General features: G+C 39.8%; 5 protein-coding genes across 8 annotated transcripts; 1 reads left to right on the top strand and 4 right to left on the bottom strand.

The window, feature by feature from the left end:
- Positions 1-7,830: 7,830 nt before the first annotated feature.
- On the bottom strand, positions 7,831-27,783 carry clic4 (chloride intracellular channel 4). The gene is made up of 6 exons (XM_059353660.1): positions 27,407-27,783; positions 15,908-16,017; positions 12,467-12,592; positions 11,635-11,741; positions 10,430-10,611; positions 7,831-9,627 (listed from the first exon to the last, which is right to left on the bottom strand). The coding sequence occupies exons 1-6, from the start codon at positions 27,473-27,475 to the stop codon at positions 9,463-9,465; spliced, it is 759 nt and encodes a 252-aa protein (XP_059209643.1). The 5' UTR covers positions 27,476-27,783; the 3' UTR covers positions 7,831-9,462.
- A 3,037-nt stretch (positions 27,784-30,820) lies between these two features.
- srrm1 (serine/arginine repetitive matrix 1) lies at positions 30,821-40,811 on the bottom strand. 3 transcript variants are annotated; one of them, XM_059353098.1, is made up of 17 exons: positions 40,667-40,811; positions 39,652-39,741; positions 39,311-39,433; positions 36,917-37,087; positions 36,505-36,599; positions 36,173-36,397; positions 35,670-35,861; positions 35,440-35,559; positions 35,057-35,265; positions 34,703-34,783; positions 33,785-33,871; positions 33,436-33,571; positions 33,225-33,308; positions 32,663-33,142; positions 32,380-32,566; positions 31,807-31,980; positions 30,821-31,650 (listed from the first exon to the last, which is right to left on the bottom strand). In XM_059353098.1, the coding sequence occupies exons 1-17, from the start codon at positions 40,685-40,687 to the stop codon at positions 31,540-31,542; spliced, it is 2,586 nt and encodes an 861-aa protein (XP_059209081.1). In that variant the 5' UTR covers positions 40,688-40,811; the 3' UTR covers positions 30,821-31,539. The 3 variants fall into 3 exon arrangements, with proteins under 3 accessions (XP_059209081.1, XP_059209082.1, XP_059209083.1); XM_059353099.1 differs by having other exon boundaries at positions 30,821-31,643; XM_059353100.1 differs by lacking the exons at positions 39,311-39,433; positions 39,652-39,741; positions 40,667-40,811 and adding an exon at positions 38,944-39,261.
- Positions 40,812-42,564: 1,753 nt separating this feature from the next.
- On the bottom strand, positions 42,565-47,400 carry tdh2 (L-threonine dehydrogenase 2). The gene is made up of 9 exons (XM_059353600.1): positions 47,390-47,400; positions 47,052-47,246; positions 46,398-46,440; positions 45,909-45,979; positions 45,615-45,764; positions 45,351-45,523; positions 45,178-45,268; positions 44,814-45,083; positions 42,565-43,369 (listed from the first exon to the last, which is right to left on the bottom strand). The coding sequence occupies exons 2-9, from the start codon at positions 47,230-47,232 to the stop codon at positions 43,224-43,226; spliced, it is 1,125 nt and encodes a 374-aa protein (XP_059209583.1). The 5' UTR covers positions 47,233-47,246; positions 47,390-47,400; the 3' UTR covers positions 42,565-43,223.
- Positions 47,401-47,896: 496 nt separating this feature from the next.
- On the bottom strand, positions 47,897-58,079 carry zgc:154055 (uncharacterized protein LOC556036 homolog). Of its 2 annotated transcripts, none has more exons than XM_059353655.1 (10): positions 57,584-58,079; positions 55,420-55,528; positions 55,145-55,270; positions 53,237-53,410; positions 52,945-53,162; positions 52,689-52,850; positions 50,867-51,008; positions 49,192-49,412; positions 48,938-49,089; positions 47,897-48,188 (listed from the first exon to the last, which is right to left on the bottom strand). In XM_059353655.1, the coding sequence occupies exons 1-10, from the start codon at positions 57,766-57,768 to the stop codon at positions 48,088-48,090; spliced, it is 1,590 nt and encodes a 529-aa protein (XP_059209638.1). In that variant the 5' UTR covers positions 57,769-58,079; the 3' UTR covers positions 47,897-48,087. The 2 variants fall into 2 exon arrangements, with proteins under 2 accessions (XP_059209638.1, XP_059209639.1); XM_059353656.1 differs by lacking the exon at positions 57,584-58,079 and adding an exon at positions 55,917-56,338.
- A 2,061-nt stretch (positions 58,080-60,140) lies between these two features.
- On the top strand, positions 60,141-62,521 carry fam167b (family with sequence similarity 167 member B). The gene is made up of 2 exons (XM_059353467.1): positions 60,141-60,504; positions 60,952-62,521. Exons 1-2 carry the CDS (start codon positions 60,202-60,204, stop codon positions 61,213-61,215), a joined length of 567 nt encoding a protein of 188 aa, XP_059209450.1. The 5' UTR covers positions 60,141-60,201; the 3' UTR covers positions 61,216-62,521.
- The last annotated feature ends 426 nt before the right edge of the window (positions 62,522-62,947 follow it).

Raw genomic sequence — 62,947 nt, 5'->3', positions numbered from 1 at the left:
TAAGACTTTCTTCCCCACTGCTGTTCAGTTTTGTGGATTACCCAGAATAACAAGGGATGCCATTCAAGGAAGATATATTGAAGTTTTACCTGTGCTTTCCACAGTTGTCGTTTTTTCTTCTTCTGAATGCTGAAAAATTACCATTAAAGCTTGAAGCACCATCTCTGAAATTATCACAACTTGTAGTCAATGCATCTGCCGAGTGAAAAAAAAATGGTGTCACAACAACATCACTTATCACTAGCAGAGACTTTTTACACTGCAGTGATTTTGAGTCGTCATAGTAGGAAGAAGACAGGTGAAACTAAAAAAACAATGGCTCAGTTCCATGAAGTATTCCAGTAAGCCATGTCAGTGAGTAAGCATATACAACATCAACAACCTGGAAATAGTTAACGGAATTTGACCATTTTTAAATGTCAACCAAACACCTGTGCTTTTACTATTATTACAAGCCAAAAATACACCGCTAATAATTCTATGGTACGGTGTTGCCCTCAGGCAACATACCCATTTTTGGCCTGTCAAATTTCTACAATGCATGTTTTTCAGTGATGCGATACTAAAAAAAAAGGGAACAGTATAGGGAACCAATAGCAATGCTTTAATTTTTCACATGACCATATTGAAACCCTATTTTGCAGACTTTTCCAAAGGAAACAGCTTTGCTATTTTGCGCCACAAAAAAATCACTCAAAACGTCATTTCCTGGCCCATTTCCATCTGGAAAAAGATATATTCCTCCTGATAGATGAGTAAACCTTCATTGTTGATAGTTTCATACACTTAGACTGTTCAAGACATTAATTTCAATGGGTCGTTGGTTCAATGTTACAATGTTGCCTACAGGCAACATTCAGACAAGAAACCGGTTAAAAAAGTTCCTTTTACAATGTTTTTAAATTTAAAATGTTTATGTATTGTACCCTGTTGAAGCTACTGAATCTTTTACAAATGTTTATTAAATTAATTATGTTAAAATTAATTTTAAAAAACTCTCTATTTCACTTGTGCACCGTTATGGTACAATGTTGCCTACGAACAACAAACCCCAAAAACTTCCCAAAAAATAATGATGAAATTCTTCAGATTTTGTTTATTTAGTCTATTTTAAGACAAAAAAACACTCCAAACTTTTTTTTTCCTAACTGGCATCACAATGCTTACCATAGAGGGTTAACCATTTATTCCAGTCTTGACACAAACTACTGACACTCATTGCTTTTGAACACACCAAATATTTAAAGAATATTCTCGAGTTTCACGTTTCCCTCCGGTGTGCCACTCTGTATCACTCTTAGCATATTGATGGCAGCTATCACAGTATATATGCCTATTTATAAGTAACTACATGCCCACAAAAAGGGCAAAAAAAAGCCCCGTTTTGCTGCCAAAATAGACTTACAAAATGATGGGTCAATGACAGCTTGTGCGGCTTGAAGCTTGGCAAGAAAAACACACCTTTTTTCGCCGGGTCGTACAGGCCTCGGCTACCTCGCTAACTGGTTGCAGACGACGAGTGTTTTGAAGATGTAAGTAGCAGATAAAGGGCATGGAGACATTATGGGGGCGGTGGTGAGGGATACAGTGCTGAAGTAGTCTGATAGAAATGCCTGAAGTTCACAGCTAGCCAACAACAACACACCATGTGGTCTGTCTGTCTGTCTGTTTGTCTGTCTTTCTGTTTGACAGTCTGAACCGGCTGCCAGCTGCAGGGTTTTCGCTCGTGCTGCTCGGCTCTGATTGGTTCATTAGCTGCGGTAACATACAGTGATTCACACCTGTTGACACATAACAACTCATTCTGAATATTAACGAGCTTCTGTGGTGAGCAGCCATGTTGGCAATTATACATAATTAATAATTATATATCTTACAAACACATGACACATTTCAATAAAAAAAAAAGTAATTAATGTGTCATTTGTCCATAAAGTTACTATTAAATCAAAAGTGAATTCAATATTATGAGGGATTGAATGCCCAGGGACAAAGGAAATATAGCAAAAACTAGTCATACAAAACCATATTTTATGTTCAACACAAATGTGTTTTTGTTTTTCCTATTTCTGCCTGGGACACACAATGTTAGATAGTTGGAGAATCACCCATATCAAATTCTGCCTCTTTTTTTTTTAGAGATTATTTTGTTTATGCTTCATATCCTTTTAGTTGTATGATTTCATGTTTTTTATTATTTGTTTTCTGTCCAGTAAATGGTTTAAATATGGGAGCAATTTGTTTGATTGTAACCCAAACCTATCAGCAGTGCTGGAAGAAGTATCCAAGTATCCAAACTAGAATATTGGGAATCTCTCAATTTGAAAATGATAATTTATGTTTTAGCTTTTTTTTTATTGGGCCATGATATCCATCATGTCACAGGGGTTTTCAAACAGGCATGCAAATACATACATCTTACCTTTTTATAAAGAAAGAACTAACCTTAATTAGTGGTTTCCAGCCCCTTATAACAAATATTTTTTGGATTATGACCAGTGGTGGAAAAAATATTCAGATCCCTTGCTTAAGTAATACCGCACTATTCTATTAAAATACTCCACTACAAGTTTCAAAACCTTACTTCAAAAGTTAAAGTACTCATTATGCATATTGTTATATATATTTCAAATATATGATAATGAGGGTGCATTTATGTAAGGAGCATTTTACTGTTGTCAGTGTAGGGCTAATTTTATTATACTGTTATGTGCTTTGATTTATAAAAATCATTTTAAATTGATCATGTTTATTATGTTAAATCTTGACCTAAAAAGTAATTAAAGCTGTAGAAGTAAAAAGTACAACATTTGACTAAAAAATAAAGTGGAGTAGAAGAATAAAGTTACAATAAAATGGGAAAAACTCAAGTAAAGATCAAGTACCTAAAAAAATTGAGCTCAAGTACAGTACTTCAGTAAATGTACTTAGTTACATTCCACCTTTGTTAATCAGTAAATGTTCATGAATTCTTGGGCTGGAGGAGTCAATAGCATATCCTTTCAGTGTTATTTTCCCCTTCCATCCATGTCTTGTAAACAAGCTTAGTGTTTGATCTCAATTGTTCATATGTATTGTCATTATTATCAACCCAAGATCTTTCTCACTGTCAGTGTTTCAGTTAATTTTGTAAAAAAAAAAATTAAAAACACCAGAGTAGGCTTTACATTTCATACTACCTTGTCATTTGCAAGTGCATTATGTTATTATAGACATTTCTCACTAGCTTACATTAGGAGTGCTCAGTACGTGCAGGGAAAGCACAGGAGGAACTAATAACATTAATTATGGTTTGGTTCCATGTAAGAGTGCCAGTATCCTGCCAATGAGCCAGCATGCACAATACCCAAACTCATACACTGGCACACCTGAGTGGAATACATCCATCATAATGTTATTAGTTCACGTACAGGTCACACAGGTGTGCTGTTTTACACTGTGTTTAGACAGCTACAAACTTTTTTATTTTGTTTTAATGTGTGCCACGAAGCACAAGCTTTGCCTCTGGCTGCTTGACATCACGTTTTCTAATTTTATTCTTAATAAGCTGAATGCTGTGACTGAAAAATAGGAAATGCTTTCATTCCCACATAACATGGCAGTAGCCACATTGTATCAGTATCAGTATATGACTTCCTAACCTCAGGGTCAGGACCTCACAAGTTGTTATAAATCTGAGAAGCACAGAAAAATGTATGCTACACAAACATTTTTTTTAGATGTTTCTTCAATCTTTGTGTTTTTTAAAGAATTATTAATGAGTTATTTTGTAAGGTATACAATATTTGAACTGGTCATACCTAGTGGTGGAATGTAACTATGTACATTTATTTTACTTGAGTATTTCCAATTAATGTAACTTCATTCTCCACTACATTTTCGAGCCAAATATTGTACTTCTTACTCCACTACATTTAGCTGCCAGCTTTAGTTACTTTTCAGGTTAAGATTTAACATAAAAACCTGATCAATTTAAAGGAATAAGACTTTCTTTTTTCTTTTTTGTTTATTAAACCTCACAACAGTATATTAAGTAGTTAAAATGAGCCCATTCTTTACAAAGTTAAATTTCTGCTTACATAAATCCAATGCAAATAATCTTATAATAGTCTATATTTAGAATATATAAAAAACAGTCTGAGTGGGGACATTTTACATAACAAGAAACATTTGATACTTTGAGTACATTTTGATGCTGATACTTTTGTTCTTTTTAAATATAGTACTTTAACTTGTAGTGTAGTATTACTAGTTTAACTTCAGCAAGTGATCTGAATAATTTTTCCACCATTGGTCATAATCCATATAAGACTCTGTCTTATTACAAGAGGCCACAAAAATGTTGTAAACCACTAACGTAGGCTAGTTATTCCTAGAAAATGTTTGATGTATATATTTGCATGTCTGTTTAAAAACATTGTTTGGCCTATTGTCTAGCGCCCATAATTTATCCTCATCTTATTTTAGCTGTGATGATAAATGTGATGTATGAATGGATATCACGGCCAAATAAAAGATTTTTAAAAAGATAAAAACATAAATGATTATTTTCAAATTGAGAGATTCCCAATATTCTTGCAGTCATGAATTTTCAAAATATGGGCCTTTGTGCTGTCAATCAATAGTGTAAAGCAAACATGAAGAAACCTATGCAACCACATCAAATGTCAGGTGTGCAGAGTCAATATGCAAAGAAGGGTTTTCACACATTGTAGGTCCAAAACCCAGTTGGGATATCACTGTGTACCCTTGAGTGAGCTACTTTACCAGTGTAAATATTTAGCCAGCTGTATAAATGGGTGTTGTGTAAAACCTGCAAACTGAACTGGCACTGCAGAGAAAAAGAGTCGATGCCAAACAGAAAAGACTCCTCTGAGCATATTGAGTGGTGAAAAATACACAGCTGACTGACTGTTAAAGGGAAAATATGACAGCAGAAATGTATATCAAAGGTGAAGAAATTGCACACAGGCCACTCATATTTTTCTCATCCTAACAAAGAGAACTCGAAGGAAACGACTGTGTGTGTTTACAGCATAGCTGACCTGTTGGCTCCCTCTCATGGTGTGTTTTATAGCTCCGCTCTTTCCACACACACACACACACACACACACACACACACACACACACACACACACACACACACACACGTCAACATGTTTGGGAAACAATACTCAGCCGCCCCTGCCTCACCTTCATTACCCAATTACACTAATACACTCACCCTGCTTGTAATGAGTGTGTGGTCTGAATGATAGCCAGCCTTGTGTCTTCACTTACCACACACACACACACACACACAAACATCACACACACACAAACACACACACACACACACACACACACACACACACACACACACGTCTATCTGTTTGCTTATGGGTGGATTTTCCTCCCTGTGAATTACAAGCAGAGTCCGTGTCTCAGTGTTCACCAGTAAAGGAGCAGAGAATGTCTGGGGCTGAAACATGACACTTTAATGATCTGGAGAGCATCCAAAAACTCTACGCCCCCACACCTTTTTTTTTGTTCAATCTCTTGCGAAACTTTGGCTGCAATCAGGCCTGCAGAATAGACTTGTTTGTGCTTCAGAACAGTAGGGAATTGGCTGAAAAACACTATCAAGCTGACAGCCAGAGGGTGTCTGCAGGGGGAGGTGGAGCCCACAGTGGGTGGACACCCACATGAGACATTCTTTGGAAATGGAGAGAGCTGTAAACAAACATGCTCTGGCTCAGGGATTCCCAAACTTTTCTGTATTTCTGTTTACGTGATCGGAGAGATTAGCAACAGAGAGAGTAGGTGATATTCTTGTACCTGATCTCTGATAAAAATGTTTGAATAGCTACAGAAGTCAGGTAACTTTTATGCCACTCTATGGTATGCACTATGCAAAATTTAACAGAAATGCCTGAGCAGTAGGCCTTTCTTTTACTGAAGACATTTTGAAGGGAAAACTCTCAAAAATCAGTTTCAACGTCCAAAGATGTATGAAGTGAAATCTAACTAAGGAATTTGGACAAATACTTCTCAACTCAGTGTGATAGTTTGTCATTCGACAAGCTACAGAGGATGGATTAAAACTGTTTACAAGTTCAAGAAAGAACGGTGAAACCCATGTGTGTTTATTTCTTTGGTGGTTTGGTTGAAAAGTGATTTATTTTACTTCATACACTACAATATCTAGTCATTGGTCACGTGAGACTACTGTTTTTGCAATATATGTCAATATATTTTAAGAAAAAACAATAGTTCATGTATCCAAATACTAAGCATGATAGGAAAATGGCTAAATATCAGAAACTGAAAAGTTGAATATCAAAAGGTATGCACATATTTCTAAATATGTATATATATATAGAATCTTGCGTTTTTTCCTCGTTTTAAAAAACCCTGACTTTGACTTTTTTATGAAAAAAAAAAATAGTAGTCAAAGTACTTGACTACTTAAAGACTTACCCAAAATACATCCATGTGAAATTTGCAGCATTTGTGGCATTTTTCCTTATCATACGAAATGTGTGTTTGGGCACAAATGGGTTAAAGACTATAGATGGAATGCTGGTAATGAGCCATTGGGGCAATGACGACAACATACATGATTGATCAAACTGGCCTCTTTTTCATGAACATACATATTAACATCTTGGATGTTTGGTCTTTCACTCTTCTTTTTAAATTATAGGAGGAACCTACTCCCATTGTCAAAGGATATTGTGGACCATAAAAATGAATCTATAAAAATGGAAGTAGTGAATAGATTTCAAAAGATCTAATGTTTTAGGACCAAAGAGGGCTAAATAATTTGAATAAATATTACAACTTGATGATTTTGAATGAAATATTGATAGGTTTCATGATATGCGAGGGAATGCATTTTTGCCTCACTCATTTTCAATGAAAAATATATTAAAAAGGTAATGCTGTGGTTTTTGTATCGGTATCAAACAAAACAACAAAAAATCCTGTGCCAGAGTTTTTTTTAATGCATGGGGGGGGGTCTCCCGTACGTTCAGGATTCTCGTTCAGTGTTCTCGTTATCTCGCGTGTATACGGAGCAAACCGCCTGGTGGAAATCCCATGTGGACATGTGGGAGAGCGCACGCACGGACCGTATATAGCCGTGTTTCGACCACCACCGGGAAAGTCTCAGGCCACACCCTCTCAAATGTCCGCTCACTCGGCGTGCCTCCACTACAAGTTAGCCCCCAGAGCGATTTAGAGACTCTGGAGGGGACGTATGGTTTTCGCCGTCGCTAAATGTGCACAGCAAATGATCATAAACAAAGCAGCATGGCTAATTATTATGCAGTGTTTCCGCTGATCATAAACATAGTGTATGCGCTAACTGTGCGTGTCCGGTGCTTGTTTTAAACAAACAGAGATCGCTAAGTGAACACAGCCTCCGGCTCGTTAGCGAGTCGTTAAAAAGAGTAAGAAGGAGTCGCTGGATTTGTCTCGAGTCACTTTCTTGAAAAATAGTAATGACGTGGGTCTAAAGCACGCTCGCCGATGAGTCTTCTTCTTCTCCGGCAGGCTCTACGCTATCCACCGTAATGCTGCCCTCCCCGGTCATATCCAGATGGGTTTTTGGTGCGTTTTTTTAAAAACATGATTTAAAAAAAAAATCCCATGCCGGATTTCCGGCACCGTCAGAATATTTAGACATTTTTATTTAACAAATATTGCGCCTCCTGTGGTTTGGATGTTGCACTTGTCTATACTGTGTTTTCAATCAAATGTGATCAATTGTTGAACCCTAGGGCCAAAGGCCTTAAAGTAAATGACAAGAATGTATAATAACACTTAAAGTCTATACAAAAACACAGGTCAGAGTGCCAATAAGTTTATTTCAATTCAGTCAATATTGTTAAAAAAGCTACGACATAGCTTAGATATTTCCTTTGTACAACATCACACTCATGTTGTAATGAAATGATCTCTGAAAAAAACGGCCTGCAAAACATCCGCAGAGAGAAAACGTAAGGCAAAGAGGAGATGGTTTATCTAGAATTAAAATCCAAGCAGGCAAGAAAATTCCCCTCAAAATTCAGATTTAAATGTATAAAATTTACACATTGAATTCTGAGCAATCAAAACAAATATTTACAATTCCTTTTTTTATCAAATTTGTGTCATAACAAATGTCTGAAAAAACATGGCAAACGGGAGAAAACAAAACAGGTTTTGCTTTAACCGCACTAAAGCACTTTGGAGCTACTGTATCGTAACATACATTCACTACCTTAGAGATCAATCTACATACTGAAGAGGAAGATATTCCTTTCATTGCTACTCTCCTCATTCGTTTTGTCATAAATATCTTTCCTGGTGCCTGACTGCACATTAGTGTCCTTCATTCTGTATGCTATGGAGAATTAACAGTGAAAGTGTGTGTTTTTTTTTTATTCAAACGGAGTCATCCTTTCCACAGTGAAACCAGTATAATGTGCCCCCTTTTTTGGTCCGCCATGTGTAATCCAAACTACCGCTACAGTCAGCACGACCAAAGACTTTTCCTTCATGCTTCAGAGGAGAAGAAAGAGCAAGCAAGCTTTCTCTGTGGCGATTAACAAAAGGCCAGTCTAGACATCTACACCCCATTGAATACCTGTCAGCTACATATGGTTGAATAATTCTTAGACCTCAGGTTAGATTTGTCCTGAGTTGTTACTTCTGCAGCCGGTACAGGAAATTCCCTACAATTCTACTGAGCTGAGCTACAAGACTTTTGCCTGTTTGAGGCAATGAGGAAATCAGAGCATGGATACCAGGTAGCTTTACCTGCAGTTACAATTATTTTTGATTTATTTTAAACAGCTCAACATTAAAATAAAGCATCTCTCGCTTGATATGTCAGGTTTGGATTAGCTTCTACTTTAAACCTGTCAAATACTTTGAGCCAAAAAAACAAAACAAAACACTGAAGCTTCAACACTGTTTACAATGCCTCTTAATAAGCCAAAAGACAGGAAAATAAACTGCTTCTCAGTGTTCATTTTAAAGCGATCCTAGAAAGAGCTATTTCAATATTAAACAGACAACCGAACATAAACAACAGCTTGAGACCTTTCCCCTGCACGCGGAGACAAGGTCAGCTCTAAGGCCACTTATCAGGGAGCGGGTGTGACGAGGCTCCCAACATTGATAAGCGCTGATACACATGTCTTCTCCAATGCAACATTCATCAGCAAATGAAAAAACAAAAGCAATAATGATGATGTGACCTTTTGCTGAATCAACTAATAAGAGGTCTTCGTAAAAATCGGAGAGAAAAAACAAACAAAAAGATCATGCATTTGGGGTTCGCTCTAGATGAGGAGAGAAGGAAAAGAAGTCCAGAGTTTTTTTTTTCTTTCTCGTGATGGAGCACATCAGTCCCAGTGCTGGGTGGGAGGAGTGTGTAGAGAGAAGGGGGGTTACGGGGTGAGGGGTGCAGGGAGGAGGTCAGGTCAGGGGAGCTTATTTGACTAGCCTCTTGGCTACGTCTCCGTAGGCGATCTCGATCTCTTTGTCACTGGGGCAGGTGTTGGTGAACTCCTCGCGTGTGTAGGCGTTGTTCAGGTACTTCCAGACGGCAGTCATCTCTTTGGGGATGTCGAAGCCTCGGTACTTCTTGGCCACCACCTGGAGGAAGGTGTCAGAAGTTAGTAATCTCACCAACTGAGTGATAAACTCTTAGATACGGTTTAATCCCTGTGAAGCATTATCATTTTCTTTGCATCAGTTAAGAAATAATATTACAAAAATCATGTCAAGAAATTACACATCTTTTTTGCTTGTTGGTTTAAGTTGCAGCAGTCTGAATTCTGAATCTGAATGATTTTTAAAATATATAATTACATTCTTTTAGCATTTTATTGGAAGGCATCAGTAATGGCAACAAGATAACCTCCCTACGATTAGTTTTTGCTCCTTTTTTTAAATACATTTACTACAGGAAAAATAACACATGTAACAATATAATGATTAAGAATGGAACTTTGTTTGGGATTTTTAAAAAAGGACCAAAAAAGTAACAATTAATAAATAAGTAAATATTTAGGTTGACAGTTCTGTACATTTGGCAACTGAAATATACATTACAGTATATTTAGACTTTTATATAGTCTCACTTTTCACTAGAGAATTTTTTCACATTGAAAAGGCTTGTAGCAATTATTATTCCCAAAATAAATCAACTGGGAGGCAGCTTAATCTCTGATTGAGCTTTAAATTGTAATATTTTACTCAACAGAATAATTGGATTTATGATCTTGGGGCAATTATTTAAAGGAGTAAATTAAAAATACGATTTGAGTAAATTCTGGATATTGGGCCAGTAATTTGTTAGTTAAAATCATTAAATTCCTTGACATTGACCCACAATAAAGCTGAAAGTATTATTCATCATCAATTTGTCAATCAGCAGGAATGTCCCCTAGCTTACCTTGACTATATGCAGCTTGGGCAGCAGGTTACAGTCAGCCAGGGTCATTTCTTCACCGTCCAAGAATTTGCGGTTGGAGACCTTGACATCCTCGATGCTGTTGTGGTCGATCTCGTCAGGCAGCGGTGAACGAAGATATTCATCCAGCTTCTGCAGAGTCTTCAGGAGGCCGCGCTCCAGACCTGCAAGGATGCACAGGATATATTATAAAACCAATATTATTTAAGTTGCCAGTATAAACCATCATGGCTTGTCCTTAGGCCTTCAACTGCAACTGTTATGCCCATACGCTGATCAACCACATGGGGGCAGTATTTCATCAGGAGATGAGCCCTTGTGTGCATGTACATTATAAATGCAAGAAACAGACGCATCATGGACACCTGTACAATCTATAACAAAAGCATTGGGATAATTTCTGTAACAAATACATTCTTATTAAAAAGCCCACCACACATTTCAATGGATTGCATTTGATTGCACAGGTGTTACACTCTGCCCTCGCCCTATATCTATCCATCTGTAGATTATTCATTAACAATTCACTCCATTGTTGGAAAATATGACATGAATGCTCAATCCAGTAGTTCAAAAGCAGTCTTGACCTGTTGCTTTGGAGAGCACTTATCATTGAACCATGAGATTCAGCCTCAAACTGTGTTGACACAGCCTTGGCTTTCACATCCAGCTCACCATGGTTCAATATTTTCCCAGGGTGGAGAACAGCCAACTACAACATGATACAAAATCTTGGTATTTTCTGGAAACCGTTAACATCCTTTAAGGGAAACAATCCCACAGATTGCTTCACCCAGGATGCAACCCAATCTAAGACTACATATTTTTCACATTATTCCAATAAGCTTATCTGTTAAGTTTGTGATATGACTAGTAGGATCCGGGGTGCATGAAACCAGAACAGGAAGGATGAGGTTGTGGCTAAATTCTAAGGATAGCTGCTCTTTGGTGTTCCAGAGAGCTCCACCAGGTGAGACGGGAAGCATGAGGACATAAGGAACAAAAGCTCTGTGTTCCCCTGTAAGGCTGTAAACCACCAATCAGGGCAGGGCTACCAATGTCGCCTAGCAACCAGAGAGCTCTCCCTACACAATTGGAAGGTTTCGCGATCTCTGTTCTAAACCAGTATGTGTGTGTGTGTGTGTGTGTGTGTGTGTGTGTGTCAAAGACAGGTACAGGTAACTTACCCTCATTTGCATCTGGTTTTGAGTTCTTAATGAATGCTGAAAACTTGGCGAAGATGTCCATACCAGATGTGTTTGACTCGGGGTGTCTTGCAGCAAGTTTGATGTACCTGCACACAAGCACAAATAAATACACCTGCATCTTTGAAGAAGTTTAAGGATACTTTTGATGATAATCTGCATATTTCTTACTGTCAACAAACCCCATTAAAAAAGAACAAAAAAACGAAAACAAGTACTGTACAGGGTCAAACCCTGGTATAGAATAATTTTCTGTCATAGACCTGATTGTTGACAAAACAGATAAAATCCCATGATAACAATATTGTGACGATACTGTAGTGTTGACTACCAGTGAAGTCAAAATATTTATACGAGTTTGATGAATTATCATAAATCATAAGTGTAGTTAATTCTAAGTCACCAAATGTGTCTATTTTCACTTCTTTTAACAGTTAAACAATTCTCTATTTCCCTTATTTAGTTTTCTAAAACCTACTACTACTATTATTTAATTAGAAAAATAAAAATTATATAGAAGTATATATTTTTAAGATTTATGTCTTAGGTAGGAACAAATAGGCTTAGGGTTGAGAGCCACAGAGATGGACTGACACATTGTTGGTCATGGCCTTTACATGGGATTTAATAAAATCAAGATAAACATAGAATATTTGCATGCCTTATCCTTTAAGTAAAACATTTGTCTCAATATAAAAAGGCCTCTACTGTTCATGACATGCTGACAGAGCATTTGAAAGCTAAGAGTGTGCTCAGCAGCAGTGCGTTGAGTTTAGGTGTGGCAGCGTTGCCACAGTAATGAGAAAGCACTCACTTGGGTGGGCAAAGGACATCCTCAAGGAACTCCTCGATCTTGTTGACGTCAGTTTTAACCTCGCCATTGAAGGTGATGAAGGGGGGGTGTGTGCCTGGGGCCAGGTTCTGGAGATCTGCAGGCTTTCTGGAAGAGAAATGGAGAACATTTAGGTGATTGAAGCAAATGGAACAAGGCCATGAAACCAATTAAAACATTTTTATAATACATGTTGATCCAACAAGTAGCTTTCATTACCACATAAAAGTAAGTGAACACAAGATAAGAAGAAAGGCACATTTTAGAGCCATCCAGTCCTGCTATGTCTTGTCCATGAGTGTGTTTGTGTGTCCCTTTCTCCCTGTGGCCTTCAAACCAGCACATTTTGTACCAGATGTCTCTGGCAGCCAGATGACACCGACAAATAAACAAAAATGAGCATGTGTTGAATGAGTAGTGTGAACACACAACGGACTTGTGAAATCCACAGAGCCCAGACGCTTAAATCCCTGCAGCATAAGGACAACATAACACACAGCAGCGTCTGGTAGACAAACAGATTGTTGTTGGCCAGCAGACAGTGTGAATCCTCTTTGATCTCATGTAACAAACATCAACATGTATCCATAGAGACTCATCAAATGGTCCAGATTTCTTATAGGACAGTGTTCCTGATGGTGGCTGAATTTTGGGACAAGCCATCTGAGGGCACGCAAAATGGGAAATGACTTCAACTCTTTGGCATGCAAAGGGGAAGTGGCACCATCACCCAATGATATCAAAAAGAAGTGGGTGACAAACTGCCTTGAGAATCACATTCTTTTATCAGAGAAACAATTAGCCTGACAGCCTTGACCCGGGAGAAGACGTAAACTCAGGGAGAACTAAACATTTCACTTCTTATGGCAGTGACATGTGACGTCCATGTCTTTCTACATGCACAATTCTCCCATTTAAATACTACAATAAAAAGGGCCATAAAAATGGCAAACACACCTTTTGCAATTCTCATAAGCTTTATGTTTACTCAAGGTTACAGACACTATTATAAGCATGGAAATGACCAAGCATGAATCACATGTTCCTCTTGAAAGAAAGAAAAATAAGGCAAAATAAAGGCAATGGGACAGTACCAAATAGTTCTACGGTGTGAAGATTCATTCATTAGGTTGACATTTGAATGAAAAACATTTCTGTCTAACCATTCTGTTTACTTGGTATTTCTGCACAGCTGTATAAAAAGATTAGGCTACACTTGGTCGCATGTTTACTGGTAATTTAATATATAAAACGTCTATCTGAAATAACCAAATTGTAAAGCCTATTTTTGAATACTCCATACTCAATGTTGGCAAAACAGCACCTCTATGGTTCTCTCCAGCTTGCCTCCCACATGGAAAGATGGGAACATAAGGTGTCTTCTAGATGATGTAAATATTGCCATAATGCAGTTCGGATCCTGGTTTTTTAATATCTATAGAATATAGAAGGGAAATATAAAAATAAATATACCAGAGACATTTCTATATTTTTATGACGATATACATCTTCATATGCTCAGTTCAAGGCTACACTATTCTGCTTCTATTACCTTTTTTGTGTTAAGCTCATGGAAAACATTTTAATGATGGTGATAAAAATTGGTTCCCTCTTCGACACAAAAGGAGGTGTGAAATGGAAGCCTGTATTAACGGAGCAGTCCAACTGCAGCCTGACATGTATTTATGTTGGCGTAACAGATTAATTATTGTTCATTAAAAAAAAAACATGCTTATTTAATCCAATTCAAAAAAATAAAAAAATGACATTCAGTACAGCCCTATTAAGCATCAAGTGGTCCCTCCAGCTGAACAAAGGGTTGTTTGAGGAGTGAAGGGTAAACAGACACTGCTAAGTAGGCGGACATCCTACATTGCATTTTACAGGATATCAGCAAGCCCTATTTTATGTTACTCGCCTTCTGCTATGGAAAATGTATGCAAATATACCCAAACCTATGTATTCATCTTGAATGTGTGGGGTTGTGTTAAAACCAAATGACCAGTCGAATGGACACTGCTGTCCTTATCTTAGCTGTAAAAAAGAGGCAAAGTTTTTATCAAGTACATCTCTGTTGTGTTTTGTCAGCAAGCAGTGGTCTCCATGTCCCAGAGGAGGAGACGCCCGGGGAGGAAGCAGCTGCCATACGGATAAACCACAATTTGGAACATAAAGGCAGAAATCTTAAATCTCTGAGTCAAACGCACATGACGAAGAAAGACCATATAAACCAGACATCCATCTGCTCCATTTCTGAAAATAAACTGGCACATGCCTGTCCTGCCTTAGCAATTGGAAAAACATTTAGGGAGCATTTAGATGAATCATACACACAGAAACATAGTGGGTTTCTGGTACTGGAATCCACGTGTGAAAGCACGTTCTCTTGCAGTCAGAATTGCAGAGATCGCCATTTTCTGATGCCTGTGGTGAAAAATAACATGTTGCCCACCAAAATCTAGACAGGAAGTGAGCAGAACCTTAAATAGCCTCTCCAGAGTCTGTATGTTTATTTTCCTCCGATTTCTCCCTGCTTGAGAAAGGGTCATGGGAAAACCAAATAAGCAGTGGGGAAGCAACGAGCGTGTCAGAGGTGGGGCTGGATCAAAGCTTTACGGAGCCGCCAAGGCCTGGGTGGAAACGCCCAGAAAAACTGTAGCAGTCTATGAAAGGAATCCTACAAAGACCCTCTACAATTTAGTTTTTACATGTCCATTTAAATTAATTAAAATATGGCTCTGTATTCATGGTATTAAATGTATTACTTTCAGTCCTGCATTTGTGTACGTCTGAAATTTACATTTTGGTTTAATTCCAATAGAAGCAAGTATTAACAATAACCTGTAGCATTATGGAGCTTGTCATTATATTATTGTCCAGATGCACTTTTGCATTGGAAGTTGTGTGTAATTGTTAATTATACGTTCTTTTAATTTTTTATTTATTCCACAAAAATGACAGGTGTGACAATTAGTCTTCTATCATCATCAGTCCGTTTATAATAAGCTGCACTGCATTACAGTGGTAAAATTTGTTTATTTGTAAAGTTGTAGAATACTGTCAAACAGCTTCGCAGGACACATTTTAAACATTATGACATTATGTCTTCGTCTGCCTTGAATAATTAGTATACCTTTATAAAATCCCCAATAATAAATTCCACTGAACTGTAAGCACCTATATTTCTTTAGTGGTGCTCGTCTTGCCATGGTCTGTTGAAATTCTGGCATCTGTGGAGCATTTATACAAGTAGACATAACACTGCATAGGCTGCACTTGTGTATCCTCTCTTCCCTCTCTTCTTTTGAACTCCTCCAAGTGCATTTAAGGACTTGGGGTGTACTTTAAGATGGCAGATCTCCATCAAGGGTCAAGTGATCAAGGACAGAGGAGTTGAGGAGGGATATTATGATGGGGACCCACCTCTTGAGGTCCACTGTGGTGACGTTGAAGACGACTCCTTTCAGCCACAGGATCATGAAGAGCCTCTGGGAGAAGGGGCAGTTCCCGATGCTCTCTCCATCACTCCCCGCCTTAAATAAACATACAGATAGCAAGTTAGAATCTAAATAGATTAGCTATCAGCAGTATGTTGCAGGTATAATTCCTAAAGACTGAGTACACAAACGATGGCACCAGTTTCTATCTTATGGGTGGAAACATCCAAGATTTAATTACTGCAAGCATAAAAAACAAGATAGCAGACAGATCTTAAAAACATCTGTAAGAGGTTTCTTCTACTGATAGTACTGGGCTTAATGCAAAGACCGAAACAATCTGACAATCTTTATAGAGATCACATCTCTGCTGCACAACCTTTATGGCCCAGGGCGTTTTACTGCACTCACCCAGAGAGGGCCCATTTCAGACAATGACTCTTTCATACACATTACCGGCCGCCCTCAAAAAGACTTAAGTAGGAGGGAGAGAGTGCAGAGTCGACCCCCTCGTCTTAAATAGTTCAGCACACTTCCCCTCCATTAACCTGCACAACTACTGTCCAAGAGAAAGAGGAAACTTCTGCAGTGATTAAGACTGGGACCGCCTCTTGTTTCCTCTTTTGCTAGACTGCACAAACACAAGAGTGAGCAATGGTGCTGGGAATGGTATCAATGGAAGTGTCGTGTGTCCTCCAAATTAATGACAAACGCTCATCAGCTAGTGCCAGCCCGAAACTGGACTGAGTTTTGAGAAGATTAATTAAACATGCAATTTTTTTAAAGCTGAAGGACTGAGGTGATCTCTCCATGGACAATCAGAAGAGCAGTGAATTCTTTCTTACACACACACACACACACACACACACACACACAGTAAACACAGATGGGAGGGCGCTGCAAACTGTCAGAGATATCTCCAGTCTTGCCAACAACCATCCATCTCTTTGTCACACGCTTTCCTTTCTTTCTCCAACTCTCGAAATGGTCCCTCACTTTGCTCCGCTCACGGCCATGTATGGAGCGAGGAAGGTGTAGCAGAGGACAAATATGGTTTGGATTCTACATCAGAAGGCAGAATAAGCATTTCATTTGATTAACTGAGCTTTGTGCAGTATCTTAATGAAATCTGTTATGCTGACTGGCGCACAGCAACTTCCAACCTTCATCACAGACTTGGTGCGGAGCTATGTGGCTCTGTGGATACAAAGCCTGTTGAAGTATGCCATTATCCAGGCAAGGCAGGCCAAAAAAGAATGCACCTTATTCATCTATTCACAAGGACAAGCATGGAGGTCATTCAAGTATCGACACTCTGGAATGCACCTCTTCATTCAGTGTATAACTGTGGCAGAGCCTCTGAAACTGCTGAATATAGTTTTTGTCTGCTACTTGTGCTGTCAGTCACTCCTCATTCACTTCTGCATCTGTCCTGCACAAGATGCAAAGTCTGACTAAATGTGGGTTTGATGAAAATGATATACACAACTGTGCTAGCTTAACAGAATTCTTTAACAGCAGATGCAGGTTCTGTATTCAATGGTGGACTTTGTTCTGGAGTGTTCAGTGAGTGCGGCAGCTCCTTGCTGGTGCGGACAGGCTGGCTGCTGTTGTCCTCTGTGTGACACCCAGTGGGATGGCTCTGTTTGATCTGCCTGCTGGCTCCCATTGTACTGCGGCTGTCCTCTCCCTCTCCCTCCCCTCTGAATTCAATATCTGAAAAGCTTTGGATTAGATCACTGCTTTTGTTCAGCAAATGAAAGTCCTCTTTTCACCTAACATGATTCAATTTTGAAATAAAGCTTTGGCCATGAAGTGTTGGGGGGTATCATGGTTCATGGCCATTACTAGACTAGACTAGCATTTAGCTGATCTTTAGCGGATCAGAACGACATCAATGGGATGACTACTCCATTTTCCCCTTGCGCTACACCTACAGCGAACCATTCACTTCTCGATCATGGGTGGCAATGCAGCACAGCAACTGTTCCCATGACAATGGCCAGAGACATATGACATGGAAAGCAGAGCACAGTGTGGAGGGGATTACCAAACCTCAGGTAAACTGTCAAAATTGAAGTCCCTTTCTGTAGGGACAAAAAACCAAACCGCATGATGCAATGCAATTTGTAAATCAAAAGATTTTTACTGTACTTCAACACAATGAGAGGCTTTTAAGCTCAAGTTCTGTCTCTCAAGTGGCCAAGAAGAAGGCCAGAGCAGCTGAGAAAGACATTTCACACTTTTCTTTCCCTCTCTGAGATGTGGCAGTGCTCCTACCCTCTGGAGTCTGCAGCAGAGCAGACTGCAGCTCTCTGCCAAAGAAACTGACAGCAGGGATCGCAGTAGAGAGAGAGGGACAGACAGCTAAAGAGAGAGATTATAGTAAATAAGAAGGACATTGGGTATCATAGACATTGAGAACGAGCAATAATAGAGGCTTTCAGGAGGAGGAAGAGAAAAGAGTTTAGCGCTAGTTTCTAAATCTGTGTGCCGTTTGGCATGGTGCTTGTTTCTTCCTCCTTCCCCCTTTATCCCTCTCCCCTTATCCTGGGCCCCTTTGTGGAGTCAGAGGGGGGCTGGGCATTTGGGGAGGAGGGAGAAACTATTCCAGAAATGTCCTGTTACTCCCGCCGAAAGGGTGCTTTGTTTAGTTTAAGTGATGATGCTGGTGGAGCTGCATTTCCGCTGCCTGTGACATATAAACTGCTGCGCTGTTAAGGAAGGGCAGCCCTAACTTTCACTGTATGGACTCCAGTCAGGTGGTCTTCAGCAATAATCTTGCTGAATAACATTTAAAAATAGCAATTCATGGAATAAACTATGGAAATCAATGAAAATTAGGAAGAGATTTTGAATTGAAGCCTAGTGTTAGGCTGCTTCAAACCAGTTTGATATTAAGCACTGAACGGACACGGATTCACCAATAGGTGTTAAACTTCATCATTGGCTGTTAAAATCTTGGTTTATTGTCGTCGCCATATTGTGTCTTTTGCAACCAGTGCAAACGCAGAATGGACCAGGAGCCAGAATGACATCAGCTAATGCTAGTGCTAGCTACCTACCTTGGTCAGCAAGCGACAATGATTACTCATAACGAAGAGCTGACTTAGAGTGTCTGTTAGTCCAACCAAACACTAAAGACGATATTTTTAAGCAACCAAAATCAAACTGGTTTAGGCTTGTACACTGGACCGGCAAAACCAGAAATCAACCCAACTTTAATGAAGCCCATGGCCCAAAACCAGTATGAAGGTTTAGGAAACCCCTCCAAGCATTGTCCTCCTCCGCCATACTAACACTTTCCAGAGTGCCACCATTACAGTGTGACATTCAGAAAGGGCTTCTGGAGAACTTCCACACAGCAACAACACAAAGCGCTTTTTGTTGGTAGAGTGTTAGGCCCGTCACCAGTCAGCAAGGGGAGGAGGACAAAAAACACCCAAATAAAAGACACAAGCAAGGCAAGAAATTATTTTGAGCAGACCCTTATAAGGCAAGACCCATCGGTTGAAAAAGTTCCCCTTTTTCCAAGAAGTAAACTGGCGATTTGAAATATAAGCAGCATTCACAGGAACATTTAGAAGTGCTCAGCCTGCTATTTTGGCTTCTGTGTCAAAAATGACTCACATCTTACAGACGGTTACACCATCTTTCACAGAGATTCGAACAGAGATTTTGTCAGATGTGAAAACGGTTATAACAGCGTCTGGGGCACAGAAGCAGCAAAAGCTGACTACTGCCAGCACACTCTCAAGCTTTATTTAAGCTCAATGGATGGACCGTAAGTCAACAGATGCTTGTTTATTTAATGCCAAACACACACAGCTGCCTAGTGGAGGGTGAGTCATGCTCAACTCGGATGTTATCTAGGAGTCTGTGTCCAGGACAGTGTGGCCCTGCAGCAGAACAATGAGACCTCAGTCAACGAGGGGGCCAGTGCGGTCTTTAACACTTTCTTTTCCAACGCACAAATGGGTCATATGTCTTTATCACTTCCCCTATAACTATGCTCATGTAACAACCTTAGGAGCAAAGAGGATGATCCTAGGCCTTAGTAGCTTGAACATAATATGACTATGTTTGCACCACTTTTACCAGTCACAAAAGGTATTCTCTCAAGTCCAGTCCTGTAAAATTTTACGAGCAGTCACATAAAACCAAGAGCTGTTCAACTTAACCTTCATCTCTTTTATTCTCCGTCTTTCTCAGCTATTTACAGATATTTAGATATAAGAGTTTCTTCTTCCTAGACAGGTGATGTGAGACCACCGTTACAGTAGTCAGCACTCAGGGACAATAGATCCTGTTCATGCAGGGCACGGTCCTCCCAGTCTCTGCTCACAGCCTAAATTTAGCAACATGGCTGCCGTGCCTTCCCCTCCCCAGCACACTTCATATTCTAAATTGGGTGGGCTGCTCAGCAAGTTCAAGCCACACTTTGACCGAATAAGGAACTGGCGATGTAACAAGCCCTTGCAGCTTTCCTCCTCCTGCTCTGACACACAGCAGGAATGTCCGTTTGAGAGTGGGCAGCCATGGCAACGTCATTGCAACGCCTCTCCCTGTTTGCTGGACAAGTATACAGTCTGGACTGGAGTGAGGACTGCAACTAGACTGAGCAGTTTAACCCAGGGCTGGCTGTTTGAGACGAGGGTTGCTTGGCTTCAGGTGGTCTTAAGGCGCTTTCACATATCAAGTGTGGTGGACTCGGTGCGATTCAGTGGTGAAGTTAGGACACTGCTGCATTTTTAATTTGCTTTGCTTTATCAAGTGCACCAAGCATTTTAAACAAATGTCAAGCTGTTGATTCCGTCCCTTGCCTATGGGACAGAATCTGTGAAGAGCAATGCTCAGGTCTGCTTTTTTTTCTGAAATATAGCTTTATATTTTTATCTCTCTGTGCCTAACAAATGTATTGAAATAAGACAATCTTAGAATTAAAAGGTTTGGTTATAAACTTATAAGCATTATGACACGTGCAATGAGGGTTTCTTTTTTTAAGGTTTACAAGCCAAAAGGTTAGGAAACCCTGCCTTATGTGGTAGTATATTAAATATATTTGAATTACTGGTGGGCAAGCAAGCAATTTGATTATGCCATCTTGGTCATTTTCAGACATTTTAAAAGACCAAAAAAAGTATCAATTAACTGAGAAAAATACTACTTACTTTAAGCTTTCCCAAATAAAACATGACTGTATTTCTTATTCATATTATAAAACAAATAGATAGAGATCAAACATTACCGGAGGAGAGTTAAAACAAAACACGCATCTAATGCCACCTTTAGGTATTCAACAGCTTGATAGTCAAGCTTATTGGCAGATTCTGGCCAAAAGGCTGTTCTGGGTGGAACTGAGTCCTAAGACCACGTCAGAGAGATGAGTGCACAGAGGAGTCAGATCTTCCTGGAATATGGAAACGCCATCGCATCCTTGGTGTGGCAATGACTCAGGTTGACATCACTCAGTGGAAACCTCGAGACTTCCAGTCAGACACAGGCCTACTGTGCTGGAGCACAGGAGCGCTGTCAAAGAACCACCAGCTGCTGTGGAAAGTTGGAGAGTGAAGTCTAAAAGAGGCTTACTGCATAACCATGCTACGCCAATGATGTAAGCCAGGTCAATAATGTTATAACCGCTGTAGCCTCAGTGTAGAAGAGATAAGACAAACAGTCAGTTCAGGTTTTTAGAAGCAAAGACTGGGTGTTTGGTGATGAGTAATACAGATCCAAAATGACGGAAAACAAACAGACAGCCATGTGGGGGATCAGCGTGAACCAACAATCCCCCTCGCTCTGACTGTTGTTTCAAGTGTCCAACACAAACACCGTGAAGAATACTGAGGCCGGCACCAGCTTCAACTTCCCACCCACTTATGCATTCATAGACCCCCTGGCTGAAGACTATAGGGCAGACAAGTATTCACACTTGCACAGCCCAATACACAAAACCCCACACTTTTATCTTCATTCTTTCCATTTTTCCTTCATTTGGGAAAGGAAATATTATGGAAAATTAGCCTCCAGGTGTCTGTACAGGGCTAAAAATCATTCAATTTGAACCTAGAAGAATTCTGTAGCAATTCCTTCAGGACACACAGCTCGTCTAGACAGCTGTGAACCACCCTTTGGCACCCACACAATGCCAGCATGCTGTAACCACATATGCAAGATATGCATGGCAGCAGAGGCCTGCCCCCTGGCCACACACACTGTCCTCATCAGTAATTCTGAGCAGACAGTGCGTCTCTCTCTGGCAACTCGCCGCTTGTGTCCACTCTGACCTGTAATTGAGTTCCTTCTCAGTACCAGTCTGGGACAGGCTGCCTGGCTTTTCACATCATAAAAGTCAAACATGCAAAACAACTGGGCAACAGCTCACGTGCAAGCCTTTAAGTTTGCGTATGTGTGTATTAATGTATCAAATTAGTAAATGTAAAAACATCAAGCCGAATAACAGACCTTTTCTACTGCAGTTAAAGAGTAAATACGTTTTAAAACTATACTTGAGATTTCTGCCATAATCACATAATAAATCATCAATTCTAGCCTTTACTGCGCAGATGTGATTGGGATATTAACGTTAACGAGTGAAGTGCTCCGTTAGTCCTCTTCTATTCTACCTGGGATACTACACTGTGCACCTTGATGGAGAGACTAGTCAAGAAGATGCCTCTGACATCCTATCCTCCACGTTCAGGCACTACAGTTTGGGTTATATACCCTTCAGTAGGTCCTGCTATGAAGCACACAGCACGTGAAACACAAGCAGACTGGATCATGTTGAGACTGATCTAGTTACATGTGTGGCGAGCAGGGCAGATTCACCTCATTTAATGGGTCACACACCTCTTCTGACAGTGAGGATGATGTAGCAGAGAGGCAGAGGTAGAGTCCAAGGCTCAGTTTTCCTCTGTATAATGATCTGGTAGGTTATAATTGCAGCAGTAACCTGTTCAGCCCTATTAGTTAACAAGTAAAACACACCAATCCATGAACTAAAGGGACTCTCTGTTGGGATCAAATCTTCAAAGTCTCAGATGCATGTAGCTCTAGGGTGGCCTCACTTCCTGTGCTTGAGCTCATAGGAGAAATGCCTCATTAGCCAATGGACTTCCTGGTTGGGCAGCACAAATGAGACAAGCACTTCCTCCTACTTACAGGGTGAACTATGCTTTTCCTCAGGATATTTTGGCACAAGTACAAGTTCAATACAACACGTGTTCATTCAGACACAACAAGGAAGCCTACTGTTAGCAACAACAAATGGACTTACACGTATGCTATCCCATAAAAATGCCAAGATTGATCTAAAAAAGCGCCCTTCGAATTGGTGTTATAACACACTGCCAGATCGATTAAGGCCAGTTTTCAGAGTCAGTCAACCAGACAGCTACAATGAAGAAGCAGTGACCGGTCATGTGCTGCAGAAACAACAGAAACAGCACAGCAATCTACAACAGTAACAGCTCATTAATCTTTGTACCCTAACTCATAATGCTGACTGCAGCATTGCTTGGGAAAAATAAACTGGTCTATTGATTTTCCTTAAAAAAAAAAAAAAAAAAAGCAGTGCTCAATTGCCAACAATACCACCAAGAGCACAGTAACTGCTGAAAAGATCATTATGTTTCCATAAAACAGCACATCACAAGACATAAGTCTGATTGTCACATGTTGCTACTGATAGCAGCTCTTCCCAAGGCCTTCAGAACAAAACTTAAAGGAACACAATCTACTGTCAGCAAGAGCTCAGGGTGTGACACATGAACCATAACATTTCTCATCTCCAGGGAAGAGATGTGTTGAGCATTAATTCCTTTGACAAAGTGTAGAACCTGATCATCCCTACAAAAGTAGTCTGACAGTGCATATATGCCTGCCATTGGTCCTCTAATCAGATGGAAATTTTCTCCTCTTTCGCTATCTGCGTGATACAGTTTTCAAAATCTCTGTCACTTCTTTAAACATCAGCAACCACCAAGCTAGCAAACTCCATGAAGAAAAAAGCAGATTTGGTAATAAGGCACGCCTTGGTTGTTTTGGTGAGTGGTTGTAAAGAAGTGTGAACATTTATTGTTTAAAGTCTACGTTCTTGATGTCCGCCCACAAGAAATTGAAAAAGTTTTATTTTAGAATGGCCTATCATATGCAGTGAGCTAGCGAAGGTAAACACTGAGACATGGCGCAGTGTCCCTCCTGGTCATGATAATGGAAAATTGGGTAAAACTTTGCTATCATGGGAGGCAGCTTACACCAGGAATGAGCTAAATTGCTTATTTTCATAGCTAATATTACTCTAGCAAACCCAGTTATCACCATATGCAATCCAGCAAGACAAGTTCCCTCCTGACACCATCCTGCTAGGTCACTGCCGCTGTATCCTAGGCTTAGTGCTACCCAAGATAACTGTAACTGGTTTAAAGAAACACAAACAACCCAGGGCGTCCTCCCCTCAGTGCTGAATTATGATGGCTTCAGTCAGACATTTCTCTAGGGTATGAAAATCACTAAAACAGGGAGTTTTGAGATAGGTCTATGGGAGAAGTGCTGCTTTGTTGGGACCTTGCTCTGGCATGTTGCGGGCCTCCATCTCCACCGTTCCCATGGAATTCTGAAGGACAGACACAGACTGGCTTTTATGCCATCCAGACTTAAAAGCACTTCTCCAACATGTTCACTGGCTCTGTTGTTACTGTTGGCAAGAGGATAGAAGTCTGGAGGCAGCAGAAGGTTTTGCAACCGGTAACGTGACCTTGGCTTACTTGCAGCAAGAGGAGCGCACACAAGGAGAGCCTGTCTATTTCTCTTGACTCATCTATATTCTGTTCATTAACAGTCAGGTCATATGCTGGTGGAGAATGACTCAGTAGTTTTGGAAAAAATGTGAAACACTGGATAAAAACATAACTGAACTTGCAATGATTTAATAGTGAGAATGTTGGATTTTCTTCACCATCCTGGTGAAGTAACAAAAGACAACCACCTACTGAAAGTGATGTCAGAGCCGCTTTCAAGAAAATCACTGATTCAATCAGGTAGTGCTGTAATCAATACAGACAAATGGACAGACCTCACTTTATGAGGGAGTAGATTTCACTTGTTCGAACAGCAATTCTATATATTCATATGTAGCTGCACCATTTCAGCTCCATTTAATAGATTTGCCCTACTATCACAGCACATATATACATCAGATTTAGGGTTTCATATTACCACTTCAACCATGTGATGTGTGGAGGTGCCAAGTGAAACTGACATGGGTGGATGCACTCTCTGCAACACACCAGCTACTACTCATGTGTGCAAAATCATATCTAATCTGCAGCACTGTGATGAGGTCAAGGGCCAATCCTCTCGCTTACAAAGTCATTATATCATATTCGCAACCGAGAGCAATAAAAACTGACAATGACAGACTTTACGTCCACACCCTCAAAGATGAGCGCACACTAAAGTGTTCCCATAACAACTGTAACTATAAACACTACAGGTACAAAAGTTGCAAGATCATCAAAGTATCCCTAAACTGAGACAGTCAGCCACTTTTATGGATCACTGACATTTTTTTTTCAAACAGAGGCAACTCTGTTTGAAATATTCTGGAAGCATAATTAGTTAACTTTGATATGTGGCGATGCCCTAACAGATCTGACACTGCTGTGCGCAGAGAGTACACACATTTCGTTATCAGCTGTTTTCAGAGGCCCAGCTCGCAGCAGTGTGCCTATGGCAACCTGCATGCCTGCCATTGTCTCCCATGACTGTGTTTAACGCAGCTCAGTGAGAACAACAGCTTCAATAATAGATGTGGACATGTCAGACTCTGGCACATAACACAGAGCCATGCAGGAGTGATAGGGACGAAAAGGCTATCTCACACATAAACACACAGAGAAAACACACAATGGAAGAAACTTTTGTGCACAACAGGCTACACAGTCTAAGGAGGGAGGGACTGAGAGGGAAGAGTTGGCCACATGTGTAAACCTTCTAGACCTGGGGATGATGTAACCTCTCCTGTAGGCTGTGAGAGGTAGTTAATAGCTGCTACACAGAGGAAACTGCTGCTCAGCCTTATCAATGCCTCACTACAAAGGCTCCTCTATAAGGATTCAGCAGGAATACTAAATGTGGAAAAAAGTGTTTGTTTTTTTATTTGAAAAAACAGATGACCATTTCACAGTTGCTGCAACTAAAGAGTACAATTTAAACAGGCCTGAGCTTACATTATTCCAGCACAAGACAGTGGACAGCTACAATATTAAAATAATTTAAGAACATTTGGAAATACTATTTTTTTAAAGGCTAATACTTATCTGTAGGATTTACAGATTCAGAGCAGCAAGCATCCACCATCACCATAACAAATCAGTGCTCACAGCTCTGGTTAGTGACACCCCAGCGCACCATCACCCACACCCTCTTCCAGTCAGGACCCAATAACACCCTCCCACTCCCCCAGTTGCAGCCCCATGCTCCCCCTCTTTTTTCTTCTTTCCTCAGCCATTTTCCCGCCCTGCAAAGCAGCAGGCTGAAGAAAGGAAAACAGCCATTCACAACCCTCCACCATCACCATCGTCACTGCTGAAGCAGAGGCATGATTACAGTTTTAGGGAAGGTTATAGTGAGGTTAAGCTGAAATCAAAAATAATTTTCTTGGGAAAAATCAATCAGGCTCATCATCATATCTAAATGTGATGAATTGTGCTTTCCTGATAGCAACACATGTAAACCTGTTTCAAGAACACCACTGATGACATGTCTCCATATATACAGTAGCAATACCCAGCATTTCTCTTTTACACACTTGTATCAGTGAAGTAAACCTGACCTGTCTTACAGAGATCTTTGATGGTAGACTGAGTAATGACAAGGTGATCACAAAAACAAAGAGACATTTAAATGGCTGGTTTGAGTCTACCCCAGTATCCATAAATGACTGTATATAAAGAATGTATGCGGTTTCAACACAGTCCATCACTACTGAAAGCTCGTATCAATACACTTCTACGCATGGAAATGCCGCAGCAGGCGACCACATGTTACAGTGTTGAATCTGCTGTTCACTGTCCACTACTACGGAGCTTTTGTTAACGAATTAGCGCCCAGTTTTCAGCATGGCAGGCTGCTCTTTCCCCACGATGGGAGAAAAGCTGCATCCGCCCTGCTTGTGACACTGCAGGGTCCACATGGCCACAGTGGCAAAGGGCTTCATGGTGCTAAATCCTTTAAAAACAACAAAAAACTTGATGCGACACAAAATCTTCCAACGTGTATATTAAAGTAAAATGCCTCGCGCGTGGAAAACCAATAACGTGCCGCTAGCTTAAGCGGTTTTAGCTAAACTAATTTGGAGAAAGAATACTGAACTGCAGAAATAAAGCATTCACATCACATTTCAGTATTGTTGGTTTATCCAAGTTAATCAAAATGAAAAAAAAAAAAACTTCTCCCATGCGACTCGTGCTGCGGGTCTTACCTTCACAAACAGCTCGATAACGGGTTCGTTATCCGCCTTTACTCCGTTCTGCGGTACCGACAGCGACATTATAGATGCTACTTTTTGAAGTTTTGCTAACAAAGATGAGTTTTTTTCTTGCTACCACGCCCGACTTAGCTCGGTCCTCTTCTCCACCTCTCCGTTTTTTCCGCACTGAAGCCAAGAAGCCGCTTTTTTTCTCCCCAAGGAGGACCCGGTGCTGGAAGCACAAAAGTCTACTAAGCGCAGCGGTGTCTGCCAGATAGAAGTGTTTCAACGGTGCTACGTGTATAATCTGAACCAAGCTGAGCTACAAAAACATCGTTGGACTCTTTATGCTGGTTGAGTAGTGGTGATGAGGACGGCTGAGAAGAAGCAACGGGAATATTTAAAGCCGTGATGTCATCTGAGGCGCACACATAGAAAAATGTGGGAGGGTCTGAGGAGGAGGAGGAGGAGGGAGTCTTCTTGTTGGGAGGAGGATGAAGATGTCTGCAGAGACATAGCCCTCCTGGCCTTTCTTTATACTCTATGTTCTTTGTGTAAAAGCATAAAACTCCCACCAGCATTACTTTTTTCTTTGTCGAAAACCCTGCAGAAGTCTTTTTTAACCCTCGAGGCACTTCCGGGACCAAATGTGTACATTCAGCTAATTTTATGTTTTTGATTCTCTATCGGTCAGTGTAAAGGCTAATTGTATGAAACATGGCCAGTGTTCACTTACAGTTTCATCGGTTCTCTTACCTTGTAAAATGCATGGCAATGAAAAAGCGGAACACCATAAAAATGTTTTTGGTGTGTTGGGATTGATATAAAGGAGTTATCAATTATTGACCTAGTCAAGGTTGTAATAACCTCTACCCAAATATTCCACTTTGCACCTTATTTTTGAAAATATTGCATATTTTGTGTTTTTGTCATAAGAACCCCTGATTTTCTCAAGGGCAAAAAGGGCATTAAAACATAAAAAATGAAAGAACAAAACAAAACATTTTTATATCTCATATATATCACATTTTTGTAACACTCGCATGAGAGGGACCGTTTAGGGACCTAAAGGTATAAAGTTTAAGGTAATTTTAAAGAGGCCTCAAGGGTTAATGTATTCGTTATTTCTTCATTTATTTTTTTGGGAAGGGTTTTGCAGTTATATTTTCTCAATTTTTTTTATTCATTTCCCTTGTCTTTTTGCACTGTGGGAAATACATTTAGTTTAATAAATCTTGTTTTTTTAATGATTGTTGTGCAATCAAGGGACTATTTCACTATTTGTATGTATGTACAGTCATGGAAAAAATTATTAGACCACCCTTGTTTTTTTCAATTTCTTGTTCATTTTAATGCCCGATACAACTATAGGTACATTTGTTTGGACAAATATAATAACAACTAGGACTGCAAGCAGTACTGAACGGGCCCTCGCAGTACACGCGTGTCGGGGCATGCTGCCGTCAGGGTGTGAGGCAGGTAGCAATGGTGGAAAGTAACTATGTACATTTACTCAAGTACTGGACTTAAAGTAAAATTTTGAGGTACTTTTATGTACATTTTATGTAACTTTATACTTCTACTCCACTACATTTTGAGACATATATTGTACTTTTTATTCCTCTACATTTAGCTGACAGCTTTAGTTACTTTTCAGGTCAAGATTTAAAATGAAAAACATGATACATTTAAAATGATTACCCATTTTCATAAATTAAACCACTTAAAAGTTTATTTGGTAGTTAAAATGAGCGGAGTGGAGTCATTTCACAGTGTGGTATTAGTACTTTTACTGAAGTAAAGGATCTGAACACTTCTTCCACCACTGTCTTTTTTACTTCTTTACTTTTTTTTTAAACTTTTTTTTACATTTATTTTTTGTTTTTTTAATATTTTTATTTTTTATTTTTAAAAAGAAATATTTTCATTTTTTCCGCTTCTGCGCATGCGCGGCTTTTCCCGCTTCTGCGCATGCGCGGTTTTTCAAAATATATATTTTTTTAATTAAAAAATAAAAATAATAAAAAAACAAAAAAAGAAAAAAGAAATGTAAAAAAAAGTAAAAAAAAAAAAAGTTGAGTAAAAAAGACAGTGGTGGAAGAAGTGTTCAGATCCTTTACTTCAGTAAAAGTACTAATACCACACTGTGAAATGACTCCACTCCGCTCATTTTAACTACCTAATAAACTTTTAAGTGGTTTAATTTATGAAAATGGGTAATCATTTTAAATGTATCATGTTTTTCATTTTAAATCTTGACCTGAAAAGCAACTAAAGCTGTCAGCTAAATGTAGAGGAATAAAAAGTACAATATATGTCTCAAAATGTAGTGGAGTAGAAGTATAAAGTTACATAAAATGTACATAAAAGTACCTCAAAATTTTACTTTAAGTCCAGTACTTGAGTAAATGTACATAGTTACTTTCCACCATTGCTACCTGCCTCTTCTAAATTATACATATCAGTTAAGAGTCCTCCTTCAGACACTGTATGAGGATTAAAGGGATAGTTTGTGCATTATATAAAACTTGGTACAATTATTGTCAATACCCTCCTGAGAATAACCCTTTAAGGTTTTATTGATCGGCCCCTAGGTGGCACTGTGGTGGCAGTCTAATTTCATATTTGGTACCGTGGCCACACTATAACACTTAAGGCAATGAAATTCATAGGGGTGGTATAGACTGGCCCCTGTAACGCACACACCCCGATGGCAACCTCTCATTGAAAAATAAAAACTCAGTCAACCAAATAGTAAAGTGGTCTAGCAGACTGATTGGTGAGCCACAGCTCAACGTGAACCTTAATCTACGTTTTTTACAGCCAAAACAAGTTTTATTTTATTTTGCTGTTTTATTTTTATTTTTCTGTCTTCTTTTTTTTTTTGCTATTCGTATTTTAGTTCAGTTTAGTTTAAATTTTTTATTTAACTTGCCATTTCTTAACTCCCACTGTCTTAAGTTGAATGGTGTGTGATATGTGCCTCTTTTGTGTGTGTATGAGGACTCTATTTGTACCCAGAGGTAGATTTTGTTTGCAGTATGAAGTAAATAACATTTGGAGATATAAAATACTTCAATTTAAAGAGCGCCACCAAGTGGTCATCGGCCAAAATTTTGCACACAGCCTCAGGGGCTCATGGGGAAGTAGGATCTTGAGTTTCATGTCATTCAGACACACCAATGTGGAGATATGCAACACTTTGTGTTTTGTGTTTAAAATAGCGCCGCCTGCAGGAAGTTATTTAATAACTTGAGTATTCTTTGGGTTATCAAAATTATTTTAATAACTTTGTTATGAGGGTCCATAGACTTACATTGTTTTTCCTAATTGATTGTTAAATGTGCCTAAATTATTTCTGTTAAGTTTTCACAGATCCCATCCAAAACACAAATGACAAAATCTTAACACAGAGGAAAGCACACGTCCTATAAAAAGGTTTTAATTCTGAAAGGATGACAAGATGACAAGAGCCAAGGGCACTAAATTCAAATAATATAGCAGTCCCACAGAGATTAGCTTGGTGCAAGGGTGTCAACATAAAATTGCATATTAATCCATTTGAAAAAATTAAAGCATACTCTGTATCACATCAGATTGTTTTAGTCTTAAAACAAGACAGTTTCAAAGTCAGAAAAAACAGCAGGTTAAATGATGCTAAACACCTCTCTTAAGTTACAATATGGGACGAGACATTCTGTTACGGCCTCTAACAGTTCACAACTGTGTCCACTAATAAAAGGCGGTAGTAACAGTATGTTACTGAATGTTGGTTTTTGTCTACACTCCATAAGGTCAGTGGTGCATGCACATCAGAGACAATCACTGCACATGCAATCATTTCTCAATGGAATCTATTGTAGGCTGTGGAAAAATCTTAAACCTGCCAAACTCAAACCGTTTCCCTGCTCAACAATTTAAAATTATGGACAACACAAGCTTCTTTACAGTTAAGATAATACACTAACTGACAAATCAGGCTCTTAAAGAAACACACTCTTCAGAATGTACCAAACCAGTAAATATAAAACAAACAAAAAAAGACTCAAGATTTAACAATTTGTACATTCTAAAGCTGAACCAGGTTGATGACAAACATCAAGAGTGAGTGGAAAATTCTAAAGTGAGAAAGCCCCCTTCTGTTTTCAGGACGTCTGTGATGGAGACGACTGGGCCTTCCTCATGGAGCGCAGGGCCTTCTCTCTAAGGTGCTTCTCCAGGTCGTCTAAGCTGTCCTCTACTTCACTGTCTGATTCCTAAACAAAAAACAGCATGAAATACACGGCTCTCAACAACAATACAGAATGTGGGTGCATGGCAAACAACTAAAATAATAACCACTTTTTAAATGTTCCCTGTGGGCAGGAGGCAAAAGGCCATGGTTGCTAAAAAGCAGAGAAACTAGACATCACCTTTCTTGACTCTCCATCCTCCTCCACACCCTGGTTTTCTTGTCCCTCTGCAGTCACAGCGCCTCCACTTTTCTCCTTCTTATGCTTCTTGTGCTTCTTGTGTTTCTTCTCTTTCTTGTGTTTCTTTTCCTTCTTCTTCTTCTTTTTCTTTCCGCTGCCGTCAACATCTGAATTCTGCAATAAAAAGATTTTTATAAGGACAACATTAACAGGGGTACTAAACAACATCACAGGGGTAATGTTTAAAGTATTAATGTGCCAAAGAGGGATAACGTCACAACAGGGGTTCCATTTATTTCAAGAGATAATTTAGTTTTGTGGTTCGGAATGCATCCAGCATTAAAAGGTCATTGAATGAGTCTACACATATACACACACACACACACACACACACACACACACACACACACACACACATATGCATACATACATACAGCATGCAGATATCTTGTATGTATGTAGCAAGACAAAAATGTCTTAGAAAAATATATTTTTTTTATTATATATACCTTCTTACATCTTCCTACTGTCTAAAAAGGGCCACCATATCAGTGAATAAGGGAAATATCAAACCTTGCTTGGGGATTGGCTGCCGGAACCACTGTTTGCTTTTTTGGCTGGTGGTGGAGATCCACTGGCAGAGCGAGACGGTGAGGGGGAGGCAGATGCCGGGGCTGGACGTTTTTGAACTGCTGGTTGAGGAGAAACAGATCTGGATCTGGAGGATGCTCTCCTCAGGGGCTGGGGACTTGGAGATGGTCTGTGGAAAGGACATAGGTGACATTCAAAAGGTAAATTTACAAAACAGAACATAAAAGCATGAAACAGCATTATTCTGACATAATGCCTTGCTTACCTCTGGTTATTGCGTGGCTCTGGGGTGCGGGACACTCTGCGGATGGGTTTGCCACTGTGTGAAGGGGACTGCTGTCTCCGCTGGTTAGATGGAGATGTACTGGAGGTTTCAAACCGTCCCTGAGGACTTGTGGATCCCCTAAGAGTACGACCGCGGTTTGCAGGGGATGGGGAGAGGCGTCTGGCTGCTGCACCAGGGGATCGTGTATCCCTGCTCTGCCTGGCAGAAGGCAACATGGGGCTCCTCCTGTGTCTGGGTGGGGATGAGGATGGGGACGCGCGTCTCCTTTGAGGAGGAGAACTCCTGCGCTTCGGGGACCTGGAGGGGCGTCGCTTGGCCCCTGGAGAAGAGCGTTTCGTGGGAGAGCTAGACATCTTCCTCTTCTGTGGAGGCAAAGGTGAAGGGCTGTAGCGACGCTGGATAGGGGGAGAATATCTCCTGGGGGATGGGGAACGACGACGAGGAGGTGGGGAAGGAGACCTGGGAGAAAGAAAAATTAACGATCAAAAAAAGTTTTTCTGACCAAATAATAGTTCCAGAGGTAAAATGAATGCCCCTATACCTTCTTCTAGGAGAGGGAGATCTGCGGCGTCGTGGGGGGGAGGGAGTGCGACGTCTGCGTCCAGGAGAAGGAGAACGTCTTTTCCTGAAGAGGTACACACACAAAAATACATGAGAAACACAGAACACTGTTAGCTTAGAATATCAACATTTAACATCAAGGTTATTCATTCAGATAAAAATGTGCAAACAAAGTGCTTCTAGGTCATTACCTTGGAGAGGCATCTCTGTGTCGCCTCCGTGGGGACGGTGTACGGCTGCGTCTCCTCCTGACCTCCCCATTTCTAGCCCCTGGCCCTGCTGCTGGCCTCTTGGGTCCCTCGTCTTCGGAGGAGGACGACCCTGTATCTGAAACAAAAACAGACAGCAAGAGGACATCAACAGCTGTTTTATTGCAGCCTTAACTGTATGCGGTGAGGAAAAAACACCAAGGTTGGGGTTAGGGCACAGCTTCAAAAGTCCATGAGACGATGAGTGCAAGATGACATGGACAGAGACTTGGTTAGAGAAAGAGGGTTTGGATATGGGAGAGGACAGAACGGGGATAAAAACGCTTATAACCTGAAGACGACTGTCGATTCTGCCTGCGATACTGACGCCGCTGCTGCACCGAATCTGCTGTTGCCCCTTTGTCATTTTTATCCTCCTCTGAAATGTAGAGCATTGAGTGTCTCATCAGTGTGAGCAAACAGACTGCCATGGAAAAGTTAGATAATACAGAAGGTTTCTTTATGTCCCTGTCGCTACAAGTTTCTACATGGCACAGTGGAATTTGACCAAATAGTTAAACAACCTCTATTCCAAAAGAGTTGGGATGCTGTGTTAAGTGTAAATAAAAACAGAATGCATCAAATTCAGATAATACATTTACAAAAAACAGTATTAACATAGGGATTAGCAAATTATCACATTCTGTTTTATTCACATTTCAGATAACGTGGCAACTATTTTGGAATCAGGGTTGTACGACTGTTGTCCCGTAGGTTAATATAAAGTGTGTTTCAGTGTTTTTTTGTCCACTCTTGTATTTATACTCTTAAGTGGGATGAGTACACATTTATCAAAGCAGCTTGCCAAATGGGAACACTAATGAGATGCTTAGGCATAGATTTACTCAACCCTCTACATTGCAAGACATTAATTTGCTACCATCTATTAAAATAAATAAATAAAAACAGGTACTGAACAAAAAGCAGAATAATAACTGGTATGAGGTTGAAACAAGATTTCCACACAAGCCATGGAAATCAAAGAATTTTCTGCACAGGTAGACAAAGCCTTTCAAAATATTAGTTAGTAATAGGAAATACTGTAAACACAACCCACGGCAAATTTACCCACTACTGTGCCCATTCCTGATGAAAACAAAGTGCAAATGGACAGCAAAAAAGCATCTGACAAGTAGAAGTTACAGGGACCTCCAAACAACCCCTCTTTGTGAGGTGACAGTTCTTTTCACAGACATAATAAAATGCTTACCTGAATCAGACCCTTCAGAAGGCCTGGGCTTGGCATTATCAGATGGAGAATCACTCCTTCCTCCTTGTTTTCGCTTCAAACCTGAGAAACAAGACCCCAAGAATTATAGTTGCACGTATGTTAATCACAATGTTTTACTATAGCTTTGAAAAAGCAGCTTAGCCCTAAAACCCATGCACACTTTAACTGCACAAGAATTATTTGGCTTTCTGTGACTTCACTGGCAAATTTAAGCATCACAACATTTTAAACAATGAAATCTTATTTCTAAAGACCAAAAGGAGCTGTGGTAGTCAGTATGAGACAAAGAGGTAATAATTATTGAGAGCAATGGAAAAGAAATAAAGCTCTTACCAGATGATCTGGGTGGTGTTACAGAGCCTCTGCCCCTTCTGGCCCTTGGAGAAGGTGATCGTCTGTCCTTCCCTGAAGGGCTGATGGGGTTGTCAAGATGATGGCCCTGTTTCCGTGGTGGTGTGTTAGAAATTCTCTTCATTGCTTTTTTAGGCGAGCGGGAGTTGGAGGAGCTGCTGCCAGAAGATGAAGCAGAGCGTGAGCGCCTCCTGCAGGATACGAACACATTTTCAACATAAAAACTTTATTCTCAAAAGGAGTACCTACTGTACACTGTGGTGGCTCGTAAAATACTAAACTAATGAAAAGAAAAGACATCAGAAAAAACTAAACCTTAAGGACTCAACAATTGCTCCTTTAACCACTAGGCTGCAGCCACTGACCTGCGGAGTGGGGAGCGTCTATGTCTGTGTCTGGAACCAGCGGGGCCACGTCTGGGGGGACTCCTTCGGCGTGGAGACATCCTCCTCCTAGGACTTGGTCTTCTACGAGGGGAGTAAGATCTGAAAAAGGGAGTAAAGGGAAGAGAAGCTTTGAACTCTTTTCCATGTTTAAGTTCTTGATTTTGAACCAGAGGACGCATTAATAACTTGTTGCCAATATCTGAAATTACCTGGAACGGGAGCGTCGCCTGCGAGTGCGGGAATGAGAACGAGATCGGTGGTGAGGTCTTTCCCTCCTGCTGTCCTTCTCCTTCTCCCTTTCCCTAGACCTGGGCCTTTCCTCTTTCTTGTGCATCTTCTCTGGTGAAGGTTCTTTGACTTCGGTCACAGACTCTGGTTTCACCACCTCCACAACTGTGTCACTACAGGCAAGAGAAAGAAATTAAATTGATATCCTTCAGATTTTTTTTATGTAAACGCAATACTACAGTTCTATACTACCTGTTACCAAGCTAATCTAAAAATAATTGCAAATGAATATTTCTGTTTTTTAATTTAGTGCGCTGCTCAAATAAACTGACATGGAATAAAAAAATTAAAAAAATAAAACACTCAAAGAACTTAAAACTAAAATCCAGTCCGTTCAAACCTAACATTAAGGACAACTAGTTACGGACTTTGAATCCAAAACAAATAAATTGTTCATTTTAAGCAAGGGAATTATTCTGCAAACCAGGTGGCAGGAGTTTCTTGGATGACTGGTTCTGGCAGGGCTGTTCCTAATGTTTCAGGCTCCACAAGTTGCTCCAAAGGTTTGGTGGGAAGCTGCATCAGGGGTGGAGGGGGAGAACTGCTCCCAACTGGACTGGGTTTGCGTCTTGGAGAGCGTGAGGCGCTACGTTTCCTTTCCCGCTTCACTGGCGACCTCCGCCGCGGTGATGGCGACCTCGTTTTCCGCCTGGACAGAGACGAAGGCAACAGCATTTGTTTTCATGTTCTGTGGTGAATGAACACATCCTACTTCCATCTACTGATCTCAAAATTGAAGACTTTTTTCTTTCTTACCTCCTTGGGCTTTTTGACTGAGCTCTCTCTCTCATGTCCTTTTCTTTCTTATCGTCATCGACCTTCTTCAGAGAAGCTAGTTTCTCCTGTTCAATCTATGGGAAATGGAACAATTGAGGAACAATCACATCTCTATCACCATATCTATTGGGCAATGTTCATATAATGTCATTAGGGTTGTCAAATACTTTATTCAATGTTACTGCCTTTGGCCGTTATATTATCCAACCCAATGATTAAAGCATTTCACAAAAGGGTATTTAAGAAATTGTGTCTGAGTTTTCTAACTAAACCCAACCATATTTTTCTGCCTTGGCCACATGAGATTTCTACTGTCAAGAACCACAGATCCATGACCTTCCTACCGCTAACGAAGACATTTTTCCCAAAGTTACCACAGGGAAAAGCTCACCTGTCTCTGTTTGATTTCCTCTTTCTTCTGTTCCAGAAAAGCAGAGGGGATGCCAGCAATGTTCTCCTGGGCACTCAGCAGCAGGGGCCATAAGTCCCTCATGAACTCCCGGGCATTCTTCCCATTCAGGAAGCCTGTCAGGTTGATCTGCATCATCTTGCTATCTGGGTGCTGTAACACACACACGAAGGAGGAGAAAAAAAAGACCATATGGCCATTGAAATAATGGAGGGCAAAATATCAAGGGGGATCCCACAAATGGGACTGCCTACCCTCTATTCCTCACTAAACTATACCTGTGATTATGTAATTAGCCATACTCAAAACATGTAAGACACTGACTAGAATACTAAACATACCTGGGTCCAATACTTCACTCAATAACCTATCAAAGAAATGTGATTGATTTAAATCATACTCACAAACTCATCAAACTGAGATTGCGAGCTATCTGAGGGGAGACATATCTATTGATATTAAAACTGCATGCAATATTGCTGTTACACCCATTTCTGATTATTCCCACAATATACAATCAATAACACAAAAAATATTTTGTCATTATTGTATTCCCTCAGTACTATCCCCACTACTTCACACTTCTGTGTCTCTACCCACCCCTTGTTCTCCAGTCTCCCCACAGTCTACACTTCAGGAGTTAAACAAATAGCCACAATACAGAGTGCATTAAAACCCAACACTGCAAGTACAGTTCCGGTGTCTTCAGTGAGTCCCGTGGGATCAGTGGGCACGGAGCTCCCTTGGCTTGCATCCGCCTCCCTACTGCTTGAGACTCAACCACCTTGAGCTTAATGTTATATCATTTATCTAAATTGCAAGAGACGAACAAGCAATAATGAGTACACAGTTACACAAAAAAAGGAGTTTTATTTCAACAACTGATAGAATTGTGAGATATCGTAATCTCAAATCAAATTCCCTTTCTTACCATTATGCAACAGTACCCATTAAAACTTAGCTTCACAGCCCAACCCACCCGCCAAAAGCTATGACAAGCAAAAGATCAAATGAAAAGATTTTTAAAAATACATGTGCAGTGCTGGTGTCACATATACTATGAATAAATAAATGTATTTTTTTTTTTAATCTTAGGGGGAATGTAGGTCATCAATGTGGATAATAGGCATACATACCAATACTTGCATTGAGCTAAAATATGGGATGGAATTGTAGTAATAGTCAGTAATAGATATGGTGCATCCTGTCCTGGTTTGACATTTCAGTTGGGTACACATTCAAATAAAGTAAAAAGGTGACTCTTGGACATAATGAGTCTAATTGAATAAAGTAGCTAAAAGCCTATGGGATGGAGAACATGCACAATTAAGTATTCAAAAATGAAATGCTTAACATCACAATTACAGCTCTACTAAGAAGGATTTTGTTAAAGGTCAATAGCATTTACCAGTAAATATATTTCAATGACCTTCAAGTTTAAAGAGTAACTTAATATCAAACAGAAAAGCATTGTTTCTTATGGGAAAAAAATCTCAAACCTGTTGCCCCTCTGAAGGCACACAACTGAGATGCTGGATGCCGTCAGAGGTTTAACAGACTTGTTCTTGAATAACTAAAAATCCGATGAAAATCTTGTTTTTGTTGACCTCCTGTGGTTGAAGTTCACAGCTTTCTACTGATTTATAGGTACACCTGTTAATAGCACCCCATAAAAGTGGGGTTACAAGCGAAACAGAAAATACTTCTGACCACACCAACAGAGGTACAAAAGACATGAAACTTTCAATCAGAAGGAATCAGTGGGACAATGCTTTTCCACTTGGTGTTAAAATACTCAGTTACTTTTAAAAAAAATTAAAAAGGGGATTTGTAACTCTAAATAGGCTGTTAAGTAAATTGGTAAACCCTCCCTGATTTCAGCCTATAATTTCATTTACATTTAAAGGGAGTTAAAGGATGCACTGCAAATACCTACGGAACATGATAATGGCATTGTTTAGGTGTGTCTTTCACTGACATGATATTGGTAATCCCTGCATATAACTCACCTCAAACCACACACTGCATCATGAAGGGAGAGTTGGGCTCAGTGACTTTGGGCTCAGGAGAGAGCTAATTAGGTGTTGGTGCTATACTTCTGATGCAAGGTATAACATCCATATTGGTTCAGGCCTTTTAAATCATAAATCACATCATCATTAGAAGACTGCTGAATAAAGGCACTTTGTCACATATTAGCAAAAACATATTTATGTCATTATAAATCAGTTTTACACCAATTGTTACTTTACCAATTCAATTTCAATTTGACTAGGATGTGCAATGCTCATTTCCCTTCTTACTAACTAAACAATGCCCTCAAATTTATGACAGTCTTGAACAAAAAAACAAGACAAACACAATTAAAGACATTACCTTCTCCTCAAGCTGGTTAAATATGAACTCTATGACGACGTCATCCTCGAACCCCAGAATTTCTGTCACTCGCTGAGTAATCCAAGGTTTGATGACTTCCAGGTTCACTTTCGTCATGTCCACCTATGGGTGCAACAAGCAAACAACAGCACCCAGTTACTATAGACAACAAATTACTGAATTGCCTGAGGCTACAGTGTCTGTGATTCACAGTTGAATGCAATGAAAAACAAAACTGTAAGACATTAGATAACAACGACTGGCACATCACAAACCTAACTGCAATTTGTTTGGGAAATAAATGAAAGCAAAAAATATTGCAGATGTGCAAGATCTTTTACCTTCTTGTCCAGACATTCTGCAAACTTCAGCTGCTTCAGCAGTTTCTTCTGCTTGTTGCTGAACCGGTTGTCTTGCTCCGCACTTGTACCCTAAAGAAAAATCCACAATCGACTGTTAGTTGGCTTACATATGTTAAGAACAAAATGTACACGCGTGTTTGAGACATCTCTCGGACATAATTCCGTTCACAACGACAGCTTCCTAGGTATTTGGCCATCGTAACGTAAACGTGACTACTCCAGCACACCGACATCGAAACCACAACACTTAGCTAAAGTTAAGTTAGCAACATTATAATACTTACACTAACATGTGACGTTGCGTTAAAAGCTTAGCGTCAGTTCACGTCACCAACATTAAATCTAATCCGTCAAACTGAGTCAAATATGACATTGATACCAATATGCTAACGTTAGCTTACAGTTAGCCTGCTTAATCCTCCAAGGGAAACGGAAATACTAATACTAGCCTCCAGGCGGTGGCTATCTTCACCAACGACAGTGCTGCCATAGACCGATTATCAAATGACATATTAGTGTCGTTATTCTGTATATAGTCACGTCTACTTATTCCAGCCAACGTTGGCGTCGCGGTATTCGTGACTGCCCAACAGAGACAGAAACCATGAACCGCCCGGACGCCATCTTTAGCTAAGGCTAACGAATTAGCAGTAGCTAGCTAGCTTCGTTGGCTCGTCTATTTCCTGCAAATGTGTATGTCTATTTGCAAATAAAACGAGGAAGGACCATGTTGTGTAGGCAATACATCGTTACATAAAGCTATAATGACCAACAGTTCATTTTGTAAGAACGTGTAAACTGGGGAAATAGCCCCGCTTTAACACGAGTCTAATGGAAATCCACGGTGGTTCGTCAGTTTATAGACGAAGCCCCATAACGTTGCCGTGTGGCCCTCCACTAAATACAGCATATTAATGTTCGAAACGAGCAATATATACTCATGCAACTTAGCAGAAAGACACTAAAAAGTCACAAATAAGTTTCAAAAACTCACGCGGAAGAATCCCGCGTCCATTATCAGAGAAAATGGATATTAACAGCCGCTGTTGAGAAGAGCTGCGTGACTCCGGTGAGATACTAAGTGGCGAGCCGGTCCGGATGATCGGTGAGTGTGCCTCTACTGGTAGGGACAAGCACTACAGTTACTGTAATGAGACAGAAGAGACCTGTTTACAAAGCAAACTATGAAAAAAATAATATCGACAAAATTTACCTTTATTACTTCTTATAGTACTACTTATAGTAGGATATTGTAGGTCATATGTCACTGTTTCTATACAATACTGTGTATATCAACAGATATATTTCAAAATTTTTGATTTATGTATAGTCCACATCGTCACCCTGTTAAAATAATCGCCTAACTATTTTTTTAAAAGTTTCGCAGGAAACACAAAAAACTTCAACAAAAGTGTAACATATGACATTTATTGATCATTTCACTCAAAAATGATGCAACAAAGGACGGCTATTGGCATAGTAATAACACTGTGTGTAAATTATGTAATTTAAGAGAAATAAATGACTTAGGCAATTTTTTGAACATGCCTTTGTGACTTAAGCAAGACACGGTAACACTTTATTTTGAAGGTGTCTACATAAGAGTCACACAAGTCTGTCAGAAACGTGACATGACAAGTATCATGAGCATTAATGTTACTTCAAAGTGTCATTAATGTTCATGACACATCCCATGTCATGTTTATGACATGCTCATGTCACTCTTTTGTAGACACCTTAGAGTAAAGTGTTACCAATATTAGTGTCAACAATAAAACATGGATAAACTAAACTGATAACTAAACAATCTCCCTCTAGCTCTTCTTTGCTGGGTTCTTATTTGATGCCTATGAATGTGGCAAATTGTCAAAGAAGTGATGATCTTAAAGGGGTAAAATCACATGATCTGATCAACTGAGGATGGAGGCGATTTTACCATAGGTGGCCGGCGTCATGAGAAGATGATTTAGGAAAAAAAAAACAAAAACAATTTGGACAAAAAATGACTTAGGCAATTATTTTAACAGTGTGACAATATTTCAAACTTTTTATTTATGTATTGTCCATATTACAAAAAAGCAGCCATGTAAGTACTTATGTCATCTTAGTATGTAATGTATATAATTTATGCATATTTATCTTTTTTTTTTAATCTTATTTTAAATATTTGTACCTTAAGCTGCTGTGATGACTGAATTTCCCCACTGTGGAATAAATAAATTATTTTCTTCTCTTACATGTTGTAATTGTTGATGGAATAATGTGTGAGCAGCTTTTTAATGTGTCTGTTTGAGGTGGGGACAATTTTAACCATTTTTGTAAACTTATGGGTAGTTGAATCTTACACTGCATCATATTTCATTTGTTCATTTGTTTTGTACGCAAAATCTGAATTTGTAAATTAAATAGTTTTTATAGTGGTGAAATAAATGTTGCGATAAGTACCCCATACAAACATAGCCCATACAACCCCACTTAGAGACACCTGACCTCAGGTCAGATTTGAACCCTGGTCCACCACGGCAAGGACTCAGCCTTAATGGTACTCGCTCTACCAGTGTGACCCACCGGGGCGCCCCATAATGAGTCTTCTTAAATAAAGTAGCCTATAGCCTATGGGTTGAAGAATATACACAATTTAGTATTAAGAAATGAAATACATAACATCAGAAAAGTATTGTTTCTTCTAGTATACCAAGTTATATACCACCATAATAAATGTTATTATTATAAGCATCATCCTAAACATCCTCATGGTTTACACAGTAGTAAAATGATATTCTATGTAGAATACACAAAGTTCAACAATTTAGAATAATCACTGCTGTTTGTTAAAATAACAATTTTATTATTTAAGATCTGATTCAAAGTACACTGCATTTTTATACATTGCTTTCCAAAGTAATCTACAGTAAATAAGGTGTTGTTTGTTATTGTTTCTCATCAATAAATAAAATCACACTGCTGGCAAAAAGGTTAAATAAAGGCTTCCTGTTAGTGGGGTTGTATACAGTGTGTGAAATTCACTTGGTAGACTATATTATAAAAGACTGTCTTTTTATAACAGCCAGAATACGTGGTGAGTCATTACAGTCCAGATGTAACTGAGCCAGCCATTCCAGATGATCCTGGAGTCAAAATGTACAACAGATTTGTTACTCTAAATGTGCAACTGGTCCATATTGTATTAGACATTTTCGTAGACATTGTAAAATACTGTTGTGTCCATTGATGCAAGTGTTAAGTGATGCTTATGCCGTGATGACAATTAAAAACAACAAAGATGAAGGAAAGATTTGACAGTATATTATTCCCTGAAAAAGACTGAAATGTGAGTGATTGAGTGCATGTGTATGATGTCTCACTGTCCACTGTATATTAAGAGTATCTGACTGAGAGTTCCTACTTTACTTTACAAACAGTCCCTGGCTCATTGCTGTAATGTTCCAGAGTAACGGGGATACTGGTTGACAACTTGTGAAGTGAAGGAAGTGTATCGTTGGAAAATGCAGGCTGAAGAAAAGTCAAGAGTAGAACAGGAAAGGGTTTTGTTAGCTGACTGGCAAACCCTCATCTGTCCTCTTGTCTCGAATGGAGCGCAGCATGTCTGTTACCAGCTCGTCAAGCCCGAAGGCTGGTGCCCAGCCCCAATCTCTCCTGGCATTGGAGTCATCAAACCTCACGGGCCAGCTGTCTGCTGCAAAGTGGCAGGGAAGATGACCACATTACTTCTATCAGTTTTAATTAAAGACAGCTATATCAATGCCACAAATAATTTCAAAAGAAAAGAAAAGGAAACTTAAAGGTACTATGTGAGGCAAATCACATGTATTAATTACTTTGTACTGCAAACGTTTTCAAACGTGACGTTTTCAAAGATATTTTCAGCTCTCCTACACAGCAAACAGAGTGCAACGCTAGCTTGCTTGCTTGCTAACTTCATCGCTAGCAAAATACTTCTCTTCACTCTGAGTTAATATTTAAGTTGGTTAGCTTGCCAAATTACTTCACCAGCTAACATCATCCATGATGGTCCTAATTTATGTATTATGACAGTTGCCATGCCATTGTTTTCTGACAGTTCAGAGAAATATTTCTCAAACCCTAACCAAGTGTTTTTTTTGCCTAAACCTAACCAATCTTTACCCACAGCTTTGTAGCACCATTAAAGAAAAAAACTAGTTTTGAAGAAGCACATCGGTAGTTACTGGACTGCAGTGCATATTTTCGGACTATTTGGCCATTGGATCCATATGCCTATGCATGGGATCAATGGGTTGTCAGAGCAATGAGCAGTCCTCTTAACACTGTTGGTCATAGTGTTAATTTTTTTCCAAAAACACATGATGTAACGGTACAATGCAAAGGTGTACAACTAACAATTGCTTTCTACTATCCAAGAGCAATGCAAGGCAAGAGCAGACAACTTGCTAAGCTAAGCTAAGCTAAGGTTAGCCAGGTAGCTGTAACTGAGCTACATGGCATAGCTCTGCCATTAGCCTGGGGCTAAGAAAGCTTTCATACTGGCATACCCCTGGCACATGCCAAAGGGGGCTATCCTGTCTCCAGCCTAGGGGTTGCTGGCCCTGCTCCAGAGCAGGGTTAGCCTTGAGTTTGTAGGATTATCCTGTAGAAAGTGACCTAACCTGAGGCTACAAGTTGTTAGTGTTAAACAAGGCTAAAGTCAACAATGTATCTCTAGAATGTTAACATCCGTTAAGTGTTCAAACAGACATTTAACACAGGTCTAGTGGAAGTGCAGTGTAAATTGTATAGCCCCGGGCTTAAGCTAATTCTGGGTTAACAATGTGTGTGTGGAAAGAGGCTAAATTATCCCAGGGTTAACTCTTAGCTAAGCATTGCCTGGGGCTAAAAATATTCAGTGTGAAAAGCCCTTATAACATGTTCCCATGTCATCTACCATGATGTGATTGATTGAGCAGGTGAGAAAATCATCAGTGATGTTGCCATTTGTTATGTAAGTAAAATTTGTTACTTCTAATCATAGCCTAAATCAATGAAATCTCAGAGCTAAATTTGTGTTGCGTCATCGGGATCCCAATTTTGCCCACAAGTACAATGTTACAAAGATGTATAGTCCTACACAGGTTCTGTGTGTAGGTGTGTGTACCACGTCGTACCAATGGTCTGGCGGACAGAGTCGGGATTGTAGGTGACCTTGAGGTGAGGGAGATGCTTGCGGATTTCTTGGGCCACCTCTTCTGGAGTGAAGCTCATGGCGGCGATGTTATAGGTACGCAGAGACAGCTGGCACTCTGGAGCCTGCATGAACTCTACTGTAGCACGGTGGCAGTCAGAGATGTGCATCATGGGAAGGCGGGTGTCGGGACGCAGGTAGCACTCATGGTGGCCTGTGCTGAGAGCATCATGGAAGATTTGAACTGCATAGTCTGTGAATACAGAAGTCCGGAGTGTTTAGTCCATATCATATAGCTGATTGTACTGGATATATGTGGCATATGCAGATTTCAAGTGATGCAATACCCGTTGTTCCTCCTCCAGGAGGTGTGTTGACTGATATCACACCTGGGTAACGTAGGCAGCGGAAGTCCAGGCCATATTTGTGATGGAGATACTAAAAACAAAGGATTAAAAAAAGCAATAGTAGGTGCATGTGCATGTGTGTGCATTTTAAAATAGCTTTGAGATTGACACACCTCCCCCATCAGTTCTCCATGCACTTTGGACACGCCGTAGATGGTCCGAGGTCTTTGGACACAGAGGTCAGGGGCCGGGTCACGTGGAGAAGACGGACCAAACGCTCCAATGGTGCTGGGGACGAAGAGGCGCAGGCAGTTCTCTAAGGCCAGATCCAGCACATTATGAAGGCCTACATGGACAGCAGAAAATCCATAGGTGAGTATAATCATAATAAGCCCTTAAAAGGTGGTACATGTAAATGATGTGTGTATTCAGCGGACCCGTGATGTTGATCTTGCGTGCCAAAGCCACATTAGCCTCGCCCACAGCACTAAGCAGAGCACTGTAGTGGACCAGCCAAGTGACACGATAATTCACAATCAGTTCTCGGAGATGTTTGTAGTCCAACACATCAGCGTAAACAAAAGGACCTAATGGGAAAAGAGAAGAAGGTGGGAAGATTTATTAAAAAAGAAATGGATGACTTAAACAGCAGGGTATATTGGAGAAGAATGTAAATTGTAAAAAGTAAAAAACTAAGAAGGTGAACAAAACTTCATTTAGGTTTTGCTTACCATTGCTGAAGACGTGAGGTGGAGGCTTCTTAATGTCTGACAGGATTACATTCTCAGTTCCATACTGTTTCCTAAATGTTGATATAGATATGATGACATTAGAGCTGAAACGATTTGTCGGCTAATCAACTAGATGACAGACAGAAAAATAGCTGCCAATTATTTTGATAATTGATTAATCAAGTTATTTTTTATGCAAAAAAGGAAAAAGAAATATGGAGATTCCCTGCTATTTTCTGTTTTATCATATTAAACTGAATATATTTGAGTTTTGGACTGACAAAACAAAACATTAAAACATTCAAATCACCTTGGAATGGGGTGGACATGATTCACTATTTTGTGGGATTTTATGGACCAAATGATAAATCAAGAAAATAATCAGCAGATTAATTGCTTATATAAAATAATCATTAGCTACAGCCAGAGATAGCCTTCATATTTCAAACATTTTGACAAGCTATTCTCAGGAATAGTCACTTATCTCACCTCAGCATCTGTGCCAGTCCCACACCTAACTGCCCAAGACCACCTGCATACAGAGACAAAGTTTAACACTTTATCTATCCAGAGAAAACAAGAAAATGTTTGGCATGAAAATGGAACCAATGTTTTTGGTGCATCAGGCTTCAGCTTTTTGTTTGTTCCAAAGCTTTATCCTGGGACAAAAAGTGACAGCAGGCTACTATTCTCCCTAGTCACTCATTGGCTCTTTTATGTCACTGGCTCTGTCTGTACGCACCCTATTGTCATGAATCAAAATGGGGTCCTGCTGCTGCTGGTGCACAGTGAAAACAACTCGAAAAGAAAAAAACGACAGCACGTTTCTACTATTCCACTCATGCCATTGAATAACATGAATCCTTTCCATGAACTCCATTAGGTTGTGTTTATTTAAATACAGGATCTGTTTGGAAGTGAGGTACTCTGTTAGTTCCCTTAAATGGTGCCCTTGAGCAAGGCCCTCAAGCCCTTTTGTAACTGCTCTGTGGCCAACTGTACAAAACACTGGACAGTGAAACACCAGTGAAAGTGGTAGAAAACAATGGCAGCTTCACTGGTTCAATGTTTGTGTAGCTGTGGAAAAGTCCACCTTTCTTTCCATCTTTAGCTATTATGAGTTCATGTAAAAAATGACATTACCCGTTATGAGGACACGAGGGTTTTCCTGAGGAGGTGCGGGGCTGCAAGTCTCCTGGCTGTTCCACCTGCTCATCTGCCTGGGCAAACAGCAAAGGGTGGGCAAAATCCGCGCCCTGCTGAGACAACCTCGGCAAAACAGGCCCATTGCAGCTGCAGTGGGCACACAGACCCCCGGTTGCATGTCCAGTAGCACTCCTAAGTAAAGTTAAAGTTAACCATACTGATGACACCGAACTTCTACATCTTGGTAATGATCAGCATATACAAGCTGTGTGAATATAACAACGGAGACACAAATTAAACCTAAATAGGACACAAAATAAGAAAAAAATTTTTACCTGTGCGTCGACAAAATCAGAAATCCCTTCTTTGTCCAAAATTAGCCGATGCAACTCAGTAAACCCCAAACTATTCCTCTGAACTGAATTACAAAATAAGAGCTGATAAGACAGTTTTCAAAACATTTAAGAGTCAGAATTAAAAGATTACCAGCCGACCGGTCACCGCATGAGTTCACCTAGTAACCACTGGTTAAATAAGCAGGTGTATAAAGTCATGCTGGGTTCTTGTCCCCTTTGTATAATCACCAGGGCTTGTAGCTCTTACTGAACAGAACTACAGTCTCCAGCTCGCAAAGCTCCATGTGTGCAAACATGCAGACTTGCAGTGCACAGGGATTTGTATTGTGGACAGTGTTTAGCTGAGCTTAACAGGACTGGGAGGTGTGTCCGTTGTGTCAGTTACACAGCCTTCCTCCATTGATAATATCTATGAGTAAAACATATAGTTTTTCAAATATAATTTTTAAATCACTATAATGTGGTGTAAAAATATAGATCCTCAAATTAAAACAAGCATGTTTTTTCCTTTACATTTTTTATGGAATAATTAAAAAAATAGTGTACATCAAAACACAAAAGGTTTTCTTAAGTAACAATTCCACAGTCAAAAGTCATTGCACATTGGTAATATCCCTCCTTACATGTTTTACATGTTTAGGCAGAATATATTCACTCCTTCATGTACTGACAGGGCATCAGCTAAGCGCCAGCTTCCCCCATTCAATCACCATGTTCCTTATTTCCTCCTGAGCCTCTTCAAGGTGACGAGCCTGCGGGGTCCACCTCAGAAAAAAGCCTGAGGATAAGACGTGGGCTTTAGTCAGCATCAACACTTCATTACAAAATCGTAGAATCATCAAAGTTGGCAACACCATAGGTTTACAACTAAGCTAACTATTTTTCAGGGCAGATATCAATTCTAATTATTTTAATTAAGGATGTCGATAACTGATGTTGGTAACATACATTTGAAGTTAATTTGATAATCTTAATATCAAAATGTGGAATAACACAGCCATTGATTGCGGCCATTTTTATGTGCACTGTTGCTATTGCTGCCCATTGTAGCTCACTGAGGTGAAGTCTGTGATTTAACAACCAAATGAGCAATGGAGTATTATGAAGCACAAAGAGCCGCTAAATTAGTAAAATTCAACAACTTATTGCTTCCATCACAATATCTTGTCTCAGCGTAATAAAACACACTGCTATCGCCTGAGGAGTAACAAGTTTGTAGCCAGTCTAGCATGAAAGGATGGTGGACAAGCAAGCTAGCTCACTAACTAGCACACGGCTAGCTAGTTAGCCACCTCACTTCTCACGATAGGAGACTACTTTTTCTGGAGGACAGCGGACAACTAACTAGCCGGCTAACTATTCAGCCATAACAGCTGCCATTTTGTTAATGTACCAGCCAAATGTCTGAAATGTCAGTATCAATAGTTTACTGCATTTTTTTAAAACTGAGCTTAAATTCAAGGCTAGAATATTGAATATGCATCACTGCTGATAGTAACTAGCCTGCAGATTTTTTTAAAAGCTCACCTCTCCAAAGCTGCAGGGACTGAGGGTGGACTGAGGGCCAGATTGCTAACTCAGTGGGCTCATACAGAGGGTTAGAGTAGCAGTCTCTTTCCTTCTGCCTCAACAGGGCCTGAAACAAACAGTGAGTGTTCTTCTTCACTCCTAGAGCCCACCTGAGAGGGAAAAGTGGAGGTTACTAACACCGTGGATGTAAAGATAGTTTAAAAGAATGATACTGTTGAGTTTTGAGTTAGCCACCATCAAATATGTCTAACCTCTCCTGCTGGCTGTTACACAGGAAGGTGCCATAGTTAGATGCATAGGCCTCAGTGGCCAGCCTCAGCAGCAGCGCCTCAGAGAAGCCCAGTGCCAGGGGGAACTGACGCCACAGCTGCCACACACAGTCCAGCAACAGCAGGAAGACCGGGGACTCCTGCTGGAGGCGGGCATGGGAGTAGGCTGAGTGGGCACATCGCTGCCGGAATGGGTGTCCTGCCTGGAGAGAAGGACATCATTCATAGAAATATGCACACAGTAATTATTATTTTTCTGTGTCAGTTCCAAAATATTTAAAGGGACTCATGCTGGGCCACAGTTGAAATATTATCAATTCAGAAACATTTTGAAATGGAGTCACAGAGGGCTGAAGTTGTAGAGAGGCAAGTTTTGTGAAATCCATGACCGCTACATGCAGCACACTGAACATGCTGATTCTCTTTGATTTGTATCTTAAGAAATTTCCTGTTCTGTGGAGCAATTTCCTTTAAGCAAGAGATTTGGTCATAACCACGTGTACGAATGTGCTTAACAGTGGAGAGTTCTGCTGCAAAAGTGCAAATGGTTAAAGTAACATAATTCAATATACATATACTAAAAAATGATTTGAATCATTCGAAGTGATATTGCCTCTCTATGAACATTGAATCTGTTGATATTGAGTTTTTTGATAGATAAAAAACTATCAAAAAACTCATGGCCAGACTGGTTCGAGATAATAACCACTTGTAACAACCAAGGTGTGCAGAAGACCATCTCTGAATGCACAACAGGTCTAACCTTGAAGCAGATGGGCCACAGCAGCAGAAGACCACACCGGCCACTTCACTAGGTACATCTTGCTAGCTAAATAATTGCACATTGTACGCTCTGGTCAGAGGGTTTTCACTTGCTATAGGCAGGATGCAATTCAAAAGAGATTACCCATGTGTATATATATATACTCTTTTTGTTCGTACCTGTACATAACACCTACAATCTCAGATTCAGTCATTTAGCCACCTGTGTTGACTTGAATGGAAAAACAAACCTCTTTGACTTTTGGTTTACCTTTGGTCTTGGAGTTACCTGCAGGCTAGACTGAATCTAATTTCTGTCATCTCTCTATCCAGTTTTAAACAAAAGCTAACAGTTTTTTGGTCAGTTCCCCAATGAATTTATCTGGTTAAATAAAAGTTAAGAAGAAGCTTATGTTTACACATTAGATATTTTAAGGTTTTCCAATCTGTCAATACACACTTAGGCTGAATCCCTTAATTTTTAATTGTCAAGTTTGTTTTGACTCACTGGTCAAGTTTTTTTTAATCACTAGTTAGTCGTAGCCGATGCAAATAGTTTGGTGCTTTTGTGTAGGTGGCTAGCCCACTGTCGCTATTTGTTGAGATAAGATATTCGATAACCCTTGACATGACAAGTTGTCCAAAAATAGAAAAATGGCCCAGGCAACAGACATCACAACTTGTGTGGACAGCAATTTGGATTGTGTTGACGCAACTAAAATTGCCGCCTCTGTAGATTTAACAGTCTGTGAGCGTCAAACGATGATGATGGAGGGGTGTCTCATTTCTTAGGGGAACATTCTTACCCCTACCAGCATCAACTCTGTATTGAAGGGCAAGGGGAAGACTCAGACAGAGGGGAAGGGGTGGTAATGGGATTCAGCCTTACACTTACCTGTACCCACTCTCTCTCCAGCAGAGCCAGGAAGCCCTCCAGTGTGCGGCAGCATGGATCCATGATGAGCTGAGCCAGAGTGCTGATGAGCAAAGTGGAGTCTGTCCCTTCAGCGCCATGAACCAGAACTGAATGACCGTCCCTGGAAAAAACCAAAAGATGTACTACATTACGGTCCTGTTTCTCTACATGTATACGGCATACATGCATTCATTTCTAAGTAAAGCAGGTAAAAATTATTTATTATTATTATTATTTATTTATAATAATTTATTTATTGCTACATGGCAAACAAGGTACCGGTAGGTGCAGTAGATTCTCAGAAAACCAACAAGACCCAGCATTCGTGATATGCACGCTCTTAAGGCTGTGCAATTAGGCAATTAGTTGAAAGGGGTGTGTTCAAAGAAATAGCAGTGTCTGCCGTTGACTTTACAAACTCAAAACTATTTTGTATAAACTTTTTTGTTTCTAGGATTTAGCAATCCTGCGAATCACTAAACTAATATTTAGTTGTATGACCACAGTTTTTTATAACTGCTTCACATCTGTGTGGCATGGAGTCAACCAACTTGTGGCACCTTTCAGCTGTTATTCCACTCCAAGATTCTTTAACAACATTCCACAATTCATTTACATTTCTTGCTTTTGCTTCAGAAACAGCATTTTTGATGTCACACCACAAGTTCTCAATTGGATTAAGGTCCGGGGATTGGGCTGGCCACTCCATAACATCAATGTTGTTGGTTTGGAACCAAGATTTTGCTCGTTTACTAGTGTGTTTGGGGTCATTGTCTGGTTGAAACACCCATTTCAAGGGCATGTCCTCTTCAGCATCCATGATCCCTGATATGCGATAAATAGGCCCAACACCATAGTAGGAGAAACATGCCCATATCATGATGCTTCACTGTCTTCACTGTGTACTGTGGCTTGAATTCAGAGTTTGGGGCTCGTCTCACAAACTGTCTGCGGCCCTTGGACCCAAAAAGAACAATTTTACTCTCATCAGTCCACAAAATGTTCCTCCATTTCTCTTTAGGCCAGTTGATGTGTTCTTTGGCAAATTGTAACCTCTTCTGCACATGCCTTTTTTTAACAGAGGGACTTTGCGGGGGATTCTTGTAAATAGATTAGCTTCACACAGACGTCTTCTAACTGTCACAGCACTTACAGGTAACTCCAGACTGTCTTTGATCATCCTAGAGCTGATCATTGGCTGAGCCTTTGCCATTCTGATTATTCTTCCATCCATTTTGATGGCTGTCTTCCGTTTTCTGCCACGTGTCTCTGGTTTTGCTCTCCATTTTAAAGTAGGGGAGATCATTTTAGCTGAACAGCCTATAATTGTTTGCACCTCTTTATTAGTTTCCCCCTCTCCAATCAACTTGTTAATCACAGTACGCTGTTCTTCTGAACAATGTATTGAATGACCCATTTTCCTCAGGCTTTCAAAGAGAAATGCATGTTCAACAAGTGCTGGCTTCATCCTTAAATAGGGGCCACCTGATTCACACCTGTTTTTTCACAAAATTGATGACATCACTGATTGAATGCCATACTGCTATTTTTTTAACACACCCCTTTCAACTAATTGCCCAATTGCACAGCCTTAAGAGCGTGGACATCACGAATGTTGGGTCTTGTTCGTTTTCTGAGAATCTACTGCACCGACTGGTGCCTTGTTTGCCATGTAGCAATAAACAATATATTAAAAACCTGGATTAATCTGGTAAGTCACATTGGACTGCTATTATTTTGAACACTACTGTATGTCCAGGTTGTCCTAGAATATGCTTTTGACTGTGGGTGTAGTTCCTACCTCTCCACACACTCTGCCAGCAGGCCAGCAGTTGACAGAGCAGTTTGAACATGAGACAGCCACTTTGAATTTTCAAGCTTACTGAGCCAACGGTCCATGTTATTTGCCTCGTCACCACAGGCCTCCACCAGCTTAATTAGACTCTCCTGCAGTGCTTTACCCCTGTACACATGAAGTATGAAGACAATGAGGTGAAGAAGGTTAGTTTGATGGAACATATCAGTATCATAAAACGGTGAACAGCATCCACTCCCACCTCTCCATCTGTCTGTGCAGTCTCTTCCAGCTGCTATAAAATGATTTGGACTCAAACCCTCCGCTTGTCATCCGGGCCTGCAGCGCCTGCTGAGTGGAGCGTGTGTCAATAATATAACCTTTATCAGAGCCGTCAATCACAGCCTGGAGGAGGAGCTCATCTTCCCTGCAGCGCTTCCTATTGGCTCCTGTCAGCGGCTGACTGCTGCGCATGATTACCTGAAAAAGTCAGAATTGTTTAGATGCATGTGTGAATTGCAAGCCAGCAGTGGAGACACATAAAAGCACCTCACCATGCCGTTCTTCCTGTGGTAGTAGCAGAGGACCGGGAAGCGTCCCCCCTGTCTGAATTTGGCCACCTTCTCGAGCATGTCATCACTGATGTTCTTAGGTACGATAACAGCTGGAGGGTAAGAGGGACACACGGAGAAGTCTCTGTTTACGGTGCTCAGTCTCCACCTATCATGCTGCAAACAGAGGACAGAGAGGACGAAAACTGAATACACATATCATGCAACCTGCACACAGCACATGACTGCACACACAGTTTGGTCTGTAACGGTTTTATGTCAAAGTGTACTAGAAGTACAGGAAACAGCTTTAACATGAGTCGGTCCACCCTTCTCTGCATGTAGCACTTTCTCCCTCCTTGTTTCACTCTTTATGTTTCTCCTCTTTATCTCTCATTATTTTTTTTACCCAAAACCCAAAAATGTTGCAACTGTACAATAATTATAAAGCTACAGTCAGAAAGCCGTTATATTCACTTAGCGTAAAGACTGGAAACAGCAAGAAAAAGGTAAAAAGAAACCTGCCTAAAAATCATCAGCAAAAAAGCTGATGTTGCTTTTTGTTCAGTCCTGGTCCAAAAACTGGTCTCACCAGATGTAGACTGTAGGGGTAAACTTCCCACTTGCCACCTATTTCACACAGCATTTTTTCCCCTTTTGTTATCTCTGCTATTTATTTTGCAGCATGGTTTGCAGAGTCCCAGTTCCTGCATCCTGAGCATAGCACTGCACAAGATATATGCTATTGGTTTAAAGAAATACAAACACTTCCCTATACCAGGATGATCATTTGTGCAGCCAGACTCTCCAGCTTTGGAGTTTGCTCTGGCTATGTGAGACGATATAAAAATTAAACTGTTAACATGACAAGTTGTGGTTTTCTGTCTCTGCATGGCAACCTCACAATAATGACTCCAGGAAGCAACTTGCTTCAGATTTAATGATATCTGACAGAGTTGTTTACTCGTTACACACCATTTCCACTTTCAGTGTGACGTTGCCTCCACTCTTATCAATCTACATAGGGAAGGAGATTTGATTTTCGAATCTAAAAGTCAGTTTGAGTCCCCACTGATGCATACGATGCAAATACTGTTTTTTCCCAGAGATCCTTGAGTTAAGCAGCGTGAAGTAAAAACAAACTACCCTGCAAAACATAGTCAGGCACACAACTTTCTTTAAAACCAAAACTTGCTGTTCTAACACTTAAACACAATTTTTTTTTAAATCAAATGTGTTTTGAGCCACACCCAGGCTAGTTGTTTCTCCGTTTCTAGTCTTTATGCTTAGCTAAGCCAACAGTCTCCTGGCTCAATGTAACTTCATCTTAATGGACAGACAGGAGAGTCTTCTCATCTAACTCTAACAAGAAGTATATTTCACAAAATGTCAAACTTTTCCTTTGAAACTACATTGATCAACCAAACAATACGCAGCACAACTCCTATGGAAGTTGAACAAAGTGGCAGGAATAAGCTGATGTGTGTAGACAAGCCTTTTCTTCTGGGTGAAGGACAGTTACCAGGCCAGCCTGATGAAAACTAAAGATATCCTATATATTCTGGGAACATTGTGCCTATAAAACAAATGCAACAATGCTGCCTTAAGGCTCCAACCCTTCACCATAGCAACATACTATTCCCAAAGGAAGACGTCTGTCTATGAAGCACGAATTCGCGCTGTGTGCAGCACATTCTGAAGTTAAGGAAAAACAAATGAAAGCTAAGCAACAGGGAAATCCTGAATCTTGACCCCTGGCGTTTAGTTTTCCTGTCATGTGGTTGTTGGATCATTGTTGGGATGAGTTGTCACTAACACTGTGTGTGCATGTATATGTTTTATACATTGGTAATCACATCCCTGGGAAAAAAAGTTCATAAGATACAGATCTGTCTCACATATGTTGCTTACAAGTTCCTTCATTCGACTGAAGTGCTTTTCAGGGGACGAGGGACCCCACTGGTCCTGCAGGCTGACATCAGAGGGTCTGTAAAAGAAAGGATACATCTCCGACACACTGTCCAGACAGGACAGAGTCTGCAGAGAGGGACTGTTATTAGGCTTTAAATGAGACTGTTATCAGATGTTAAGCACAGGAAATAGGAAATGATCCTCTATTCAAAGAAAGGATGCAAAATCCCATGATAACACTATGCTTCAGGGTTTAGTAGATTAGATTATTATACCTCGATTGAGTGTGCAATGTTGAGACACTGCTCCATGCCAGGGATCTCAAGCCGGAGCACACGCAGATCTTTACACTTGATGGTAATCGTTCCTGAAGACCCAGACATCCTAAACACATATAAACACTACTGTTCTTACACAAGAATGGAAACAATACTCCTGTGACCACTTCCCCCATTCAACATCTCATGTTTTGGCTGTAGCTGTGCAGATACTTTGGCTTGCAGCAGGCAAGGAACATGAGGGACATGAGGGCTTTCTCTTGCTAACAAATGGGTGCGCTACCCCCTCTACTCTCTGTCACTGACAAACAATATATGGAGTGGTTTCAGCAAGCTAAGAGAAAGCTGTTAGCAGCAAGCAACACACAACACGGCGTGTGTGGAAGGTAATGAGGAAAGAGAGTTGCTGTAATCTTGTTAGCAAATGTTCCTCCTTCAGCACTGTGGGCAATAAGAGCATCAGCAGACACACGACAACACAGATGATGTCCAACCTTTGACTGCGGCCTGCATTAGAGAAGAGGCCAGAGTAGGCCAAAAGGTTTTCCACGCTGGTTAGAAAGATTTGAGGAATAATGGAATTAGATATTAATTAGACATTCATTGACATTCATTTGATGTTGATTAGTGTGATGATTTGATTGTCCAAGGTTACAATCCTTAGAATTAAAGGTGCTTAAGTGATCCAAAAACAGTTATTAAGTGATGTAATTAGCATTTTTAACCAATCAAATATGTTATGATGGATGTTAGTAGAATTCGGTTGCATCAAAAGTCATGTTTTAGTCAATATGGGAACAAACTGTTTGCTAGTTTTTTATGTCTAGTAGGGCTGGGCCACTATATATCGTTTCAAAAAATATATTTTTTATTTACCAAACTCCTCAATCTCGATATTGTAACGATATTGTAGGGTTGACTATTGATGCTTTCACATGAGAGGTTTGATAAATAATCATCAATAATGTGGATATAATGACTCAACTTGTAACTGAGAACATTCACTCAAGTACTTTATTGAAGTACAATTCTGTGCTCTTATTTCTGACAGTTTTAGTTACTTTTCAGGCCAAATTTTAGCATAATAAAACATGATGCATTTAAAGAGATTAGACATTTAAAAACAAACCTCATAACAGTGTATTAAGTCGTTACAATGGGCTCTAACTTGTAAAAATTAAAGCGTTGCTCACATAAATGCATCAATAACAATAATCCCATAATATATTAGGAATAAAACAATCCCAGCGGGGCCCATAACGAGTACTTTTACTTTTGATATTTTAAGTACATTTTGATGCTGATACTTTTGTATATTGACTTAAGTAAGTTTTGAATGCAGGACTTTTACTTTAATCCTCTGGGGGTCTATGATCACTCTAGTGTGATCAGGTAACGTGGCTTTTTTTCAAAGCACCATAACAAAAAACAAATCACGTGGAGCGCTGCGGTCGACTTCACTCCAAATTACAGACTTGAAACTTTCTCCAGTTTTTTGTTTGACGTTCCGAGGTCATGTAAAACTAAAGATATGATCGTACAAAAATATTTATTCAAGTGTAAAAGTAGGATGGGACAGGCAGGCGTGGCATTTTGTAAAAATGGAAAAAAGGGCTCTAATCATCTAACACTGTTCCTATAAATAAACTTGTTTTTATGGTATTTTTTTGTGTATAGTTTAATTATTATTTGAATTTTACCTTTATATGTTCATATTTGCAACCTATATTGACATTCTTCAGGTCCGAAACAGTTCACTGAGCATATTTGTGGTTTTTATTGTCATAAATAGTATAATTTTAGTTCAGATTTCATGATTTTTTAAAATGTATTTTTGAGCTCTATGTGTTAATAAAATGGGTTAAAGTGGAAAAAATAATTGTCAGATCATGTTGAAGTTGTGCTAAGAAAATACCAAATGCCCAACATGGGTATAGTAATATTATGTGGTATATAAAGGGCAAATAGGCTCAGGCCCCAGAGGGTTAAGTTATTATTACTAGCCTACTTTTACTATGTACTACATATATATATATATATATATATATATATATATATATATATATATATATATATATATATATATATATATATATATAATATTTCTGCTCAACTAAACTATTTGATAAGATGTATGTCAGTGGATTGGTCACACACTCACCTTTTCTCAATGGCATCGATGTTCCTGAGGAGCAGTAAAAGCTGCCGGCTGCTGCCGTCCTCCCTGTCCGAGAAGAGCAGGTGGTGGCCGGTGATGCACAGGGTGCCTCTGCTCGGCGGGTGCAGCGGTTGTCGGAGCACAACATCCTCCACATTAGCGGTCTTGATGTGCTCAGAAAACTCCATCCCAACCCTCCGCTGCTGGACTTCTTACTGCACGAGTAGTCAAATCACTTCCTCGCCTCTCTTGTAAGAAAACGAAAGCTCCCTCCTCTGCTCTGCTCAGTCACTTGGCTGGGTAGAACAGCACTTGCGCTCTGTTTGTTTGACGATAAGGAACCTATAAATAGATGCATTTTTTTCTGAGCATAGCCAGGCTCCTGTGTTGCTGCACCTTCCACTCGTACAGGTGGCTGAGGACAAGAGCGCTCTGCAAACGAAAATGTGCTGCTTGAGGCGACAAAAGACGGAAGTGCACGTTTCCTGAGAAACAGCAGCACTGAGATGTGTCACATATTGCTGGTAAAAGTTTTGCACAATGTGGGGGAGAGTGGGAGAGAGAGGTAGCAGTGACATGCTTGTTTTTTTAATAACAAATGACCACTAGATGGCAGCATATTCAAGGGCAGAAAGTTGGTACTAAGTCACAACCAATCTGATCTGGCTTCAGTGCAGGTAAATTATAGTATTTTGAGTCTTTTACGTAAGAATAAATGATCATAAGTAGTGGAAAACGTATTCAGATCCCTTACTTAAGTAAAAGTAGTAACACCCAACTGTGAAACTACTCTACTACAACTAAAAGCCCTACATTCAACTTAAGTAAAAGTACAAAAGTATCATCATCAAAATGTACATACAAAAGTACTCGTTATGCAGATGAACCCACTCAGATTGTTATATAGGCCTATGCTCTAAATATTTTTTATTATTATTTGTATTGATGCTTTTATGTAAGCACATTTATAAGGCTCGTTTTAACTACTATATATGATACTGAGGTTTAATTTAAATAATAATAATAATCTTGACCTGAAAAGTAACCAAAGAAGGCTCAGTGTAGTGGAGTAAAGTTACATAAAATGAGTCAAGTAAAGTACAAGTGCCTAAATGTACTTAGTTACATCCCACTACTGATGGTAATAGACCTACCACAATGTGACAATACTTGATTGCAAGTAAAGGCACTTAAATAGTTTACTTAGTAACTGTCATCAACAAAAAGTAATTATGTGTTAAAAGTGAAGGCTACAGTAGGCTATTAGAGCTGTGTATTGGAAATAATCTAGTAATAAAATATGTAACATGATACTACTGGATATATTGCGACACTGTAAGTAAGGTGATAGGCTATATTGGGATTTTTCATCTAATTTTTGGAAAACTGTCATAATATAGAGAACATCATTGCATTACTTTCTATCAAATCTGTCTGAATCTATCTGAATATTTGCATTAATGAAAGTTTGGCACAGGTTTTTTTAAACAGTACAGTATCACATTGCATACATTATGTTATTCAAGTGTATCAATAAAATGTAACCCAATTATATATTGGCTATTATTGTACTTGTATTACTTACATACAAGAGTGCGAGCAGCATTTCAGCATTTATACATTTTACTATTTGAAATACTGTTAAAAAACTAATTAAAGAAATGTAGCCCTTGGAAAAATATAGAATATAATTTTGTGCTTGAATGTAACTAAGTACATAAACTAATGTTAATTACGTTTAAGTATAATTTTGAGGTATTTGTATCTCTGATTTTATGCTTCATTCTTTGGCTGCATTTTAATTTAGAGGGAAATGAAAGGAAACTAGATTTAATATACAAAACACATGGCAGGCTTAGACAATACAAGTCATTGCAATAGATTAAACTACCCAGGAGTATAAAGTGCTTTAAAACAACTCCAAACATTCAAATGCTTCTTAATGCATCACTAATAATAAGACAGTAATGTAAGCATAGGCGATAATACAACACCCACAGTGGGTTTTCCCAACATTATAATTAATTACTTTGATACTTTAAGAACGTTTTGCTTATCAAACATGTACATTATAACTTACATAAGATTCTGAATAAATTGCTTTAATTGTAGTTTTACTTTTACTTAATTAAAAGATCTAAATATTTCTTCCACCACTGGTTAAGTGTAGGTATAAAGTAAAATAATACACATGAAGCAGCAATTTTGATTATATGTGAACACACATCACTCCAAATTCCAAAATCAGTTTTATTTGCTTGAAATCACCTTTTCAATCAATAAGTGACAAGTCAAGTTTATTTAAATTGTACATTCATACTTTATGCATATGGTATTAGTGTCCTTCAAAATAAAAGGAAATAAAAGGAAAAGATCGCCCATGACAAAAACACAAGATAAGAAGGTATTCCGTATTTAAAAATAAAACTACTGGTCTTGAGGAAGTTCAAGGAAATCTCTCTTCCTTACTTATGATCCAGCCTCTGTGTCCTCTGCGGGATGGGCGGTCACTGCTGCTTATCTCCCTATAAAGGAGGTGAGGACCTGTTGCGCTCTGATCGCCAAGCTGCCAACCCACAAAGCGAACTTCAAGTGAAATCCCACACAAGCTGCATTCACCGATGGATTTTAAAGAGTTTGGAGGGGAGTCCTCGGAGGGAGACGCGGAGGATCTGGACAGCGTGAAAGCACTTACAGAGAAACTCAAGCTGCAGACTCGCAGACCGTCCTATCTGGAGTGGCAGGAGCGGGTACAGAATGGACCGTGGAAGGAAAGTTACCCAGCAGACAGCTCTGACTCTGAGGGACAAGACGTCCCTGTGCCCGGTGCGATTCTTAGAAATGAGAACTCGGAGCTGGTTGTGCGCAACATCTGTGGCTTTGATACCATTGATGATGCTTTGGAGTTTCTGAGAAAAGAGCTGGTGAGTTTATTTACCCAAAGATCTTTAATACTGATAAATATTTATGACCATTTTAGCGCAGATGAAGCTGCAGAGAGTTGTCAGAATTATTCCAAAGTTTCCTGCTCATATGTGTGAAACAGATCTCCCTATTGACCTATCGGGTCATCTCCTCTTCAGGTGTCTGATCTGCTTTGCATGAACGCCTCACTGAAATCAGGGGGTAGCATGACTGACTTCATTCAGTCGTCACAGCCTAAACAAACAGTTTGTGAAACAATATGGTGTGTTTCCTCAGGCTGTAACCTGTAGATTGCACATGCCAGTGATTTACACATATTGAAAAGAGCATAAAAACTATGATAAGAGTAATCCAGATTCAAATTTATCTATGCAAAATATCCACATATTTCCTGCTATCTCCCTGACTTCCTCTTCAACCCCCAACCCCTGCTCTCTCCTCCTCAGAGAGAAATGCAGGTTCAGGACAACCGCCTGGCCCGTCAGCTGATCCGCCTGCGTGGGGAGATCCACCGCCTCAAAGTGGAGCAGGTGTGCGACCGGCATAAGGAGATGCTGGACGATGCCTCTTACGAGCTGGAGGAGTGCGGCGAGGAGTCGGACCTGCTGTGTGACATCCCCATGAAGGCTGCCTTCGCTCTGTCCACCCCGCTCAAACACCTGGGCCTCACCAAGATGAACATCAACTCAAGACGGTTCTCACTGTGTTAAAAACCTGTTTTCATTATTTTTATTCAACTTGTTTCCTCCTTTGGGAGGTGTTGATAGAGTAAAGGTGCCCTGGGTGGAAATGAAAATTACTGTGCACCTTGGCGTGACATGCATGAGGAAGCTTCAGTGTGCAGACCTGTAGGAGCACACACCCTTTATACAGACACACCTTCCTGCTGGACGGAGCCCGGGCTGCTCTGCACATTAGACAGATGAAGGCTATGAGCTAGACTGAAATCTTAAGGTAGATATGTAATGGGCATTATATATTAAACACAATAATTTGGTTTTACTTGTGCCAAAGAAGTGCAAAACATACTGATTTGCTTAAAGAATGTCACAGAAAAGAAGCTTTATGGTCCCAGAACAGGAGGGAGCTTTTTACAGATTAGTGGTTCCCAACTTTGGGGCCGGGGCTCAGACAAGAGGTCGCAAGACAGATTTGCGACTTACGGGCTTGGAACTAGAAAAAATAAAGATTTTGTCCAGTCTTTTCTATTTTTATTCAAGCAAATTACGGAATAACTTCATCTCTTCCACCCTCTGATTGATCTGGTTACATCCGGTGCTGAGTGGTTGCAGAAGCCATTGTTTCATTTAAGAAGTCACAAGCCAAAAAACTGCTTTGCATCACTTATACCTTATTTGTGGACTAAAAAAGTATGAAGGTGGCACATCTGATCCAGTCCAGTCAGATAAAGTAAATGTTCAGGAACACTAAATCCTTTATTACAGCAACATCTTGGAGCTGTTGAAGCCTATTTTACAGGGTCCCTAACACTGTCCTCAAAGGAAGTGGGAGGTCACACGCCAGCATTTTTACGTCTCTTCTATACAAACCAAATATATCTCCATAGCCTCACCACTGCAGGGACAGGACCTAGGAGGGAGGCTGTGTTAAAGCATTTTGTTTTCCATTACCATATACAGATGCTGCAGAGCATGGATTGGAAACTATATATGGCTGGACAGTGACCAAGCGTATCTTGTTGCTCAGTGGGCAGTTTAGAGTTAAATGGTTTATGATATAGCTTAATACTATTAGTAACAGCAGATAGGAAGAATAGGATATATTTTTGTTGAGTGATGCTGTTGATGGTTGCAACTGATAAATGTTATATATATATATATATATATATATATATATATATATATATATATATATATATATATACATATTAGCAGTATTTGTTACAACATGCTACTGTAAAATGATTGTATATTTGACAAATAAGTATAAAAGAAATGCATTAAAATGTATTTTTTCTTGCACCTACAAAACACTATTAAACGATTTTACCATAAATATGTCACTTGTAAATGTTTAATTTGCATTTAAAATATTGGTTATTACATGGTTTTAATTTTGGACTGGTTCTGTTTTCAGTGGGAGGTGGGAGGAGTATTGGTTCTGGTAACAAATGTTCTTATTTTTACCCAAACCATGGTCTTTATCTATACCAAACCAAGTATTTTTGGTGCATAAACCTAAGCAGAGTGTTATGTTTAGGTATGAGGACTTTGGATGTATTACAGAACTGGATACAGCACCGCCCATCAGTGTTGTAGCCAATTTTTTCCCAGTGACTACTTGCAGTATTGCCATGAAAAATCCCCATGTGGCCAAAGTATTTCTCCAATTGGGCACCACAGGAATGAGTTCTTAAACCAGGAAGTAAGTTAGCATTTTAGCGCCCTGGGTCTCTCCTCTCAAACTCAGTGATGATTTTGA

The sequence above is a fragment of the Centropristis striata genome, chromosome 16 (assembly GCF_030273125.1).
Source record: "Centropristis striata isolate RG_2023a ecotype Rhode Island chromosome 16, C.striata_1.0, whole genome shotgun sequence".
Classification (NCBI taxonomy): domain Eukaryota; kingdom Metazoa; phylum Chordata; class Actinopteri; order Perciformes; family Serranidae; genus Centropristis; species Centropristis striata.
Note: the sequence above shows the minus strand (reverse complement) of the source record. Positions and strands in the feature narration are given on the sequence as shown.

What these genes read in the sequence shown, in the direction of transcription:
- clic4 (XM_059353660.1), bottom strand. Translation starts at nt 27,475, where the DNA reads ATGTCGCTGTCGGTACCGCAGAACGGAGTAAAGGCGGATAACGAACCC. An exon ending in GATGTCCTTTGCCCACCCAA is followed by an intron (nt 11,742 to 12,466) that starts GTGAGTGCTTTC and finishes GCTTGTGTGCAG; the next exon opens with GTACATCAAACTTGCTGCAA. An exon ending in AAAACCAGATGCAAATGAGG is followed by an intron (nt 10,612 to 11,634) that starts GTAAGTTACCTG and finishes GCATCCTTGCAG; the next exon opens with GTCTGGAGCGCGGCCTCCTG.
- srrm1 (XM_059353098.1), bottom strand. Translation starts at nt 40,687, where the DNA reads ATGGACGCGGGATTCTTCCGC. An exon ending in AACACCACCCAGATCATCTG is followed by an intron (nt 34,784 to 35,056) that starts GTAAGAGCTTTA and finishes CTTGTTTCTCAG; the next exon opens with GTTTGAAGCGAAAACAAGGA. An exon ending in GCAGCCAATCCCCAAGCAAG is followed by an intron (nt 31,981 to 32,379) that starts GTTTGATATTTC and finishes TTTTTATTGCAG; the next exon opens with AATTCAGATGTTGACGGCAG.
- tdh2 (XM_059353600.1), bottom strand. Translation starts at nt 47,232, where the DNA reads ATGCAACCGGGGGTCTGTGTGCCCACTGCAGCTGCAATGGGCCTGTTT. An exon ending in CCCTCGTGTCCTCATAACGG is followed by an intron (nt 46,441 to 47,051) that starts GTAATGTCATTT and finishes CTCTGTATGCAG; the next exon opens with GTGGTCTTGGGCAGTTAGGT. An exon ending in ATGGAGAACTGATGGGGGAG is followed by an intron (nt 45,269 to 45,350) that starts GTGTGTCAATCT and finishes CTTTGTTTTTAG; the next exon opens with TATCTCCATCACAAATATGG.
- zgc:154055 (XM_059353655.1), bottom strand. Translation starts at nt 57,768, where the DNA reads ATGGAGTTTTCTGAGCACATCAAGACCGCTAATGTGGAGGATGTTGTG. An exon ending in TCAGTCGAATGAAGGAACTT is followed by an intron (nt 53,411 to 55,144) that starts GTAAGCAACATA and finishes CTCTGTTTGCAG; the next exon opens with CATGATAGGTGGAGACTGAG. An exon ending in TGGAGAGAGAGTGGGTACAG is followed by an intron (nt 49,413 to 50,866) that starts GTAAGTGTAAGG and finishes CCTTCTCTCCAG; the next exon opens with GCAGGACACCCATTCCGGCA.
- fam167b (XM_059353467.1), top strand. Translation starts at nt 60,202, where the DNA reads ATGGATTTTAAAGAGTTTGGAGGGGAGTCCTCGGAGGGAGACGCGGAG. An exon ending in AGTTTCTGAGAAAAGAGCTG is followed by an intron (nt 60,505 to 60,951) that starts GTGAGTTTATTT and finishes TCTCCTCCTCAG; the next exon opens with AGAGAAATGCAGGTTCAGGA.